Source organism: Oratosquilla oratoria, chromosome 4, assembly GCF_046742065.1.
Source record: "Oratosquilla oratoria isolate Oo_2021 chromosome 4, ASM4674206v1, whole genome shotgun sequence".
NCBI classification, from domain to species: Eukaryota; Metazoa; Arthropoda; class Malacostraca; order Stomatopoda; family Squillidae; genus Oratosquilla; species Oratosquilla oratoria.
In genome coordinates this window covers 42,313,089-42,375,576 of record NC_134780.1, presented here as the reverse complement: position 1 = coordinate 42,375,576, position 62,488 = coordinate 42,313,089, and the positions used below count along the sequence as shown (strand labels likewise).

General features: G+C 41.3%; 2 protein-coding genes across 6 annotated transcripts; one reads left to right on the top strand and one right to left on the bottom strand.

Moving 5' to 3' along the window:
• Positions 1–2,444: 2,444 nt before the first annotated feature.
• Positions 2,445–20,607, bottom strand: LOC143024829 (uncharacterized). 3 transcript variants are annotated; one of them, XM_076184091.1, is made up of 5 exons: positions 20,534–20,607; positions 16,819–17,184; positions 12,914–13,104; positions 9,079–9,193; positions 2,445–7,357 (listed from the first exon to the last, which is right to left on the bottom strand). In XM_076184091.1, exons 2-5 carry the CDS (start codon positions 17,104–17,106, stop codon positions 2,669–2,671), a joined length of 5,283 nt encoding a protein of 1,760 aa, XP_076040206.1. In that variant the 5' UTR covers positions 17,107–17,184; positions 20,534–20,607; the 3' UTR covers positions 2,445–2,668. The 3 variants fall into 3 exon arrangements, with proteins under 3 accessions (XP_076040206.1, XP_076040205.1, XP_076040204.1); XM_076184090.1 differs by lacking the exon at positions 20,534–20,607 and adding an exon at positions 20,496–20,530; XM_076184089.1 differs by lacking the exon at positions 20,534–20,607 and adding an exon at positions 18,506–20,522.
• A 675-nt stretch (positions 20,608–21,282) lies between these two features.
• On the top strand, positions 21,283–30,230 carry SF2 (splicing factor 2). 3 transcript variants are annotated; one of them, XR_012966308.1, is made up of 5 exons: positions 21,283–21,543; positions 27,807–27,973; positions 28,087–28,271; positions 28,391–28,788; positions 29,497–30,230. XR_012966308.1 is itself a non-coding variant. In XM_076184088.1 (4 exons), the coding sequence occupies exons 1-4, from the start codon at positions 21,362–21,364 to the stop codon at positions 28,583–28,585; spliced, it is 717 nt and encodes a 238-aa protein (XP_076040203.1). In that variant the 5' UTR covers positions 21,283–21,361; the 3' UTR covers positions 28,586–30,230. The 3 variants fall into 3 exon arrangements, 2 of the variants coding, with proteins under 2 accessions (XP_076040203.1, XP_076040202.1); XM_076184088.1 differs by having other exon boundaries at positions 28,087–28,259; positions 28,391–30,230; XM_076184087.1 differs by having other exon boundaries at positions 28,391–30,230.
• The last annotated feature ends 32,258 nt before the right edge of the window (positions 30,231–62,488 follow it).

The window sequence follows — 62,488 nt, the reverse complement described above, 5'->3', positions numbered from 1 at the left end:
TTATTGGAATGGATGGAGGACTTCTTGAAAGGAAGAAAAATGAGTGATACTTAGAGAAAAGAACTCAAAATGGGTAGACATGATAAGTGGAGTACCCCAAGGCTCTGTATTGGCTCCGATAATGTTTGTTATTTATATAAACGACATGGATGAAGGAATTAAATGCTACATAAACTTCTTTGCAGATGATGCAAAACTATTGAAGAGAGTGAGTAACAATGAAGACTAAATCTTTTCAGGGAGATCTAGACAAAGTCTGGAATTGGAGGAGTAAAAAGAACGAAATGAATTCCAACATTAAAAAATGTAGTATAATGGAATTTGGAAAAAACAAAAATAGAATATCCAGTAAATACAAAATTGGAACAAAAGAAGTTACAAAAGTAAATTCAGAAAGAGACCTAGGAGTGATTATTTCAAATGACATGACACCAGACAAACATGTAAACAAAATAGTTGGAGAAACCTACAACTTAATAAGATCAATGAAAGTGGTCTTTGACTACATGGACGAGGAAATGGTGAAGAAAATCCTAGTTACACTGATAAGACCAAAATTAGAGTATGCAGCGTCACTATGGACACCCAGTACAAAAAAACATAAAGAAACTAGAAAGAATTCAAAGAGCACTAACAAAGATGGCACCAACACTCAGCATGTTGACAAATGAACAAAGATTGGACAAACTAAACTCATTAAGAAGAGAAAGAGGCGATTTGATATCCATATATAGAATTATGAAAGGGATGGAAATCCTTGACAGGGATGATCTACTTAAATGGGACAGAAGAAATACAAGGGGACACAAGAAGAAACTTAAGAAGGACAGTTACAGAAGAGATCTGAAAAAGAATAGCTTTCCACATAGAGTGATAGATACATGGAATAAATTGAAAGAGAAAACAGAGAGTGCTAAAACTATACACGACTTTAAGAAAGAACTGGATGCAGAAAGATACGACTGTGGGTCCCTACAAGCATAGCTCTTCTCCTGCAAAATACAACTAGGTAAATACATATACCAAGGGCTTTTTCCCTCTTACAAGGGAGGTAGCCAAAGTCAAAAGGCACAACTCTACTCCCATTTATTCCATCCCCATTTACCAACCCTCCCTCCCTCTCATCTTAGGCCCTCCTGGATGACAGGCCATCCCTGCATCTTGCCCATTGCCCTGGGTCAGAAGCAATGCAGCAAGACACAGCACATCCACATTAAGGGTGCTTCACTTAATTGGTGGCCTCCCCTGTCCTTCTCCTCATGCAATAACATTGAAGATCAGGAGAAATCCCTTTGGGGTGGATCAGAATATCTTTCGCACATAACCACTCCCTAACCCCTCCCTTATCCCCCACCCACTCCCTTTCATGCATCACAATATCATCCATACACAGCCATTCTCCACTCACCCCTATCTTCTGCCTTCTCCATTCTTTTCTCAATAGATATCCCCCCTCTTGCTAAATGCCCCCTTTACTCCATCCATCCATTTTGTCCATAGTTGTTTCATGTTCACTCCACCTCTGCCTTCCACACTTCTTTTATTAATCTTTCTTCACTCCTTTTTTTCTGTATCCAAACCATCCCAATACTCTTTTATCAACCCGATCTCCCATCTCCTTTTCCACCCCAGCTCTCCTCATTTCTCACTCTAACCTTGTAACTCCTACCATACTTCTCAGACATTTTATCTCCAACTAGAGCATGTATCAAAATTAGAAATGGAGAGAGTGAGTGTTTTGAGGTAAAGGTAGGACTTCGCCAGGGTTGTGTCATGTCGCCATGGCTGTTCAATATGTACATGGAGTGGTGTGGGAGATAAATGCAAGGGTAATGGGTAGGGCATTGGAGATGGTTAAAGAAAATGTAGAAAAGCAGGTGAGCCAGTTGTTGTTTACTGACATTACTGCACTAGTGGCAGGATCAGAGGGGGGATTAAGAAAATTTGTGACAGAGTTTGGGAAAGTGTGCAAGAGGAGAAAGTTGAAGGTAATTGTGGGTAAGATAAGGAGGTGCTAAGATAAGAGGGAGGGTGGAGGGGTGTGGAGTGTATTCAGGGATGGAATGGGTGGGAATGATTTTATGCCTTTTCCTTTTTGGCTACCTCCCTTGTAAGGGGGAAAAAGCCTTGGTATGTATGTAATTGTGAGTAAAAGTAAGGTAATGAGATGTACATGGGGAAAGGATGGCAGCAATCTGGAAGTATTAGAGGAGAGAGGCTGGAGGAAGTGAACAGCTTTAGATACTTGGGGTTATATGTGGTAGGAAAAGGAGTGGAGGTGAACTGTGGATTGAGAGAAGCAAGTAACAGCCTTAGGGGATTAAAGATTGCAATTAGAAACAGACATATGGGAATAAACTAAGAGGAAATTGCATGAAGGGATGATTGTGCCAACAGCACTGTATGGGGCAGGGACATGGAACATAAGAGAGGAAGAGGTTAACTGAGTTTATACAATTTATTATAAAAAAATTCCAGATTACAAAATTTATGCTATACAAAGAAATTAATTAATGAACTAATTTCTACTCACTTATCAACTTTGTACTGAAAGACCATTGTATACAGATTACAGCAGTGAAAATAAATTTGAAAGAAAAAAAGTGGCAGTGTTAGGGTTAATTCCCTCGGGGCCTTAAGAGTAAAAATATAAATATATAAATAAATATTACTGGCTGTAATTTTTTCTTGGACTTCTTCTTGGGCTTGGACTCGAGTTCTTTCTTGGGCTAGTTCTTGTGGATGTTACAGTTTGTCTGTTTCTGCTGCTTTGTTTTCTGGGTTTTGGTGAATCCTTTTCTGGTGTTGACAGTAATGTTGGAATACTATGTTCACTGTTAATCTTCTGTTTTTTTCTAGCTGGAGCATTAACCACATCATCTAAGTCTTGTCCAATGGATTTAAAACCAGTAGCACCATTGGGAGAGTTACTATTATGGGTTGTTACTGACGTAGAGCTATATGTACTCTTTGTGGAAACACTTGGGGATGATACAGAAAATGAATTTGTTGTAGATGCAGATTTTGAGTCCTTGGTGTACACAATAGAGATAATACTATTGACGTTAACAGGTGACAGTCTCTTGTCGAGGCTAATAACACTGCTGCTGCTGCTACAACTACTACTACAGCTCAGATTAAAATTACGTCGCACTCTCCTTCGCACAACAACTGGTTGTGTGGCATTCATTATACCTCTGATATCACTTGATGTTTGTACTTGATAGGATTTTAATAATGTAGACTCGTTACATGAACCTCTGGAGCCCACTGCTTCATGACCTTTAACATGCTGACCCCAAATTGGTACTTCATGCTTCTTGAACTGTCCTTTACTACTGGTCTGGTCTTCAACATTAGCACATGAAGAATCCATTTTGGGAATACTTTCATCAGGACTGTGCAGGGACCCTGACACTTCATACTGACTTTCTTTAACATTGACACTACCGCTAACTGATTTCTTGCCCTCTGGGCTCAGGTGCAGTGGTAAACAAGTCTCATTAGGTTGACTGGTGACAGGACTTATTGGGCTTTTATCAGGACTACTATCACATGATGATGAATCACTACAATTACAGTCTGAGTCAGAGCAACTGCTATCACTATCACTACTACTTGATGAGCTACTGTCACTATTATTATAACTATTACAAAACTCACTCTCACTTCTGTCTTGGAAGCTCTGATTCTCTCCCCTAAATTGGCTGCTTACACATCCATTCTTAGTACTCAAATCCTCAGGAAACTGAACAGGAGAATGAGTAGCAAATTCTTCACAAGAAGAGTCAAAGAGTTTACTAGGTACACTCTCTGAGCCAACTAATTTTCTTTTCACTTTATCCCTCAGCTGCAGTGACTCATTCAAGTCTTCACTTATTCCAGCCGAGAATGTACTATTTAGAGGGCTGAAAGAATTGTACAATTTCGAAGTTCTAGGCTCAACATTGTCAAAGAACCTACCATTCTTTCCATCAATATCTTGAGTAATAACTTGCAGTTTGTTTGTCTTTCTTACCTCATTCTCATTTGCAGAACACACACCACTAGAGTCTGTCAAATCTTCAGTATCTTTTTCAGTAATAAATTCTGTACCTGGAGTCATCTCATTTCCACTCTCAAAAATTCTTAAATGCCCTACAATGCCAGCACTTCCACTAATTCTAGATTCATTGACTGAAATATTACTTTTATCACTCTCCATTTCTTTATTGTTAAGACCAGTTACACCACAGGTTGAAGACCTCTTCTGAAATGCAAGATCAACTGGTTCTGTTCTTTCAGTTTCTTCTTTTCTTCTATCACAAAATGAAAAGTCTGCATCTGTACAACTAATATCAACATTAACTAAAGTTTCTTCAAGACAATCCATATCATTACTACTTTCTAAACCTGATGAAGTAATTTCTCTCTCCCTTTGAGCTGTATACATACTAATTTTCTCATTCTGATTTTTTATGTTTTCTGAGGAAGTGTCAATGTACTGCAGTAGGGAACTCTCTGAATCCTCAGCATTCATATAGATTTCTAGGGGATACTTTTTGTGATGTTCACTCACCAAGAAGTCAATTGTGTCATCTCCATTGTCCTTTACGATACCTGGAATTTTCTCCGATCCTTCTTTCTCTAGCAATTCTCTTCCATCAAGGTCATCAACCTCTTTAACATTTTTATTTCTTTCTGCACTTCTTAAACCTGTTCTTTTGGATACTGGACTTCTGGTCCGACGTTTATTTTCATCCTTCCTTGACTTTTTACTTTTTTCTTTTGTCATCCCTGAACTACTTTCCACAGCTGAGTCTCGACTAGGTGTTCTCCTCTTCTTTGGACTCCTGTGTCTCGATTCAACACTATCTCTTCTTGCCCTGTCTCTGACCGATTCCCTCAACCTCCTCTCCCTCCCCAGGTCTCTTCGACTGGGGAAACTTTTACGTCTATAGTCTTTTAAATTTCTCCTCTCCCTGGACGTGGCTCTCCTTCCAATTCGTTGTCTGCTCACCAGTGCGTCTAAATCTTTTCGGCTTCTACGTGGTGATTTTTCCCTCTCTTGGTATTTGCTAGGGGGCCTCTGGCTCTTGTGTGAACTAGGACTACTTTTCGATTCCTTGATTTCTGAATAACTTTTACTTTTTTCCTTTGCCCTTACTTCTCTATCACGATGCCCACTGTCTCGTCTTCTCTTCTCCTGTATTTCTAGAGTCTTCCAATTTGATTCCCATATTTTATTTCTGGTATCCTTCCTTGTTTCATCACCACAAACCCTATTAGATATTTCTTGTGTATAACATGACTGCTCAAATCTCTTTTTCTTCTCATCTTCTTCACCAAATCTTTTTTTCTTCTCATCTTCTTCACCAAATCTCTTTTTCTTCTCATCTTCTTCATTAAATCTCTTTTTCTTCTCATCTTCTTCACTGTCTTCTGAGATCTCCCCTTCCTCTAAACTTTCTTCTCCACTTTCTGATACAGCTTTACTCTCATCTTCTAACCTGGTTCCAACTAATGGCATTTCGAGACTATCCCCAAGAACTGTTACCACACCTTCACAACTGGCTTCCTGTTCCTGACTATTCCGACTTTTTGATGAGCTTCTCTCTTCCATCTGGTTCAAGGGATTTTTCTTATGTTCATGACTATCGATACTTGCTATTTTTCCGTCTTCTGGTTCATCTACACTCTGATCATTCTTCCCTTTACACTGATTATCTTTTACTTGGTCACTACTCTCACTAATCACTTCAGAAATTGTGCTCGATTCAATGTTTGCTTCTGCATTATTACTGATGACATTATTCTCTTCAACAATTTCCATTGCTTCACATGGATCAACCTGGGGTTTGTTATTCTCCTGTAAATTGTTGACATCCTTATTTTTCCCAGAGGCAGATTGGGTCTTCTCATCTATTCCTTCACTCTTCCCTAAATCTTTGTCCTTTATGGGTAAACTGTCTTCAGTTTGAGGTTCCTTGTGAGGAAGTTCGTGTTTCTGATGGCTTCTTTCCTTTTGACCTTTCTCTCCTCTTACATAATGCATATCAGCTTTCTGTTGTTGTGTTTCCTCTAAATCATCTTTTTCTTGAGATCCCTTGTCCATGGATGAAATTAGGTCTCTTTGAGTCTTTTCCTTTTCACTTTCTTTATGATTGAAGAGCCTTCTTGATGTCCTAGAAGGTTGAATTCTCACAACAGAGTGGTTATCTACCTCAACATCCTTTGATGGTGAGCAAGCTTCCACCATCTCTTTCTCTTTGCAGTTCTCAGAGCTCTTGAGAGTACAATTCTCACTTCCATCTATAATTTTTTCTTCATTACCATACTCAGATGAAGTGTCTTGTCTTTTTGATCTCCTACCCTTGCCCCGGCCCTTTGGAGTTTCCTGTGTATGAAGACTATCTTTCTTACTATGTCTACTTTTCTCCCTGTACTGACGATCATCTGGGAAACTTTCTTGTGTATTGAGACTATCTTTCTTATTCCGTCTACTTTTTTCCTTGTACTGATAATCATCTGGGAAACTTTCTTGTGTATTGAGACTATCTTTCTTATTCCGTCTACTTTTTTCCTTATACTGACAATCATCTGGGAAACTTTCTTGTGTATTGAGACTATCTTTCTTATTCCGTCTACTTTTTTCCTTGTACTGACAATCATCTGGAAAACTTTCTTGTGTACTGAGACTATCTTTCTTATTCCGTCTACTCTTTTCCTTGTACTGACAATCATCTGGGAAACTTTCTTGTGTATTGAGACTATCTTTCTTATTCCGTCTACTTTTTTCCTTGTACTGACAATCATCTGGGAAACTTTCTTGTGTATGGAGACTATCTTTCTTTTTCTGTCTACTTTTTTCCGTGTACTGACGATCATCTGAAAAATCTAAAGATTGCCTTTTACTCTTTCCTTCATCACAAACTTTGCTTACACCCTTAGCTTTCTTGTCATCCCCTCTGGACCTTAAAACACGAGAACTCTGAGGATATCTTTGTTCCCTATCACCAACAGAGTCTGTCACATTGTCTTTTCTCTTACCTGAAGTTTCTCTCCCTTTCTTTACCGTCTTACTCTTCTCTTTTATTTGTACATTATCATTTTTATCAACATTTACCGACTTCTTTGTTGAAACATTCTGTTCTTCTTCCACCACAATTTTCTCCAGATGATGATGGTGCACCTCCGCTGTCTCCTTGGGAGTTGAGGTGAAAAGGCAGGGTTTGCCCGAGGCAGAAAATTGGACTGGATTCAATCTCTTGCCATTCACTCTTTGTGCAATTGGCGAGTGAAAATCATTCCCTTTCAAATTAGATTTCCATCGAGCAGTCTGACATCTGCAGACATCAGTTCTACTACCATTTAACATCTGTGAAGGAAGAACATTACGTTAGTACTGATCAATGAAAAAAATTCCAACTTAATTTCAAAGGCTAAGCAATTTGTACAACATTACATAAAAACAGAGGTGGCTAGGCACAGAGAAGGTACCTCCTCACTCCCTTTCATTACCATCACATGTATCCCTTTTACTCCTTCCAGCTTAAATCATGTAAGAATTGCATCTCATTTCTTCCCCGGCAAAAATACCAGTTTATCTCCAGTGCACCCCTATCACAGAACAGGTCATCACCCAAGTCTATACACTCTTCTCCAACACAGTCATCCACATGCATTTTCACATGTTCAATGCGGACTATGAGACCTTATGGCTCCATTCACCCCATCCATCCACTTGTCCTTTGGGCTATCCCTTACTCTCACTTCCAGTACCACCACTTCATGAATTGAAGTGGTGGTATTGGGAGTGAGTCCATTAATGAACCCTGTCACACACTTATCACATTTCATAGATCCATACAAAACTCTCAAGCACTTTGTTTCCATGGCCATCATATCTCCTTTGCAATCTTGGCTCCGTTATTCTGGAAGGACTAGTGCAGAACACTTGATTTCAGATATTTCTATAACATCTAATTAGAGCAAAGAAAACAGCATCTTTCAATGCTACCATAACTCAGTTTCTCCACCTCTCCACTCAACAAAATATTCTATGAACCTATCCCTTTTTCTCCCATGGCACATAGCTTTTCAATTCTGATTCTAAACATTGTTGTGTCGACCCTGCCAGTGGCTATGTTATGGAGAAAGATGATGAAAATTCACATCACATCAAAGCTTCATTCCCCCATATGCTAAAGGACTATGAATCAGACTTTCCCTTAACTTCCACACATTTTCCCAACATCAACCCTGATAAAAGGAATGAACCCAGAAACTCACTCATTATCACTCTCTCACTTCCTTCCAAGCTATCTTTATCAATTGATTTCACCCCCCTACACACAAGGTAGTCAATACTCCAGCACCTGCCCCCCCCCACACACACACACACAATTTCTAATGGGCAACATCAAAACCAACCCAAGGCAACATGTACAAAACCCATAAATTACACATACATCCATCCAATGTAACACATGCAACTCATGAATTCATTTCACATGCACCACATTCACAAACATTAACCAGTACACAAGGAATTGTATCTGCAACCAACACCCCCATAAAAACACTCCATCACAAGACAAGCTACTTTAAACTTACATACATATACCAAGGCTTTTTCCCCCTTACAAGGGGGGGGTAGCCTTATTACATATAAATAGCAAGAGTATCACAAATACAGTGCTGCAACTATTCATATATATACAATTTATGAATGAAATCAAACTAACACCTCAAAGCACACTACCCACATTAACTGATTAAACAACAATCAGGGAAGATAAAACTCAGCACAAAGGTCGATTCATAACACTAATACACAATAGCATGCCCTTCTACAACAAAATTATTGCACAACCAATTCTAAATTGTCACAAATCTACAATTTTGTTCCCTAATTGTAAATAAGGAACCAAAAAGACTTAAAATAAATCTCCATGGCATCCCCATTCATAAAATACATATTCCAAAAAGACCTTTTCCCTTTACTTGGGAGGGTGGTCTACTCAAGGCATACATACACCTTTCATCCATTCATAACAGGATTCAGAAAGAAAGCAATTATGGGAATTTGAAACTTACCTCCATGAACTGACCGAAATCTTCTTTGGAGAAGTTGCCCAACTGGGTAACAATACGAATAATGTCACCTCTGGGTATTTGGCGCATTGCTCTCCGGAATATAATTGCATCCTGTCTGATGGGGGGACGAAGAAAAAATAAATAAATAAATAAATAAATAAATAAAAAATAAAAAAAATCAAGAATACATCTAGAGACAAGACAGCAATTTACTATAACTTAAGTATGCTTCATTTATATGAAGTTATAGCCACATGGTGTATCATGTGTAATAATGCATAGCATTCATACACCAAAACATCTACTCCACCTTATAATGGGGTGGCCAAAATACAGTTTAATTTAAATGAGATCACAGATCCTGTGTGGAGACCAATTGTCACACACCTCAAGATGGACACGAAGGTGTTGATGGGTTTTGAAGATACATGGCAGAGAAGATTCTCTCTGATGTACATCTCACAGAATCACTACATACATATACCAAAGGCTTTTTTCCCCCTTACATGGGGGGGGGGGATGTTAGCCAAAAAGAAAAAGGCATAGAAACCACTCTCACCCATTCCATCCCCTACATATTCCATTCCCCTCCACCCTCCTTCCTCCCTCCCATCTTGGCACCTCCTGGATGATGGGTCATCCCTGCATCCTGTCCACTGCCCTGGGTCAGAAGCAGTGTCGCAAGACACAGCACATCCACAGCAAGGCTGCTTCATTAATTTGGTGATCCCCCATCCATGTCCCCTCATGCAGAAAAGGAGAAGATGGGGGAGAAATCCCTTCGGGCTGCATCAAATTATTTCTCATACATACTTACTCACCCCCCATCCCCCACCCACTCACCCTCATGCATCACAGCATCATCCATACACAACCCTTCTCCATTCACTCCTATCTTCTGTCCTCTCCTGTCCTTCCTCAACAGACATTCCTCTCTTTTGTAATGCCCCTTTTACCCCATCTATCCATCTCATCCTAGGATGTCCCCTCATATTCACTCCTTCCACCTCTGCCTCCACACCTCTTTTATTAATCTTTCTTCACTCATTCTTTCCATGTGTCCAAACCATCCTAATACTCTTTCATCAACCCTATCTCCCAGCTCCCTTTCCACCCCTGTTCTCCTCCTCACCTCCTCATTTCTCACTCTATCCAGCCTAGTAACCCCCATCATACTTCTCAGACACCTCATCTCAAACATATTCAAACTCCTTCTTTCTTCCTCTCTTATGTTCCATGTTTCTGCCCCATACAGTGCTGTTGGCACAATCACTCCTTCATACAATTTCCTCTTAGCATCCATTCCCAAATGTCTATTCCTCATTACACTTTTTAATCCACCAAGGCATTTACTTGCTTCTCTCAATCTACATTCTACCTCCACCTCCACTCCACCCTTTCCTGCCACATTTACACCCAAATATCTAAAACTATCTACTTCCTCCAAGTCGCTCTCCCTTAATGCTCACTTCCAGTCTGCTGCTACTTTCACCCCTTGTACATCTCATCACATTACTTTTACCCACAGTTATCCTCAACTTTCTTCTTTCACACACTCTCCCAAACTCTGTCACTAACTTCCTCAATCCCTCCTCTGATCCTGCTACAAGCGCATTGTCGTCCGCAAACAACAGCTGGCTCACCTCCCACTTTTCCCCATTTTCTTTAAACATCTCCAATCCCTGACCCATCACCCTTGCATTTACCTCTCACACCACCCCATCCATGTATAAGTTGAACAGCCAGGGCGACATAATGCATCCTTGAAGAAGTCCCACCTTTACCTCGAACCACTCACTCTCTCCATTTCAAATCCTGACACATGCTCTTCTACTCTCATAAAAACTCTTGACAGCTCCTAGAAGCTTTTCTCCTATCCCGTATATCTGCAAAACCTCCCACAGTGTCTTCCTGTCTACCCTGACATATGCCTTGTCCAGATACATAAAATCCCAAAAAACATCCTTACCTTTTCCTATAGCTTTCTCACATATCTGTCTTACCATAAAAATCTGATCTATGCAACCTCTACCTGTCCTAATCTAAATATGATAATTGGAAATCCATGAAATAGAGTAAATTGGAGCTATAATTGTATTTGAGGCCAGGCTTGAAAAATTGGAGGGCAGGAGTCAGGATCGAACGAGTGATGCTCCTTTCCTGTATACTACATACAAAGACTGCAAAGAAAGATCATGCCGAAAGGATACCTTTTGGTCCATAACTTGCTCAGATGTGGAAAACATATAGCATAAAGAAGTAGATAAATGAATAAAATAAATAATGATAAATAATTAACAAACTGGAAAATAATAATTTATAATAAATAATACATAAATAACAAAAAATAACATACATATACTAACTGCTTTTTCCCCCTTACAAGGGAGGTAGCCAAAGTCAAAGGCATAAATCCACTCCCACCTACTTCATCTCCACTCCTATTCACCACCCTTCCCTCCCTCTTTTCGTGGCTCCTCCCGGATGATGGGTCATCCCTGCAGCTTGCCCACTGCCCAGGGATAGAAGCAATGTAGCAAGACACAGCACATTCACAGCAAGGCTGTTTCATTTAATTGGCAATCCCCCTCTCTGTACCCTCATGCAGAAAAAGAGAGGACAGGAAGAAATCCCTTCAGGCTGCATCAAAATATCATTCACACATACTCCATCACACCCACCCCCCACTCCCTTCCATGCATCACAGCATCATCCATACACAAAGATTCTCCACTCACCTCTATCTTCTGTCTTTTCCCTTCCTTCCTCAACAGACATTCCCCTCTTTCCCAATGACCCTTTAACCCCATCCATCCATCTCTACTTTGGTCGCCCCCTCACATTCACTCCTTCCACACCTCTTTTACTAATTTTTATTCACTCATTCTTTCCATGTGTCCAAACCATCCCTATACTCTTTCATAAACCCTATCTCCCAACTCCCTTTCCACCCCCATTCTCCTCCTCGTTTCTCACTTTATCCAGCCTAGTAACCCCTATCATATTACTCAGGCACTCAACACATCCAAACTCCTCCTCTCTTCCTCTATTATGTTCCATGTTTCTGCCCAATGCAGTGCTGTTCGCACAATTACTACTTCATACAATCTCCTCTTAGCATCCATTCCCAAATGTCTATTTCTCATTACACTCTTTAATCCCCTATGGCATTTACTTGCTTCTATCAATCTACATTCTACCTCCACCTCCAATCCTCCCTTTCCTGCCACATTCACACCCAAGTATCTAAAGCTATCCACTTCCTCTAGTCTCTCTCCCTTAATACTCACTTCCAGTTTGCTGCCACATTCTCCCCTTCTACATCTCATCACCTTACTTTTACCCACATCTTCCCAAACTGTCACTACCCTCCTTAATCCCTCCTCTGATCCTGCCACAAGCAAACAACAACTGGCTTATCTCCCACTTTTCTTCATTTTCTTTAACCATCTCCAATCCCCAACCTATTACCCTCTCATACCACCCCATCCGTGTATAAATTGAACAGCCAAGGGGACATAACACATCCCTGGTGAAGTGTCACCTTTACTTCAAACCATACACTCTCTCCATTTCTAATTCTAACACAGGCTTTACTACTCTGTACAAACTCTTCACTGCTCTTAACAGCTTTCCTCCTATCCCATATATCTACATACATACATATACCAAGGCTTTTTCCCCCTTACAAGGGAGGTAGCCAAAAAGGAAAAGGCATAAAATCATTCCCACCCATTCCATCCCTGAATACACTCCACACCCCTCCACCCTCCCTCTCATCTTAGCACTTCCTGGTGCACAATAAAAACATCATGACAATCCTTATTCCACTTACTCTTTCCGTGCTTTCTCATATTCCTCTCTACTTCTCTGCAAATCTGCTTTAGCTACTTTCCAAAGGCTGCTTATATTCTGCAGAAGAATTTTGTTGTCTGCATCATAATCTTGGCACAACTTCTGTGTCCGTTCCAGTTCCATTTTCAATGTGTCTACTTGACTTCGAAGATCCACTATGACTTTGCGATACTGCAGGGGAGGATGTAAAATAAAATAAACAAATAAATCACTATGTATACATATATCAATGGATTTTTTCTTGTATGGGGAATGGCCACATCAAAAGCATGCATTCACTTTTTGAAGACATGAGTGCAGACAGATGAAACCAAAGTCCCCTTGTTCCACTCCATGCTTCTCCCTTACTGCCACAAGAACAAACCTGTACTAGTGCATTATGATGGCATTCTTATTCCCCTGCCACAACAGCAAAATTGAACTAGTGTTCTGACCAAAAGATAATGCAGTCAGCACTTTAAGAGCTGTTTTCTGATGCCACTATGGACCAGAGTCACACATCATTTGTCTATGTCAAGAGTTTTTATGCGAGTAGTAGAGCTTGTGTCAGGATTAGAAATGGAGAGTGAGTGGTTCGAGGTAAAGGTGGGACTTTGTCAAGGATACGTTATGTCGCCCTGGCTGTTCAACTTATACATGGATGGGGTAGTGCGAGAGGTAAATGCAAGGGTAGTGGGTCAGGGATTGGAGATGGTTAAAGAAAATGGAGAAAAGTGGGAGGTGAGCCAGATGTTGTTTGCGGACGACACCGCGCTTGTGGCAGGATTGGAGGAGGAATTGAGGAAGTTGGTGACAGAGTTTGGGAGAGTGTGTGATAGAAGAAAGCTGAAGATAAATGTGGGTAAAAGTAAGGTGATGAGATGTACAAGGGGTGAAAGTGGCAGTAGTCTGGAAGTGAGCATTAAGGGAGAGCGACTGGAGGAAGTGGATAGTTTTAGATACCTGGGTGCAAATGTGGCAGGAAAAGGTGGAGTGAAGGTGGAGGTAGAATGTAGATTGAGAAAAACCAGTAAATGCCTTGGTGGATTAAAAAGTGTAATGAGGAATAGACATTTGGGAATGGATGCTAAGAGGAGACTGTATGAAGGAGTGATTGTGCCAACAGCACTGTATGGGGCAGAAACATGGAACATAAGAGAGGAAGAGAGAAGGAGTTTGAATGTGTTTGAGATGAGGTGTCTGAGAAGTATGATGGGGGTTACTAGGCTGGATAGAGTGAGAAATGAGGAGGTGAGGAGGAGAACAGGGGTGGAAAGGGAGTTGGGAGATAGGGTTGATGAAAGAGTATTAGGATGGTTTGGACATATGGAAAGAATGAGTGAAGAAAGACTAGTAAAAGAGGTATGGAAGGCAGATGTGGAGGGAGTGAACATGAGGGGACGTCCTAGGATGAGGTGGATGGATGGGGTGAAGGGGGCTTTGGGGAAGAATGTCTGTTGAGGAAGGACGGGAGAGGACAGAAGACAGGGGTGAATGGAGAATGGTTGTATATGGATGATGTTGTGATGCATGAGGTGGAATGGGCAGAGGAATGGGGGGTTAGGTAGTATGTGTGAGCAAAATTTGATGCAGCCCGAAGGGATTTCTCCCCGTCTTCTCCTTTATGCATGGGGGGATGGAGAGGGGGGGTCGCCGATTTAATGAAGCGGCCTTGCTCTGGATGTGCTGTGTCTTGCGACACTGCTTCTGACCCAGGGCAGTGGACGAGGTGCAGGGATGACTCGTCATCCAGGAGGTGCTAAGATATGAGGGAGGGTGGAGTGTATTCAGGGATGGAAAGGGTGGGAATGATTTTATGCCTTTTCCTTTTTGGCTACCTCCCTTGTAGGGGGGAAAAAGCCTTGGTATATGTATGTATGTATGTATTAAATAAAGCATGAGGAAAGCCTTTTGAACTACTGCTGTTCCTCCATTACGCTGTCTCTTTGAATCCATTCATTATTACTTCTATAATTTCCTTTTCTGATCCTCCTGTGGTGGCATGGGAGAGAATAATGCACATCAAAGAAGGCCCCTAAATGAGACAGAGTAAGGAGACTAGTCATCTCTACTCTATATTTTTTTCCTCCTATGAAAGGTCAAGGGATAAGAGTCTGGGAAGAAGAACCATAACCTGAGTAATTGGTCTGTTAAATGTGCACAGATGTGGTACAGACGAGGGCAAAAAATACGAGATTGTTAGTACATTTATGAACTGTAAGATCTATCTTTATATAAAAGGCCTCTTCCCTCTTATAACGGTGGTAGCCAGCCAAGGTATACAGTCACCCCATCCCTCCCTCTCCATTACCCATTTGTTCTCCTTTTATCTTAGCTCCTATTGGATGACACTGCTTCTGACCCAGGGCAGTGGACAGGATGCAGGGATGACCCGTCATTCAGGAAGTGCCAAGAGAGGGGGGAGGGAGGAGGGTGGAGGGGAGTGGAATATATGGGAACTGAAATGGGTGGGCAGCGGCGGTGCCAGGAATTTTTAGTTGGGGAGGCTAAGGGGGGGCTGAGCAAATTTTTGGGGGGGCTAATAGTAATATGATAATACACATATATCATCCTCATTTCAGAAGGGAAGGGGGTTAATGGTAGGGCTAGCACTGATGGCTGACAAATCTTTAGCCCTGGCAATTAAAAATGCCACTTAATAAAATTATTTCAATGAGTGTTTTAAATTTTCAATTTGCTCATTTCAGTTGGGGGGCTAATGGGGGGGCTGGCCACTTTTATGGGGGGGCTAAAGCCCCCCCCTGGCGCCGCCACTGTGGGTGGGAGTGATTTCTATGCCTTTTTCTTTTTGGCTATCCCCCGTGTACAGGGGAAAAAGCCTTTGGTATATGTATGTACCTATTGGATGAAGGCCATCCCTCTCCCTCCCACTGTCTGGGTCAGTTTAAGGGGATCGTCCATTAGAAAATCTAACTTTTTTTGTTTGGAGTGAAAATGGCTGAAATTTTTTCCTAGTAACTGTCTTGTCTCAGAGAAGACACCACCGATTTTTCAAGACATTTATGCTTGTACTTTTTTATTGTGATTTTTTTTTTTTTTTCTAGGGGTAATTTTTGAAAATTTTGAAATTGATTCAGAGGATAGACCTTTGACTGGATATTGATTATTTTTTTTCTTTATAATGGGCTAAGATAGGTGAAGAAACAGAGCCAGAATTATGATGTTCTGATCACTCTGTTATGAGAAGGAAAAAAAAAATAATAATAAAAAAATAATAATAATAATAATAATAATAATCCAAAGTTGATGAAAAAAAAAATTATATGAAAAAATCCTACTAGTCCTTGACAGAAGGACATAAATCTGGCTCCAAATGTTCTCCCAATTATGCTGAATCCAAAAAGGATTTGCAGTTGAAAATCAGTGAAGGCGTTTTGGATATGAATCAAGTTAAATGTGCAAAAATCAAGTTTTTTCAGGAATGAGCATCATAGTTTTTTGTTCATGGCTACTGGTCCCCTTTCATTATTTAGGATGTTATGGTGTTGAATGAATGTCTTGAAAATTCGGTGGTATCTTCTCTGAGACAAGACAGTTGCTAGGAAAAAATCTCAGCCACTTTCACTCCAAACAAAAAAATGTTTGATTTTCTAATGGACGATCCGCTTAAGAGATCCTTAGACATTATTTACTTAAATAATTTTCAATAATTGGTTGACACTAAAGACCCTATAGATATCTACAGAAGCTTTGGTTTATTATGGAATTCTAGAAAAGGTCATAGTTGTCAATTTCAAAGGTCATGTCAGTATGAATACTGTTTCTAAGTAAAAATTACATGAGGGTCCTTTAAAACATAAATTTCCAATTCATATTCAAAATATTCATAAAGTGAAAAGGTCAAACTTTATAGTTCATTCAAATGGTTTCAAAATGTTGGCTAACCTTTTCTAAATCAGTAGATAGAAGAATGCTGTCATATAAATTATTTTCAAGAGAAATGTCCCTGTCTGACAAATCCATTTCATTTTGAGCATTATTTCTTCTTCCCAGCTGAATGGGTAGATCCTTTTCATTCTCTGGCTGTAGACATTGTTCTTCATCCTCTATTCTTGCCGCATTTGAACCAATAGACAAATCTCCATATATATCAACATTACTGTCATCTTTCAGTACTTCTTCTTCTTCTTCTTCTGACAATACAAGACCCAATTCATCCTCATCCAGATCCATGTTTGTCCTCACATTTGTAGGAAGTAGATCATATGTTATTCTGTCTCCTTCTTAGAAAGTTTCTCCATAGCACTTTCCCTGTAAAGAATGAAGCTATAAAAAATCTAAAGAAAATTCACTAAATTCACTTTCCAATACAGTATATATAAACTATATTCACTTTCCAATATAAGAAGTATTCCAAATTCAATGGTTGTGAAAAAATATACTCAAACATCTACAATAACCTGCCCTCAACACTCCACATGTTCACACAAAAACATATCAATATATACACTCAGATCTTAAAATGAGCACACCGAACTTGTTAAGTAAGTTAAATGACAATATAACCCAAGCCAACACTATAAAAGAATTCAAGGCAAGGTTTGACAAATAGAGGGAAAGAGATGGGACACCATGAGCATTCCTCCAACATATAACTAAATGCATATTGGAGATGTGACCAATGGTATACCACATAGCTCATTTCTGGCACCGCTAAAAATTTTTATGACATGATGATTAGAACAGACAATTATGCAGACTTATTTGCCAATGATGGCAAGATCATGAGAAAGTGAAAGGTGAAGAGGATTGTAAATTGGTATGGGAAGACCTAGATAAAGTATATGACACCAGAAGTGGAAGATAAAATTCAATACAAGGAAATTTAATGTCTTGGAAATGGGCCAAAGCAAAAATATAATATCATGAAGTTATAAAAATGGGAGATGAATTTATTACTGAGGCAGGAAAAAAAAAAAAAGAATTTTGGAATTTTATTCAGAGATGACTGAAAACCAAATTAATAATAATAACAATAACAATACTAAAAATATAATAATTAAGACAATGAAGACTTGCTAATGTACAGAGAAGTGGCATTTCATTACATGGATGATGATATGATAAAAAAAATAATTGAAAGTCTGCTTTGCCCCCAAACTGGAATAAGTAACAGTGTAGTCATTACATCAAAAGAAAGATAAGAAAAATAAAGAGAAAGACCAACAACTAAGAGTGTCCCAAGCCTGGCTGATAAGGCATAAGAAGGAAGTAAAAAGTAAGATTTTCCATACCAGAACAGAGAAAATAAACAGGTGATATGATTATGATATTTACATATGAAAAATGAAATAGAAATAATGAAGAGAGGATCTGCTAGTAAAAGATTACCGGTAAATGACAACAAATGGTCACTGTAAAGAAAATAGATAAGAAAGACAGTCTACTTAGAAGATGTTAGGAAGCAAATTTTCTATATAGATACCCAAATTTGTGGAACAAATCAGACAGTGTAATCCCGCTCAACCCCATGTATGAATTTAAGTCAAAGTTTAATAACTGTAGATACAGAGATATAACCTCATGAGAACAGCTCCAATCCTTTATACTACAACTAGGTAAATAAACAAACCTCCAAATTCTAGCCCCAAATGATTAGCACTCCGTCTTGCAAACAGGCCCAAAAGTTTGATTAATCTTCACTCAATTGGGTCTAGTTCATCAATCCCAAGCCCAGCACACTACTCCCCACTTCCACAAGGTTACCCGGACGCTGAATGTCTCCTGCAAGAGAGACCTGGGGCAGTGGACTGATTGATTCTGTATTTGTTTAGATAAATACCTAAGCATTTATTTTACATTACAGTATTTGTTTTTGTCTGTTTATTATTTATCTATTTATTATCATTTACTACTTACCTGTTTATTATTCAACCTTACTTATTTTATTTATTGTTACTTATATTATTATTTTTATTTATTTATCATTATCATAATTTGTTTTTGCATCTGACCTAGCTATGGACCAAAAGGTCTCCTGTTGACATGCTCCTCCTTTGTAATCCCTTTGTAACAATCAAGTTAACAAGAAAAAGACAACTTATAATACAACTTTAATAGAACCCCTACACTCAGATCAAAATCTTGCCCATGGAGAAGTACATGTGAATGACAGATATCCTGCTAAAGCACCTAAACCCACCCAACCCTCTCAACATACAAAGACAACCTACAAATTGCAATATAAAAATGATTCTAGTAGCATTCTACTTAAAAAAATCCCAATACCTGTACAACACATCTACACAAAAACATATATGGATAAATCACAAAACAAACATCCTTTAATCAACTGTCAACTCCTATACTTCCCCACCCCCCTAGGAATCAACCCCACCAAGAATTCAGTAGACCAACGAATCATATCAGTTTCAAGTAAAGCAAAAACTGGACTGGCATGTTTACTTTTAGTACCAGCAAAGAACTGACTTGGCAAGACATACTTTTCTATATGCAACCATTATACAGAAGAAACTCATCACACAATATAATGTCCTACATTCACTCTGGACAGCTCCATGAAATTTCTCCAAAGGGTGATATAGGCTGAACTGCTGGATGTGGGTCTTGAGCAAGAGTTTACACTAACACACTGACCCATTTGAAATATGGCATTACATACTCCCATAACCAATTTTAATTTAATCTACAATAACAATGTTTCATGGGTATATTTAATTTTTTTAACTACATATTTGTGTACCTGCTCCTTCCACAGCCCATTCATCAGATATGCATATCACCAATCAATACTATCAATCAACTACTCCAACAATAAATCCCCTGATCTTGACAGTAAAACTGATATGTGCTATTGGCTTATGCCATCACTATTTACTCCAATGATTCATTCAAGATTTCACATTACATTTTGGTTTACCTAACCCTGTCACACTGCTACTTCCACTGGACCCCTTCCCTACATCCAAAATGGGCATCAAAATGCACAATACTGTCATTCACTGTCTACACCATCTATTCCATTTGTTGGTGTTTGTAATACCTATCAATGCTTGCTTGAACAGAAGTTCCACTGATACCATAACCCTACATTTGACACTACTTTTATATAACGCCCTTGGGTATCTTCCCCAGCCACATGGGCAGGCATTCTCCATTAGACGCCTACCACCTGCCCATTACTTAGTATAGCGATGTCAAATGATGCATGCACTTCACATCTGAGCTTGCTCCAACAGGTTCAATGATAGTGCAGTGCAGTGATAGCAAATCAGCTGAGAGAACATGTATCTTGAACAACCTTCCATTAAGTACTGAAAGTCCCTTTGATTCTCATTATAAAACAGACTTTATAATATACTGATCAAACACGGAAATGGACTTAGATTAGCTTGTGTTCGAGCGCCAATCACCAATGTGACAAGGTAATAACAACAGGAGAGTACTGAGCCCTTTAATCAAACATTTAATTCTAGAAAAAACTGCTTTATTATGTATTTTGTTACTTATTCACAGTATCCAAGAGAATTGGAATCTTCCACGAATAATTACGATAATAAACCGATATAATGATGTATTACACTCCCAAGACATTCACTAACTTTCAACTCCCGTAACCCCTACTTCTACGTCACTTTACCTAAATTCGGACTGATATGTAAACAAAATTATTGGCGCGAATGAAAAACAAAACAATAGCGTTTTGACCTTTTCTACTACTGGCCGGATCTGTGAATCTGTGGATCTGTGAACTTCGAACGAAAAATTGAAAAATAAATTTCGCATTTAATACAAAATAGGTCGAAGCTACGATACCATGCAAAATACAAATAATTAAATTGTGTATATTCATACACGCTACTAAAATATTCCTTACTGAGTCTATATTTTGCGATGCATATATTGAACTATCTTTTTGAGAAAGATCAAATAGACATTGATATTGGTCGTCCATTATAAATCATCATCATGAGTTCTCAAGTCCATGAAGGATTATCAGATTTGTGATATGAATGTGCAGACTAGTAATTCATTTCGTTATTTCAAGTAATCGTAAACATTAAACATGTTAAAAATGATATAATCACTAGATAAAAGTTAATCTGGATTAAAATAATTAATTATAGGTGAATTTAAATATATTTCATGAAGAATCAGATGTCGCGCTTCTGCGTATGAATATGCTGGCAGTTCTTTTTTGTAGCATTTGTAAAAATAGAAACTCTATCTTATTACTCTTGTTTCATTTGGTGAAATGATGTATCAATTAGGGATTAAAAATAAGTATATGAAGAAAGGATATGTAATATAATGTGCACATTAATGGTTATATCTCCTGATATGAAATCACTACATCTTGTCGCGGAGTGAAGCTATCCCATCGAATTCGTCAAACCCAAACACGACTAGCGACGCCATTCCGAAAGCAAGTGTTTGTTAGCAAAGGAAGAGTGCCGGCTTAGAGAAGATGTCGTATAACGGTCGTGGCAGCGGTGCTAATGAATGTCGAATTTACGTCGGCAACCTTCCTCCAGATATCCGCACCAAGGATATTGAAGATTTGTTTTACAAATACGGCAAGATTGTCTTTATTGACTTGAAGAACAGACGAGGCCCACCCTTTGCATTTGTCGAGTTCGAAGATCCACGGTAAGACATATGATGATGGCCTTGAAACGATATTATAGTACAGTATAGTGATGGGCCATTGTTCTATTATTATTCTTTTTATTTTATAAATATTTCTGGTCGTCCAGCACATGTGATGCTTATGATATCGCGAAAGTTTAAGCGTGTTTTGTCAAGTTAGGCGATTGCCCATGATTGGTGAGGTGGAAGGTGTGCTCCATGGCTTCCCTTGAAAGTAGGCTTAGATTTTAATTTTACCAAACTTGAAGTGGGCGAATGCTTTCAAATTTGTTTTTGTGTATGTATTTCGGTGGTTGAATGTGGGAATATTTATGCATGTATTCAGAGCTGGAGTAACTGAAAAGTAAATATGAAATGGAAGAATTAAAAATTAATTTCAAAGTTGTAGCTTAATCCATGCATACGTGTTGGGTAAAAAGATTTCATATTTACTTCATAAAATGTAACAATGGCTTCATTTTTAAATTGTGATTATCTTGTATCATGAAATTATGCATGTGATGTTCACTTTTTATATTTATTATGAAATTAATATGCATGTATGTGCATTAGTGAAAAGGTTATATTTTATTTACTTGAAAGTAAACTGCTTCACTTTTAAATGGTGATGATTAAAATATTGTAATGTGATGAGTTTATTAATGTGAGGATATTCTCTTAAATTTTATTTTGAAATTAATATGCTGGTGAAATCTGAACCCAAAATTTCAAGTAATAGTAAAATGTACTTTTCAAAAACTTAATGTGGTGCAGGGTCAAGTTGGCCCACCACAGTTAGGTTAGATTGGGCAAATTTACTTACTTGGGATGTCTAGAAGACATCTTCACAGCCACTGTTACCATTCCTGGTGTCCAATTCCTTTATGGCCACCTTGTCTAGTATGGTGTTTGACAGGCATTCGGCGGTTAAGCCTGGTACAGGTGGTTCATCAGGTACTGCTGAAAGGAACTTGTCCAGTCCAGCCTTGAGTCTGTCTACTATACAGTTGGTGATGTATCTTATATTCCTCGGGAGGACATTCACCTCCGATGACAAGATGTCTTGTCATTTGGTCAAATAAAACAAAAAATCATAATAAAACAACAAAATGTTTGATGATCAAACAGCACCAGAAAAATATGACGTCGTCAGTCCTCCTCGAGGAGGAGGACTGATGACGTCATATTTTTCTGGTGCTGTTTGATCATCAAACATTTTGTTTTATTATGATTTTTTGTTTTATTTGACCAAATGACAAGACATCTTGTCATCGGAGTTGAATGGGTTAAAGATCTTTGGACCCTCATGGCTTAGGCCATTCACTAGCAGGGTTTTGATCCTTTCAGAAGCTCTGGTTGGTAAGGTTTTTATTTTCCTCACAGATCTTTCAGTTCTGTACGGCTGCAGGGAATGGGGTGCTGGAGGTTCCTTTCCCTCAATTACCTTCCACACACAGATGGCACGATACCGGTCTCTTCTTCGTTATCACAATAAAATAACATGTTAAACAAAAAGATAGCATCTCAAGCAGCCGATGGGCTGAACTGGTTAGCAAGGTTTCATACAGAGTGGTCCCACTAAATACTGACAAGGAGCGTATAAATTAACTTTTTGCTTGTTTTTATATGGAAATTTATTTGTTGCATCATATTTGAGACTACATGTCACTCGCTAACATGTTCTGTTGAAAAGTAATCGCTGACAAGTGGCTGTATTAATTATAGACAACTCCAACAATATTTATTGTTTTTAGTTAATATTGGCATAAATTATTTGTGCCATTGAATAAATGAAAGTGAAAAGGGGTGTGGAAGGAGTGAATATAAGGGGGCATCCTAGGATGAGATGGATTGGTGGGGGTAAAAGGGCCATTGTGAAAGAGGGGAATGTCTGTTGAGGAAGGACCAGAGAAGATAGGAATGAGTGGTGAATGGTTGTGTATGGATGATGCTGTGATGCATGGGAGGGGGTGAGGGAGTATGTGTGAATGATATATTGACAACCCAAAGGAGGGTCACCAGTTCAATGAATCAGCCTTGCTGTGTCTTGCTACATTGTTTCTGACCCAGGACTGTGGGCGAGATGCAGGGATGACCCATCATCCAGGAGGAGCCAAGATAGCAGGGATGGAGGGGGGTATGAATGGGAATGGAGTATATGGGGATGGAATGGGTGAATGATTTTATGCCTTTGTTTATGGCTACCTCCCTTGTAAGGGGAAAAACCATTTGTATATTAAAATTTTAAGCATTTGGCTGCATCAAATTTTCACCACAAAGACAATTGTTGTTAACTTATTTACTTCATGTCTGGCTTCAGTATGACCCATACAGAGAGCAGGTGTCGATGAGTAATTCAAAATATACACAGATGAAACACATGCATATGTCATTTCATCCCCACATACTCCACTCCCCTCCTTCCCTCTTTTCTTGGCTACTGGATGACAGGTCATCCTTACATCTCACCTACTGTCCTGGATCAGAAGCAGTGCCGCAAGACACAGCAAGGCCACTTCACTTAATGGTATTAAAAAAAAAATCCGTCCCCTCATAGAAAAAGAAGACATGCTCCCTCACCCTCTTCTATGCATCACATCATCCATACACAACCATTCTCTGCTCACCCCTGTCTTCTCCCTTCAATGCCCCTTTTACTCACCAATCCATATCATCCTTGGTTGCCCCCTTGCATTCACTCCCTGTACCTCTGCTTTCCACACCTCTTTTACTAATCTTTCTTCTCATTCTTTGCATGTATCCAAACCATCCACATACTTTCGTCAACCCTCGCCCAACTCCCTGGTGAAACGCACCCTAATATATTTAACTAGTTTGCTAATCAGTGAAATGTCAACATTTTTGCTGCCGCCACCATCTGCATCAGTCATTATCACTACCATCACATCATAACCACCACCAATACATCATAATCACCATGACCATCATTATCGTAGTGATTTGCTGGGAGGGGGTTGGTTGGTCCAGGTTTGGGTGTACACTGGTAGACCTCTGCTGTGACCATGCACTTCAACACTGCAGGTTGTAGTTGTTTGTAGTACTGGCATGTCTTGTCTGGTAGGGCCACCATTCTGGCAGATGAGCAACCCAGTATGGAAGTGGCATATTTAGTCATTTAGAGTGGACATCCAGTTACCAACTCCCTATGTATTGTGCTGTTTTTGTATTGCATAGTAGGTATAGCTATGTTCTAACCTAACTACTTGAATATGTTTGCTTGCATTGATCTAACTTGAGCCAGGTTTCTCCATTTTCATGGTCAGCGTACATACATGTACCAAAAGGTTTTTCCCCCATACAAGGGAGGTAGCAAAAAAAAAATAAAGGCATAAAACCACTCCCTCCTATTTCATCCCCATATACTCCACTCTCATCCAACCCCTCGTCCCCTCCCTCTTATCTTGGCTCCTGGATGACAGTTCATCCCTGAATTTCGCCCACTGGCCTGGGTCAGAAGCAATATAGTTAGATGCGACACATCTACAGTAAGGCCTCTTCATTAATTTGGCAACCCCCGTCCCCTCATGCAGAAAAGAAGACTGTGAGTCCCTTTAGGCTGCATCAATTTTTCTCGCACATACTCCCTCACCCCTATCTGTATTTTCCTGCCCTTCCTCAACAGACATTCCTCACTTTCCCAATGCACCTTTTACCCCATCCATCCATCTCACCCTAGGTTGCCCCCTCATGTTCATTCCTTCCATCTCTGCCTTCCACATCTCTTACTAGTCTTTCTTAACTGTCAGCCATATGTCCGTGTTGATTCATCTGGTTGTCAGTGACATGACAGATTTCTGATGGCCTGTCATTAAACAGTGTGAGGTAACCAAGCCATGCCTGTAAGTCTGGCCTAAGGTCTTTTGATACAAATGTTTGCTAGGACTGTTGGGGGAGGTAATCGTTACTGTTAGGAATAGGAGTGCAGCATTTGAATCTTCAAGTGAATGCAAAGCCAGCACTTTTCCAATTACACCATCCACTATATGGATGAAGAAGTGATGAAAATATCATTGATAACCTGATATGCCCAGGATTGGAATATGCAGTATGGTCCCCACACAGTGAAAAGCATAAGCAAGATTGAGAGAATGCAAATGGCATCAACCAAAATGTTCCCCAACCTGGCAGATAAACCATATTAGAAAAGACTAAATACACTGGGTCTGCCAATTTATCATTTAAAATATGCTAAGAACAGTGGATTCAGGGGTGTGGTGCCTGGCCTCTTCTGCACTTTTGCTGTCATGGTGATGGTTGATGACCTGAACAAGCATATGGAAATGTTTCTTGCTTCTCGTGGGAGGGGCATCTCTATGGAACTTTTTTAGTGATTTGTATTGGGGAATCTGGTATTAATGTGTTGTTATACGGGTATAGCGTAGGAGCTTCCATGTGCTGTTGCAGTTGTTTGCTGTGTACATGTTGATTTTCATGTGGGAGTTGCAAGGTGAAACTAAATGAGATGCAGAGGTGGAAAGGGGCATGGCATATAGGGCTGGTAAAAGAATTTGGGGACAATTTGTGCTCATAGAATGAATGGTAAAACTAGCAAAATTGTGTATAGAATTAGAATGAACTTGAGGGGACGGCCTAGGATGAGATGAATGGAGTGGAGGGATGTGGAGCAGGAAAATACAAGAAATAGGTGGGTACAAGTACCTGTCAGCTGCACTGTGTGTATACATTTCTCTCATCTCTACAAATTTGGGGCATTTTTAACCCTGTTATACATGGAAGGTACTCCTGTTGGCACATATCTGCTAGACAGGCATGATAAGGCCACATTGCTCCAATCAAGGCAATTTATTATAGTACCTGACAAACCGCATGCATGCATTCCCCAGACACTAAGGTGTGTAAGGGAAACTCCCTACTTCCAGTTGAGCTTGAGGGAAAGTTTGTTCTAGAATTATTGGAACTAAAAAAAATAATACATGTATTTCACAAGCCTAAATTTTTTGCCCTTCAAGGTATAATTTAATCATTTAAAGCACATAGAATCGAGGAATGCAAAATCATAGGTAAGGGAGTAATTTCACTGTAAGTTTAGTAAAAGGGAGTCACAGGTAAGTATATATTCTCAGATGTCTAAAAATGTTGCTGAAATTAGTGTAGAATTATCATTTAATTATACAGTGAAGGAGCTATGCTTGTGGGATTCTGTTTTTCTCTCCAATTTCTCATACCTAGCTTCAAGTTAGTGTATGGTTCTGACTTGGGCTATATCTCCTTGTCCTGTTTTCATAATTGGATTGGAATTAGTTTGGTTCCACATAGTATTACAGGTATATGAAAAATGTGTTTCTTCACGTCAAGTAATTACCTCTTCATTCTAATCTATTTAATGACCTTTTTCCTGATTATATTTTGGCACATATTGGCTTATCTGCCAGGCTGGAAGCCAGTTTGGTTGCAGGCAGTTTGCTCCATAAATCAAGCCAGGAGATGACCCCCACTCTCCCTCTCTCTCACACACACACACACACACACACACACACACACACACACACACACACACACACACACACACACACACACACACACACACACACACACACACACACACACTCACTCACTCACTCTTACTTCATTGTGCATCTTTTGACACTCCATAGCTACTGTGACCTCACTTTCTGCCTTCTAGATTGACACTTCCCTCAAAATCCACAATGTTCACAGAAGTAGGCTATCTGAGGATTGTTTGCTGTCAATTTGAAATTAGTCGAGGTCATGTGTTTTTTGCTAGCCAACAGTATAGTATGCTTTGTTGTATCACCCGGATGAGATCTGCTCATTACAAATTGTGGAGATTTGATTGTGTGGGGGACAATGATGGGTTCAGAGGCCATTAGTACATCCTGTACAGGTAGTGTATACCCAAGATTCAATTATAACCATCCATAAACTAAACTAGTAGTCTGTACAATACCTGCATCACAACAGGAAATTGGTGTTACAAAAACTAAGTACTAGTTTCCCATGGGGACAGCTACTCCATTAATTTTGAAAGTATAAAAAATTTACTTGTTTATTTCCTTGTCCAAACATAGTTACTCCACTTGCAGCAATCTTTTGATATCTCCCTTCCCTGCATGGGATGTTCCTCTTTCATGCAATGCCTCTTACACCCTGTTCTTGGTGCTCCCCCAAACTCCCTCTAACAATATATTTAGTTGTAGACACCATGGGAAAAAAAAGTATCAAGTAATGGGTTAAATCATGAAACAAAAATTTATAGCTTGCTGATTGACTTGTTTTTGCAGAGATGCGGATGATGCAGTGCAGTCACGTGATGGTTATGACTATGATGGCTACAGACTGCGTGTCGAGTTTCCACGTAATAGTGGGCCAGGTGGGGGTCGGGGTGGGTCAAGAGGCCGTGGTAGAGGACCTCCAGCTCGCAGATCACAGTACAGAGTTGTCGTTTCAGGTAAGTGTATGGACTGATGCTAAGCCTTTCATTGAGGAGGTTCAAAGATACTTAACTTATACCCATGGACATCAATATTAAGTCTAATGTTTGTATGTCTGTATATAAAACAGGGCTACCCCCAACTGGAAGCTGGCAGGATCTGAAGGATCATATGCGTGAAGCTGGTGATGTTTGTTATGCTGATGTATATAAAGATGGCACAGGGGTAGTGGAGTTCCTGCGATATGAAGACATGAAATACGCAGTGAAGAAGCTTGACGACTCCAAGTTTCGGTCGCACGAAGTAAGTTCCCAGGTATATTTCTTGCATCTTTTGGGAATCGGCTTGGAAATTGGGTGAAATAAGTGCTAAATCCAGCTTGTGGCACATTTTAAATGAGTTCAATCTGTTGGTTTTTTTATCTCTATTTGTAGGGAGAGACTTCATACATCCGGGTAAAGGAAGATTATGGTGGATCAAGCCCAGCATCAGGTAGGGGCGGGGGGAGGTCCAGGTCACGTTCCCGCTCTCCCCGAGGCTACAGAGGTTCCCCTACCTACTCACCTGTTCGACGGTCATATTCTCGATCAGCATCCCGTTCGCGCTCTCGTTCCCGTGACAGATACTAATGTATCAGTCCTGAGACATTGGGCTTGGCAACAGAGGGCATTGTGGATCCTTGGCCCTCAAGGGATATTCATTGGATGGAGGTGGAAGAGGAAACGACCTCAGAACCATTTGAGGAGTCTTAGCACTTACTTCTATTCTCTTGCTGACCTGCTCTGCCCGCCACCACCTCTGCAGCTTTGCCAGGAGAGAGGAATGGTTGCAGGCAGGTCTTGATTGTTGCCAGTCCTATGTCGTACAACTTGCTCTTTGAATTGCCTATGACTTGGAGTTCACAGATTGTATGGATATTAGGTTTCAAACACAGTTGTAACAAATGTTGCGAGAGTGGATAGACTTGTGACAGTGCCTAGAGCAGTGCTATTGTATTGTGTTGTGTTTATTTCTTGGAATGTACTAGTTGCAAGTGGAAAAAGTACTGGCAACTTGTAGGGAATGTGCTCATATGCACCAGTGCATTTGTTACTACTGTCTTTGTTCCCTTTCTCTCCTGACCTAAATGGAAACTTGTTCATTGATAATGAGTACTGTCTTTTCTTTCATGTAGAGTAGCAGTGGGTAAGATAACCCCTTTTGGTTGACAATGCACAGCGGTCTTTGAAGGTGTAAATGGCAAAGAGCAAGTTTGTAGATTAAGTTTTGTCTTCTTCCTACACTGCAAAACATTGAGCAGAATTTTCTAATCTTTCATCTTTGACTTGATTTACATTCCAATGCTTTGTCTTGGTACCAACAGTGTCCATCAATGATATAATATTTTCCTAGTGCTTTATGTGTACTGTCACATTGGATATGTTTTAAAAGTAGCATGAAATAAATTCTTGTTTGTAATCCCAGGTCATTTGTATTGTTCCCAGGGTATCCTTATCAGCACAGAGATGGGAACTAATTCTGTGTTTTTCTTTTCACACAGTCGTGTAGCTAGTAGGCTGCGGCATGTGGGCTTCCAGCCACCAAATTTGGGGTTTTGGAAAGCTTAGGATAGGAGGAATCCAGGCTGCAGCAGGATTTACTCCCATGCCAGCAGTTGACGCTAGGATGATCACATTGAGGAGCAAATGTCTCACCTGCAAGGGAACAGCAGGCCGCAGCTTGTGGATCATGGATCACCATTCGTTCAAAAAAGTCAAATGGATCCTACAGGATTGCAAGGAGTCAGAGAGAGGATGAGAAAAGGAGCACATTACTGGATCAAGGGATCAGGATGTCAAGAGCAAATTAAGATGAGGAGGAGGATTAAGGATCAATGTCGTGAGTCTGTGTTCATTGTTGCATCATCTCGTGCTAGTGGCCTTTGCTCTCCTTTCTCAGCTTGATTGCCCGTTTAGGCAAGTCTGCCTTATTGGGGCTCATATTCATTCAGTCAGGGGCAGCGTCTTGAGTATCTTGTTTTATTTATTTATTTTTTATGAATTTTTATTTTACTTTTTTTTATAGAGGGGGAAAAGAAGTAGACCTCATTCACTGTCATGTATGACTTTGAGCAGAAAGAAACAAGCAGCAGAAAGACAAGTGTCCTATAGAATAGCACTCAGGAGGGAAGGGTAGTCGGGACCTCAACTTCCTCAATAACTTTACTTTCTCTTTTGCAGCAGATGTGGGCGAGGATACTGAATCCAGGAATTTGTTAATAAAATTTTCATTTCATTGCACATTTTCTTTAACCCAAAATTGTGGCGTGCTGACAGTCTTTGCAAATGAACTAAAAGGTTGTACCATGACCAGGCTTGAATATGCAGGTCATAGGAAGATATAATTGCTGGCACAATTTTGACACTTGATTCTTATGGGAGTAATGAAAGCTCAAGTTGAGACAAGTGTGTGCCCTTTTACATGGTCTGATGTAAAATTCAGATCGGGAAATGTTTATGAATCCTTTGTATGGATACTATGTGAAGGTGCATACAGTACTATGGTTGGTGAACCCAATCTTAAAATTTCAGTGGGTGGAAAGGAGGCAGGGGTAGTTCTGTATGGTGAGGTGAATAAAGCAACAATGCATGGATTTTGACATAAGCCCAGATTACCTTTCATCCTGGTGGATTAATAGGGTAGTTTCAGACAAACTTGACAATTTAGGGCTACAGTCATGTGTAAATTGTTGGGCAATGGTATTTCTAGTATTCTGTAGGAATTGTTTGACTAGGTTGTCAGTATTCCTGTCCTTTTCAAATTTAGGCTAGTCATGTTTAGAGGGTATTACAGTGTGATCTCTACTTTCTGTACGCAAGACTAAGGCCTATATTAGGTAGTTCCATGTCTATTACCACGTCATCCCAATGAATGAAGCAACCTTTAAACAACATAGATTCTGTGATTGAAGTCTATTCCACTTGACCTTTATTGGTAAGCAAGCCTAAATTTGTCAAATTTAAATCCATTAATGCAAGTCCTGCTCTGTTGTCTTGCTGTGATGACCTTGTTAAAGCCCTTGATCCACTTTCATTGAAACCCACTGTTAGTGCAAGTTAACATGCTGAAGTTTGTCTTCGGGCTTCCCATTTTAGTGTCATCGGCAAACTTGCTAACATCACTGATAATCCCATTGTCAAAGTTGTTGATAGAGGTTGGTATGGACTGCTTTTACCAGCACTTCCATCTTGAGGGAGATGCTCTTGCTATTAGCGACACTGCTTCTGTCCCAGGGCAGTGGACAAGGTGCAGGGATGACCCGTCATTCAGGAGGTGCTAAGATAAGAGGGAGGGGTGTGGAGTGTATTCAGGGATGGGAATGATTTTATGCCTTTTTCTTTTTGGCTACCCCTCTTGTAAGGGGGAAAAAGCCTTGGTATATGTGTGTATGTAAGTTGAGGGTAGATAGTCCTGTTTTCCATAAGTTGTGGAGGAACATGATTGTACATTTGATGAGACTTTGGGGAGATTCGTCTTTATTTTTGATGAGGGGAATGGTTATTTCTAGGGCAGGGAGTCTACTGGTGTGGTGTGGTTGATGTATTCCCAGTGTCTTCCATGGTTTCTACTAGAAAGTATCTGAATGGGAGGGTTGTAGGACTTGGGGGTGGATAAGGGGAGAGGGTGAATTGTTATGGGTGAGATATGTAGTAGATTGTAAAGTGTGGCACAGGTACTGATGATTTGTCACCAAGGATTTAGTGTTGCTTGAATTGGGCAGACTAGCAGTGTTATGAGGTGAGCTTTGCATTGGCAAATGCAAGGTTCATTTCCTGTCATGGTACAGTATGCAAGATTGGGATGTCCTGTTCTTAGGCATACTAATGCAGTTTCAAAACTTGCATTGATATGAGGACAGCCCAAGATGTAGTTAGGGTTTAGATGGTTTGTAGAATGTTGCTTCCATCATCCTTGCCACTTGTCTAGAATTGTTTATTAAATAAGTAGGTAATACTGTTGCTGGAAGAGGAGTGGAAGCATGAAAAGGAGTGCATGCTGCCTTTAGTTTTTTAATTGCTAGGGATGCCCATGTGAGATGGCACCCAGTAGAAGCATACAGATTTGAAGTAGATTTAGGATGTCAAAGTAGGCATAGCTCCTTATAGGTACAGTTTATGTAGTGGCCATTGTTTGTGGGTTGTGTATTCTTTCTCCAAATAAAATTATAGATGTATGTTCTCAAATGCAGTGTGAATTATTGTATGCAGTGGAATATCTGTAATTCTGTTTCAGAATCCTGTTTGAAAGGTGAGAAGTGTTATCTGCTGTGAGTTGGAATGCAGCCATACATTCTAGGAGTTTCTACAGACAATGTATATGTGCAATGGGACCTTTCGCAGATTCCTATTAGCGCTAGAATTTTCAATTCTAGGATTTCACGAGGAAAAGGGGTGACTTGGCTAATTTGGAAACCGATATTTAAAAAAAAATATGACAAATTGCTGCATAAGTGTATTTAAAATTAAAAACATGACTCTTAATGTTATAATTTTTACTGGTGTGTGATAAGGCTTTAATTTAATTATAAGATAAAACTAAAAATAGGTAATTATTTTTACTGAAGTAAGTATACATACATATACCAAGGCTTTTTCCCCCTTACAAGGGAGGTAGCCAAAAAGGAAAAGGCATAAAATCATTTCCACCCATTCCATCCCTGAATACACTCCACACCCCTCCACCCTCCCTCTTATCTTAGCACCTCCTGGATGACGGGTCATCCCTGCACCTTGTCCACTGCCCTGGGTCAGAAGCAGTGTCGCAAGACACAGCACATCCACAGCAAGGCCACTTCATTAAATCGGCGACCCCCCCCCTCTCCATCCCCCCATTGCATAAAAGAAGACGGGGGAGAAATATGAGCAGTAAAAATAAGAGAATGTTGATTTCGGTTTGTGCATTTTATCTGAATGTTGAAAAATAGTGGATATCACTGTCACGTCCTGTATATGAAGATAATCAGTGAGATAGAAGATAACAGTGGTGGCAGACGTACGAGTATACTGAAGTGAGCGACGTTTGTGTTAACAATTGCCTTAGATCTGCTGGGAGCTATTTTCAAACAAATATGACTAATTTTACGTGTGCCGTGGCAGACTGCACATCAGATTCAAGAAGCCGAGGGTTAGTAATTGTACCGGAAAAATTAAGTCTGATGCAAAATTATATTTTCTATACATTACATGGATTTGCCTATTGCTTGGTGCATTCAAATGAAAGTATAAATCAGTATATGTCCATTGAAGTTGGTAGAAAATGACAAATTGCTTGGCTTGTTACAATTATAGGCTGTTTTACAAATATCTAATTATAAATAGAGGCTCAAACAATGCTATATACCGTTTACAATCATGAAATTAATTGACTTAAATTTCAGACACTAATGTACAATGATACACCTCCGTAAGCTTATAATACATACATATACCAAGGCTTTTTCCCCCTTCCAAGGGAGGTAGCCAAAAAGGGAAAGGCATAAAAACACTCCCACCCATTTCATCCCTAAATACACTCCACACCCCTCCCACCCTTCCTCTCATCTGAGCACCTCCTGGATGACGGGTCATCGCTGCACCCTGCCCACCGCCCTGGGTCAGAAGCAGTGTCGCAAGGCACAGTACATCCACAGCAAGGCCGCTTCATTTAATCAGCGACCCCCCCTCTCCGTCCCCCTTTGCATATAAGGCGAGGATGGGGAGAAATCCCTTCGGGCTGCGTCAAAATTTACTCACACATACTACCCCACCCCCCGCCCATTCCTCCTCATGCAGTCACAACATCATCCATATACAACCATTCTCCACTCACCTCTGTCTTCCGTCCTCTCCCTTCCTCAACAGACATTCCCCTCTTCCCCAAAGCCCTCTTCACCCCATCCATCCACCTCATCCTAGGACGTCCCCTCATGTTCACTCCCTCCACATCTGCCTTCCATACCTCTTTTACTAGTCTTTCTTCACTCATTCTTTCCATGTGTCCAAACCATCCTAATATTCTTTCATCAACCCTATCTCCCAAATCCTTTTTCACCCCTGTTCTCCTCCTCACCTCCTCATTTCTCACTCTATCTAGCCTAGTAACCCCCACCATACTTCTCAGACACCTCATCTCAAACACATTCAAACTACTCCTCTCTTCTTCTCTTATGTTCCACGTTTCTGCCCCATACAGTGCTGTTGGCACAATCACTCCTTCATACAGTCTCCTCTTCGCATCCATTCCCAAATGTCTATTCCTCATTACACTCTTTAAACCACCAAGGCATTTGCTCGCTTCTCTCAATCTACATTCTACCTCCACCTTCACTCCACCTTTTCCTGCTACACTTGCACCCAAATATCTAAAACTATCCACTTCCTCCAGTCGCTCTCCCTTAATGTTCACTTCCAGTCTACTGCCACTTTCACCCCTTGTACATCTCATCACCTTACTTTTACCCACATTTATCTTCAGCTTTCTTCTATCACATACTCTCCCAAACTCTGCCACCAGCTTCCTCAATCCCTCCTCTGACCCTGCCACAAGCGCAGTGTCGTCCGCAAACAACAGCTGGCTCACCTCCCACTTTTCTCCATTTTCTTTAACCATCTCCAATCCCTGACTCACTACCCTAGCATTCACCTCTCGCACCACCCCATCCATGTATAAGTTGAAAAGCCAGGGCGACATAACGCATCCTTGACGAAGTCCCACCTTTACTTCAAACCACTCACTCTCCATTTCTAATCCTAACACATGCTCTACTACTCTCATAAAAACTCTTGACAGCTCCCAAAAGCTTTCCTCCTATCCCATAAATCTGCATAACCTCCCACAGTGCCTTTCTGTCTACCCTATCATAAGCCTTTTCCAGATCCATAAAAGCCCAAAAAACATCCTTCCCCTTTCCTATAGCTTTCTCACATATGTCTTACCACAAAGATCTGATCTACACAACCTCTACCCGTCCTAAATCCACACTGTTCCTCACCAATTACTCCTTCTGTTCCTCTCCTAATCCTCTCAATTAAGATCCTCCCATACGCCTTCCCTACTACACTCAACAGGCTAATCCCTCTTAGCAAAGCTTATAATACTTGCCCAAAAAAGTATTTATTTTCCGGCAAGAATTACAAAATCTGGCGGTGTCTAGTATCAAATCGCTCACTGCGAAAGGTCCCGTTAGTAGCTATTTGGAGAGTCTTCTATTCCAGGGTTAGGTGTGCATGTGGGGGGGGGGGGGTTAATTGCAATTCTAGGTAAATGGGAAGATTCCTTCAATCTATATTCTATCAAAGGTTAGATATTGCAGTCGAGTGCAGGTATCATATCTGGGCCTCAGGCAGTTTGCTTGCAGTTGGAAAGGGAAGTGTGATATTCCGCTAATGTGAATGGAGAACTGGTTGTCAATGTTGTAGTCTGATTGCTTGTGATTCAAGGGTAGTTCTTTGGGATATGATCCATGATTTGTAACTAAATGTTAGGAATAGTGTTAACTATAGTATAATCTATTTATACCTAGTGCTTTTTTCCTCCATATTAGGGAAGTAGACAAGTCAAAAGGCACACATGTACTCCCATCCACCACCCTTGCCTCCTTCTCATCTTAGCTCCATGTGGATGAAGGGTCCTCTTGGGGGTCAGAAGCAATGGAAGCAAGGCAGTGTACATCCAGACACGGGTGTGTCAGTCAAATCGGCCATCTTGAGTCCACTACTGAACAAAGGCCTCTTTCATAGCATTTCATGATTCACACAAACATGTCACTTCTGCAAACTTTTCTATCTTGTCTCCACCTGTTAGGTCTCCCTCTTCCACACTTCCCATCTTACAGCATCCACTTGGTAACATACTTGCTCCATTGTTCATCAGACATTTGTGCTAACTTACCTATCCAATTCCACTTCCTCTTTACTCCCTCCTCAATATCTTTCACTCAAGTCTGCTGTCTCACCCAACTTGCTCTTTCAGTCTAAATGTTATTCCCATCATTGATCTTTCCATTCTCCTCTGTGCATTCCTTAGTTTTGTGTCTCATTTTATTACACTTGTCAAACACTTTCCAACCAACTATAATACTCCTTTTTATTTCATTATCATGATTTTTTATCACTTTCACCATCTGGCCTAAATAATTGTACTCTTCAACTTCTCAAGACCCTCACCATTGATTATACTCTTTACTTTCAACTTTAGTGCTGAACATTACATATACCAAAGGCTTTTTACCCCTTACATGGGGGGTAGCCAAAAAGAAAAAGGCATAGAAATCACTCCCACCCATTCCATTCCCTACATATTCCACTCCCCTCCAACTTCCTCCCTCCCTCTTATCTTGGCACCTTATCTTGGTTTTACATGTATTCATTTTTATACCTACTTTGAGACTTTCCTTGTTCAGATCACTTGGCATATCTTGCAAGTTTTTCTGAAATAAGAATAGTGTCGTCCACAAGTCTTGGGTGATTAGAATATTTGCCTTTAATCTTCAAACCTGTCTCTTCCCAACTCAGCCTTCTGAAAATCTCTTCCAAGTAAGCTGTAAATAATTTAGGTAAAATTGTATTGCCATGCTGCTCCTTTCTCAATCTTTTCTGTATTTTAATGAATTACAGCGGTACCTTCCACATAAATCTTTTCTAGAACTGTATAAGTTTACACCCTGGTTGCATAGCAAGTTTAGTGTTGCTATTTGTTCTACAGTCAAAGGTCTTCTCATAATCTACAAAAGCTAAGCAAAGAGGCATATTGCAACGTCTTTTTCTCAGGTGGGTGTTGGGTAGGATTGGATATCTGTTCATTCCAGTTAGGTCTGGTGGTGGCACTTGGAGATGTAGGAGGTTTGCATATGGCTAGTACCGAGATGGGGTGGATCTCGGTTTATACTTTTAATTTTCAGTATATTATGGATGGGGAAGATATATTTCTGAATTTGATAAGAGCAATTTCCTTGTTATTGGGGTGAGTAGTTTACTGGTGTGGTATGGTTGATGTAATCCATTACATCTGTGGTTTCACTGGGGGAATTTGATCTGGGATTGGAAGAATGGGTTTGTGGGTGAGAGTTGTATAGGATGCTCTTGTACTTGTTCATTAGATTAATAGTTATCTAGAGTTTCACTAAGTAGGAAACCCGCAGTGGCTGGCAGTGTTCCTCAGCACCTCCCCCAGATCTCTCCGGGAAGAAACTTTGGACTGTTCGTGTTGTATTAATGTGGGATTGTCATTGGCTGAAAAGGGTAGGAGGAGAGGAGTATTTGCCAGCTGTCTGTTCTCCTTGTGTGAAAACATGCAAGAAATACAGCCAAATGGGTAGTACAAGATTTTGGGACCAGTCCAGGGACATAATCTTCACCTGATGGAGATGAGGGGGTTGATGGATTTTGAAATTTGGTTTTACTGTCTTGCAGGTACCTATTGATCCAACTTTTCTTTGGGTAGGAGGACTGGGTGTTCAGGTGGGTGGGGAAGGTGATAAATGTGTTGGTGGACAGTGTGTGACTTGTGGTCTGATCATCCTAGGTTGTGCTAGTTTTTGTGCTTTCCTGAAACATGTATTCAGAGTCCCTGTCACCATGAATTTACTTTACATATTGGTATATTGTATAACCAGAGGATGATGCAGGGTTGTCTTGCTTTCGGTTTTTACATATGGCCAGAGGCTGAGCATTGCACAGGTACACCTAAAGAGCAACATTGTTGTCTGGTGTGTCCAAAGAACTAGCAATTATAGAAATAATGTGGTTGTGGATATCTTGACTTCATATCTTATGTAACTTGGTGAGGTAAATTGGAAGCTGTAATTGATTGAAAGTCGCTATATCTATATACCAAGGGCTGCTTCCCCTTTTATAAGGGAGATAACCAAGTCAGACATGCACCCATTCCCACCCTACTATAACCGTTGCCCAGACCCACGGAGTGAGGTGTTTTAAAACAACACACACTGTTTAGCGGTAGGAATATTGCGCTATGCATGAAAGTATCCTATGGTAAGGAGTACCGAAGAGTTTGTATCAGGGAAAAATTAATTTTCCTGCAAAAATTACATTTCATTATTTCCATCGTTTCTTCAGTCTGATATAAATGTGGAATGTGGGACACTCCCATGCTGAAGTTAAAAGTTCTATGTTGTGGTGTTGAGCTGGGATGGTTACCAAGGTGGTTAGGGCTTTTGCTTTTTCATATTTGGGTATTTATTATTGTTAGGATCTCTCTTTGAGGCCACATCATGTGGAGTTTCATATTGGTCTTCAAATTCATTGTATACTCTCATGGAGGAATTTCTTTGTTAGATTCATTTTTGGTAGATTTCTGGATCAAGAGTCTTGGGTATTCTAAGTCAGTCCACTTTGTCTTGGTATGGGCAGAATTGGTTAGCAAACCTGTACAGGCTCAGATATGCAATATGTCTTGGTATTGGATTCAGTTATTGTGATGCTTGGGTCTGCTGATAATGTATACAGTGGCAGGTTTACCCCTTGTGGAGAGTGTGGTTAGTTGCTCAAGTATTACCATTGTAGATTGATGTTGTCATTCCCTAGACTGTCTGGCTGAGCAGATTGTACTTGAGTTTAGGGGCAGGCATCTTTACTTCTCTCATTGGGAGGTGGGGCAGAGTGCAACGGAAGGACTTCAGTTTTGGGAAGGCTGTTACTCCTTCCTTGATTAGTTATTTTCCCCTGCATTATAAGTGGCCACATGATAGGGGGTGGTTGTTGTTGTTCCCTAGACGGTCTGTCCGAGCAGTCCTGTCTCCCCAAGGAATGCCACAGCCGAAACTGGGTTTTCCCACAAATCCTTTATAGAGTGTATGTTGTGTTGTTTGCGTGCATGATTGTGTATAATGCAGTCTTCCATTATGTGTTGTATGGTATGGGGTGAAGTGTTACATTCTGGGCAGCTGTTCACAATGTGGACATCCAGCCTCTTCTGGTAGCTTAGAAGTGCTGGGTGGTGGCTGCACTGCAGTCTGGCCAGGTAGACTCTGTCCTTTTGTGGGAGAGAGGATTCAGAAGGGTGGATATCAGGGGGTCTGGCATGCAGCAGTGTGTTGTCTTTCAGTGTGTTAATGGAGCGGTGAGTGATATGATTATGAATATGTTTCCGAAGGCTGGTATTTGGTGGTTGTGGAGGTCTTTTGGTGTTGTTTTAATGTTTCTTGGTGTGTGTGGGTGTTCTGCTATGTAGTGTAGCAGGTGTGATGTGTTTGTGGTGGCTGCGGCAAGTGTTTGTGTGCCTCTCATGTCGAGGTGGTCCTTGACTTTGAGGACTTTTGTTTCATGGTGTAAATGGTCTGTAGGTGTTGTATTTGTGCAGCCTGTAATTGTTTTTAGGGCTTTGTTTTGTATGATTTAAAGGGTGTTGTGGTGTGTCTCACTGAGATTAGGAGCCCATGCAGGACTCGCATAATTCATCACTGAGCGTATGCATTGTTTGTATATTGTATTAGTTTCTTTGTTTTGTCCAAATGTTGTTCCAGTGATTGACTTAAGTGCGTTAAGTCTGGGTGTGCATTTGTTTTTTATGTTTGTGATGTGTTGTTTGAAAGACATGGATGTATCATATGTTACACCAAGAATTTGTTCCGAAGAATACAAACTCTTCGGTACTCCTTACAATAGGATACTTTCGCGTAGCGCGAATATTTCTACTGCGAAGTTAAAATCCTCACTCTGTGGGTCTGGGCAACGCTTATCCTCAGTAAGGGGCCCCACTATAACCATTCTCTTCGCAGTAGTGAACGAGTTAACATCTCTCAAATATACATGTTTAGTTTTTATCGGTTTCCCCCTTAATGGGCCGATTCTCAGTCAAACTCCATTATTAGCGCGGCAGCGAACCGTTAATTAATCAACGGTTCTATATTTACGTATGTGCCGAAAATCAAGCAACCCGCTTCGATTGTCGCCAGCTCACTCCCAGGACGCTAAGGAGTTCGTCGTCCTTCAATTTCATCGGGGTTTCCCTACGCCGTCCTGTGTCCTGGAATTTATTAAGTGCCTTCTCCCTTTCCTGTATTATTCCCTTAAACGCCACCGGGTATCCTACCCTTCACTGTAAGTATGGAATCTGGTTCCCGTATTGTTGTCGTTCAAGATGGGTTGTGTGCCTTCGCCGAAGGGAGATACCTTTGTCTCACCCCCTTACCGCCAGCCCAAGTGGATCCTCACATTTGGTGTTTCAAGTGTATATCTCTTAAGTGTTCACCTTCATCCCCGTGTGAGACGTGCATTCAGTGAGATGATAGTCAGTGTTCCGTGTACTTTCATGTTCACAGGAAAGCACATGCAGGGGAAAAGGTGCCCAAGCATAGAAAATGGCTTCCCTCTTCACCCCCCAAAAAACAAGAGAAGGTAGACTACGGCTTCAGAGGAGACGAGCAATTCTCTCCCTCCTCCACGGCGTAGTAGACAGGAAAGTGGTACAACGTCCACCTCGAGTCATTCTCAGGCCAAGTTGTCCTTTATTCCTTTAACCAGGACGGTTAGCGTAGACGGACATGCGCCTCAGGCCACCTCTAGCTACCGTTCCTGTACGAGATTTTTCCCGGATGAGGTCGCTTGCGGCTTGCCCTCGACCCATCCCGGAAACTCGACGGTCCCTCCTCCAAAGCGTAGTAGCCAGGAAAGTGGGACAACGTCCACCTCGTCATTCTCAGGCCAAGTTGTCCTCTATTCCTTCAACCAGGACGGTTAGCGTAGACGGACATGCGCCTCAGGCCACCTCTAGCTACCGCTCCTGTACGAGAATTTTCCCGGATGAGGTCGCTTGCGGCTTGCCCCCGACCATCCCGGAACCTCGACGGTCCCTCCTCTAAACCGTAGTAGCCAGGGAAGTGGTACAACGTCCACTTCGAGTCATTCTCAGGCCAAGTTGTCCTCTATTCCTTCAACCAGGACGGTTAGCGTAGACGGACATGCGCCTCAGGCCACCTCTAGCTACCGCTCCTGTATGACATTTTTCCCGGATGAGGTCGCTTGCGGCTTGCCCCCGACCCATCCCGGAAACGACGCCGGCACGGACAAAGAACCCGGGTTCAAAGACAGAGCCCCTTAGTCTCTTCTACTCAGGAATCCCGCAGTACGCATAACACCCACCGTAGGAAGAGCCGGGTGATCAACGGTGACCTTTCCATGCCCTTTGATCACGAGGACAGAGATCAGGGACGAGGTTGCAGACGCGGTGTTTCTCGCTGACCGGACAGGCGCCAGCTACGACGGCGACGACGTCCACAGCGCCGGGGATGAGAGGGCAAGTTACCAAACTTCGCAGGATTCCCAGTCGGAATCCCCGATGGTTGTTACACCCTGCTCAGAGATCCTCTCTAAAGTTAGGAGAGCTAATCAACGTCACGTCACGTTCGAGTCTGAAATCTTCAGGACGGGCAATTCTCAAACAACAAAACCAACTCCCATGGAGTACACAGACGGTACGAGCCATGAACCAGGCCTCCGACGCACTCACAAACCGGGCAACCGAAAAACCGCGCTGGCGCTCTGTTCCAGTGGAACAGCAAAAACGCTTCTACTTCCCATCAGGGACAAACCTTAAGCAGCCTTGATCCCGGCTCGGTTACCAGAGCTTGTCAAAGCGGACGTGGATTCACTGCTCAGAAGAAACGCCATCCTTTCCGGCAGAGAATCCAGGGACCTCGTTCAGGGCCTGGCTCTCTCTCTCTCGCGGTGCACTCCTAGCTGGAACGCGTCTTGGCTTCAGTAAGGGAGTTTTTACCCGGGCTGCAACCTCCAGGCTCTATGGGAAAGCTCGAGCAGAGCTCTGAAGCATCAAGCGGCCTGCCTCTTAACGTCTTGGGCCAACATTGAGTCCCGCAGGAGAGACACCATCCTAGGAGACCCCAGTGATCCCCTCCTCAGAGAAATTTATGCTCCATTGAAGAGGGCCCCCCTTCTAACCCGCATGCTGATTCCCTACCCCTCCACTCCAAGTCGAAAAGGCAGACAGGAAAGCAACGTCCCTTTACGACTAGAGATCCTAGACGCAAACATTATAGAGGCTCCGGTCTCCCCCACAGGAATCCTAGGAATTCGCCAGCCCCCTCCGCACAAGATAGGGGGTTGCCTCTCCCCCTACTGGAGAGCATGGGAAGAGGCCGGGGCGGAAGACTGGACCTACTAAGTCATTAAGACAGGCTATTGTCTTCCCTTTCACACTGTCCCAAACCTCTCCCCCTATCCCATCCTAGTCAGCAGCTACCACCCGGACTCGGCTCGCGGGCGGGCCCTAGCGGAGGAATCCTCCGTTCTGCTCCAGAAAGGAGCTTTAGAGGAAGTCTCGACTCCGGACCCAGGGTTCTACTCAAGGCTATTCCTAGTAGAAAAGACAACAGGGGTGTGGAGACCAGTCATCTATTTGTCTCCACTCAACAAGTCCCTTTCCCTAAGTCCGTAAGGGCGTCTATCAGGGAAGGGGACTTCATGGTGTCGCTGGACCTCCAAGATGCCCATTTTCACATACCAGTGCATCCCTCCTCCAGGAAATTCCTCAGAATCGTCCACAGGGGAACACCTTCCACTTCCCCTGCCTCTGCTTCGGACTTTCCACAGCACCCCAAGTCTTCTCCAGTATGTTCAACCTCGTTTCAGCGTGGTCCCACTCCAGGGGAATTCAACTACTCCGTTACTTGGATAACTGGCTGATCCTTGCACATTCCGCCCAGCTATGCCAAGAACACCTGAGAATGGTCCTAACCTTTGTCCTGAAATTGGGCACAGTAGTCAACCCGGAAAAGTCAGATTTCTTACCAAGACAGAGAGTCACGTACCTGGGTATGGTCCTGGACTCCTCCCTAATGAAGTCCTTCCCAGTAGAAAAGGGGATCCAGAATCTCGCTTCTCTAGTTGCACAGGCACTATCGAACAGGTTCCTGCCGGCGAAACAATGCCAAATCCTCCTGGGCCATATGGCCTCCATAGAGCAATTAATCCCCAGGAGTAGACAAAGAATGCGACCGCTACCGTGGCTCCTCAAGTTTCAGTGGGCCCCGCAAGAGGGAGAACCCCTACAACACATCTCCGTCACCGAAGAAGTCAGGGATTCTCTTCCCTGGTGGAAGGCCCATGCAACCTTCTCATGGGGATGCCCCTCGGCCCATCTCCCCCCGAAGTCCTCCTGTTCTCCGATGCCTCCAAGGAGGGCTGGGGAGCCCACCTCAACGACAATCACATCAGCGGTTCCTGGTCCACAGTCGAGCGGACAGCCCATATCAATTGGCTTGAGTTGAAAGCAGTACTCCTGGCTCTCCGTCACTTCAAGGATCAAGTCTCAGGAAAAGTAGTGGGCATAATGTCGGACAATTCCTCGGTAGTAGCCTACCTGAACGAGCAAGGGGGGCACAGTCTCTCAGGAACTATGCCTTCTGATGATGGACATCCTCAACCTAGCCAAGAATCTCCAGGTGTCACTCAAAGCCCGCTACATACCGGGGAAGAGGAATGTCTGGGCGGACCACCTCGGCAGGAAGAATCAGATAATCAACACAGAATGGTCCCTCTATCGAGAGGTAGCGAACTTCATCCTCAGCAAATGGGGCTCCCCTCTAGTGGACCTTTTTGCAATGAGATGGAATCACCAACTCCCAATATATTTCGGCCCTTTCCCGGATCCTCTGGCAGCGGGAGAAGACGCTCTTCTGCAAAGTTGGGACAACCTGGACTCCTACGCTTTCCCGCCATTTCCCTTGCTCCAGAAGGTACTCCTGAGAGCAAGACACGCATCCTACCTTCGGATGACTTTGATCGCTCCTTGGTGGCCCGAAGCCCCATGGTTTCCAGACGCCCTCGAGCTAGCAGTAGAAGAGCCTCTGGCCCTTCAGGGAAGACCAGATCTTCTGCATCCACCCATCAACGGGGCTTGGCACAAGAACCCTTCAGCACTCAATCTTCACGCGTTCAGACTATGGTCCGGATCCTCCTAAAGAAGGGTTTTCCCAGAGAAGTGGCGGAGGACATGTCCGCTCCTATTCGCTCTTCCTCAGCTAACCTTTATCAAGGGAAATGCAATGCCTTTGCAAAATGGTGCCACTCCAGGAAGTTAGTCCCAGATCGAGCCACCATTCCTGAGATCGCCTCCTTCCACTTCCTCAGGAAGTCCAAGAAGATCTCCCTCTCGGCAGTACAAGGCTATAGGGCAGCTCTAAATCAGGTGTTTTCTCTGAAGGGCATGGTCCTAGCCCTTTCACCGGAAATTTCCATGCTCTTCAGGCACTTCAAAGATCATGCCCCCCCAGGGAAATCAGTTCTCCTCCGCGGGATGTGGCATTAGTCCTGAACTCTCTGAGGGGTCCCCCTTACGAACCTCTCCGAGAGGCACATCTGAAGGACCTCACCTAGAGGACAGTTTTTTTCTGCTAGCCCTGGCATCTTCCAAGAGAGTAGGGGAGTTACATGCCATCTCTTATAGAGTCGCCCATTCCAAAGGATGGAAAGAGGTCTCCTTCACTTTCATGCCTCAATTCATTGCCAAAAACCAAGATCCTGCCAAATCCGACCCTAGATTCTGGTCCTTTAGTGTTCCGTCCTTAGACGAATTTGCAGGGGGAGAATAGACTGAAACAGTTCTATGCCCGGTACGAGCCATCCGGACCTACCTCAAGAGAACCGAACATCTTCGACCAGAATTAAAGAGGTTGTTCATCTCTACTAAAGGTAGCCCATCACTAAGAATTCCATTTCTTACTGGACAATGGAAGTCATCCGCAGGGCCTGCGACATGAACCACACAGATTGCCCATGACCTGAAAGAATCTGTCAGTCAACCAGGTTCTTCAAGCAGGTATATGGAAGAGCCAGAATACGTTCACTTCCTTTTACCTCAAAGAAGTTATGCGGGAATCTTTAGGGAACTTATCTTTGGTCCCCATAGTGGCCGCCCAAGAAGTCCTGAAAATGATATACCCCTCCTCAAGAGCACACAGCCGACCCTGACAACTCATCCAGGTTCTGGCTTGGCAACTGCAGGGATAACTTTCCAAAGTCCTTCTCATACTCTTACATTCCCTTACCTCACCCGCGGGCTCTCAAGCATTCCAAGGGAATCAATTCAAGCCCTTCAGTGGTACAAAAGTGATTATAACCTGTCTGTCTCCACTCCAGGGAACAGAAAGGGGTGCACTTCAAAGTGAGGGGAATGTATAGGGGTCTGGTCAACATAGTCTTAGCACACTAGATTTTCCTTACGGCGGTTTCCCAGGCTAGATAACAACTTCCTTCCCTCCTAAGTCCGAGTCTCCTATTGTAAGGAGTACCGAAGAGTTTGTATTCTTCGGAACAAATGTAATTTTCGCAGGAAAATTAATTTTTCCCTGATACAAACCTGAGGTACTCCTTACCTTTAATGGCCCTCCTCAACCACCCCTCTAAACAGTTCCTTCTCCTTGCCTGACAAACCTTGTGCTTAATTCATACCTGGCTCAGAGAATGGTTATAGTGTGCGATGGGGCCCCTTACTGAGGATAAGCGTTGCCCAGACCCACAGAGTGAGGATTTTAATTTCGCAATAGAAATATTCGCGCTACGCGAAAGTATCCTATAGTAAGGAGTACCTCAGGTTTGTATCAGGGAAAAAATAATTTTCCTGCGAAAATTACATTTTCGGTGTGTTTGTGTGTGGTATAAGAGTGTTGTTGATATAGAGATGAGGTATGTATTTGTGTTCTTTTGTCCAGTTGGTGAGAAGTGTTGCTGTAGATTTGGTTAGAGCTATTTTGAGTCTGTTTGTGATGAACCATGTGTTGAGTGTATCAAGGTATGGCTGGATTTTTTCTGCAGCTTTGTGTGTGTTATGATGTGTGCAGTGGTGGGATTCAAATGTTTTGTCATCCGGTTCTATGTACATACATATATACACACACACACATATATATATATATATATATATATATATATATATATATACATATACTGTATATATATATATACATTATATATACATATATATATATTTATTATATATATACTGTATATATATATATATATATATATATATATGCATATACATATATATATGTGTGTGTGTGTGTGTGTGTGTGTGTGTGTGTGTGTGTGTGTGTGTCAATTTTGCATTATTTATGTCCACATGTTGATCCTGGATTCTAGCAAATAAAATGATCAATCATAGCTATTTCCCAAATAAAATATGTAAAAATTGGTTAAACATCATATAATGATATATAGGTAATGATAAACTTAATATTATGAAGATTCTATGTACCACTAGATGTGCACTACCATGTTTAGGTTTGTCTGGCCCGTGTGCACAACTAAGTTACAAACGACACGTTATCGGGTGTGATGCCAGTAGGCTACTGACTATGAGTGACTAGTAGATGGTCATCGTTCGCCAAATTAGCAAAAAAGCCATTAGATATAGAGTATTTATTAAGATAAAAATAGGCCATATTTTGAATCTAGCTGCCAGTGGAATTTCCTTGATCTGGCAAAATTTGTAATTCAGTTATTTGCTAGAAATCGTAAATATTTCAGGAAATGAATTCGTATGTTTGAATAAGTTATTGTTTTACTTTTTATCATAATACATAATATCATATGAAAGAAAACATTGGGAACAAGGAATTATTGCTACATTTCCTGAGAATAAGTTTAAAGTTAATTGTGAATATAGTAATAATGAAAAAAGACAGTTATGAATAAATATAATATTATTATTTTTATTATTTTTCTACATTCTCTATCATGAAGATCAGCAGCCTATATTACTGTACTATATAGATAATGAACTTAAAAACCTGAAGGTATATCTCTATGTACCAGCATACTGAATACGCATGTTTGAAAGTTGTGCTTTTTTTAAATTGTCATTACTTTTCCTATAAATTATATGCATATTATTGTTTATAGATTTCATGATCATGTATATTTTTCAGAAGTCAATAATAAAAATGCTTTATTATATATTTATTATTTAGCATAGAGAGACAGAGAGAGGGAGTTTGAATGTGTTTGAGATGAATTGTCTGAGAATTATTATAGGTGTTACTAGGCTAGATAGAGCAAGAAATGAGGAGGTGAGGAGGAGAACAGGGGTGGAAAGGGAACTGGGAGATAGGGTTGATGAAAGGGTATTAGGATGGTTTGGACACATGGAAAGAATGAGTGAAGAAAGATTAGTCAAAGAAGTATGGAAGGCAGAGGTGGAAGAAGTGAATATGAGGGGGTGTCCTAGGATGAGATGGATGGATGGGGTGAAAGGGGCTTTACAAAACAGAGGAATGTCTGTTGAGGAAGGACGGAAGAGGACAGAAGATAGGGGTGAATGGAGAGGGGTTGTATATAGATGATGCTATGATGCATGAGGGGGAGTGGGTGGGGAGGTATGTGTGAGAAAAAATTGACGCAGCCCGAAGGGATTTCTACCCGTCTTCTCCTTTTCTGCATGAGGGAACGGAGAAAGGGGTCGCCGAATTTATGAAGCGGCCTTGCTGTGGATGCGCTGTGTCATGCAACACTGCTTCTGAACCAGGGTAGTGGACGGGATGCAGGGATGACCCATCATCCAGGAGATGCCAAAATAGGGAGGAAGGAGGGGAGTGGAATGGGTGGGAGTGGTTTCTATGCCTTTTTCTTTGTGGCTACCCCCCATGTAGGGGGAAAAAGCCTTTGGTATATGTATGTATGTATGTATTAAATGCTGCTATTCTATAAAATAAAAATAATAAGCCAACTCTTTATCAAAGAAAAAAAAATCTTTACTGAATCTTTGAACATAAATTTTGGAATATTTTACTTTAAATATTTCCAAATGGCGACCTGATTATCATCAATGTATTTATCTTTCTTTTTCTTCACCCTGTTGTCATCAGCAGAGTGCTTCAAAGCCACTTCTTGAACGAAGGTGTGGGCTCCCATGAGCTAAATGGGAGACCAATCAGATTAATTATTATAAGATTAGCTATACCCTCAACAGTAAGGCAGCTCCTTTTATCTGAATATATGATATTCATTCTTGAAAACCCTCTTTCAGCCTCTGCAGAATTGACAGCAATAACATTGATAATATTTCTAGCTTTCTGTACACTTTGAGGAACCTCAGCCTTCGCAGGGTCGCTAGAATTTCGTAAGATATTTTCCACGTAGTCCCGAAAATCATTGATATTGATTTCATGATGAAAAACTTTACTAAATGCCCTCAGTTTTTCCTCTGCAGCTCTCCAAGGTACAACTACTTCCTCAATATTTCATGAATTGGGCTCGAAAAAATTAATCAGACCATGAATTTTTTCATCTTGTTCATTCTTCTTTGATGTTAAACTGTCACAGTTCATCACCCTCTTTTTCATATTTTCTATTACTGCTTCAAGTAGCTTTTGACGAGGAAGGCTAACGACTTTGTTATTTTCAACAAAATGAATATCCTTAAAAGCATCTGAAGCAGCTCTGACATCGATTTCCCTTTCATAGATTCCCTTGCTTTCTTTAAGCATTTCAAATGTCTTAATGGTCCTTTTTATTAGCTGTTCAGCTTTTGTCAATGTTAAACTTCTGGCTTGAAGAGCATTAGAGAGTAAGGAAATTTCTTGAAGTATATCTGTCATCAGTGCCAAATCTTCTAAGAAATGCTTGTTGCAAAGACGTGCAGCCATCCCTGAATGTTTTGCTTCACTAGAAAAATATTTGTACAATGCTGGATAAGCACGCCACACAGCAAGCGTAGATCTTAGACAGCAAGCAACCCACCTTAGTCCTAGAACTCTTCAGAATTTGTTGCCCAAGCTCTTCTGAAATTTTAAAGAGTTGCATTTGGTTTTTGTTTGATTGGTGAAAAATTTTGTGGATTTTATCCATGAATATTTTAAATGGTTAATTTGTTTTATGTCCTTGACCGAATCGTCCAAAACAAGTTGCAAACGATGAATTAAGCAATGCCAAAGGACAATGTTAGGATAATCATTTATAAGTCTTAGCACATGTACATCCTTAACTCTTCCTATCATAATCCTATTTACCACTACATAATCCATTAACGCTCTATCTACCACCCTTCCATCCACCACCCTCTCCCATGTGTACTTATGCTTGACTTTCTTCCGAAACACTGTATTTGCAATCATCAACTCTCTTTCTAGACACATTTCCACCATCAACTCTCCACTACGATTCTTTCCTGGAACTCCACATTTCCCAACCACTCCATCAATTGGACCATTTCCCACCCTAGCATTAAGGTCTCCCAGTACTATTACATTGACATTTCTCCCTAAATCCTCTATGCACTCATTTAAATCTATCCAAAAGGCCTCCCTTTCTTCTACACTCTTCTCACTGCCAGGCCCATATGCACTTACAAAGACTCACATCTCCTTTCCCATTTTCACCTTCATCCACATTATCCTTGAGGAAACCTCCTTCCACTCCACTACACGTTTACCTATCTCTTCACTTACTAGAATAGTCACCCCTTTCCTCCCTCGCCCTCTCTTCACTCCTGATAACCTCCCACTTACACTCCCAAACTTACAATCGTCCTTCCCTTTCAGCTTAGTTTCACTCAAAGCCAACACATCCATCTTTCTTCTCACAAACATACTATCTATCTCTTCCCTTTTACTCTGATCTGTACCACATCCACGCACATTAAAAGACCCAAATCTTAGGGTGCTGGTCGGAAAACTCCCAGACCCTCTGATGCCTTTACTTTTTCTCTTAGGAATGTCCCCTGTGGGGCTACAAGGAGAAGGATGCCTAGTCCCAATCCCCGTCCCTTTCTTCTCTCCTCTTACGATCCAAGTGGGAATACTTTACCCCCACCATAGGGAATTCCCCCATCACAGAAAAAGAATATTCAGAGAAATGGTACAGGACAGCAACAAGGGGTTGAGGGACAGCATAACGAAGGGACAGTCGTAGTATAAAAGTGTCATCATTTCTCTATGAACAGAGTTTTCCTCTATCATAGACACAATGATGTGTGGCTCTGGTCCGTAGGGGCGCCCCATATAGACCCTAAAGTATCAACTGCATGCTACTTTGCCACAATAACAAGCACCCAATACCCCAGACGGGGGTATTGGCTGCTTTGGTACAAAGAAAAGAAAAGAGAAGTAAAGAAAAAGGTAAAGGAGGCAAAGAGGAGAGCAGATGTGAAATGGGGTAAGAGTATGACAGAAATTTTTGAAAGTAATAAAAAGATGTTTTGGAAATAAATGAAGAGAGGAAGAGGAGGCGAATGAAGTAGAGAAGAAAAGGTAAAAGGTGCAGATGGAGAGATGATAATGGAAGAGAGGGCAGTAAGGGGAAGATGGGCAGAATATTTTAGGGAGTTGCTAAATGTGAAGGAGGATAGGGAAGGAAAGATAGTTGCAGTGGGAAATGACAAGAAAATGAGAGTGATGAGTGAGGAAAATGGAGGAGAAATAAGGAAGGATGAAGTGAAGGCAGTTGTTAAGATGATGAAAGCAGGTAAGGCACCTGGTCTGGATGGATGCCATGCAGAATGTCTGAAAAAGGGAGGTACAGTGATGGTGGACTGGCTGGTGAGGTTATTTAATGTTTGCTGGAGAGAGGGTAGAATCCCGGAGGACTGGAGGAGTGCCTGTATAGTTCCTCTTTACAAGGGAAAAGGGGACAAGTGTGAATGTAGTAGTTTCAGAGGGATTAGCTTGTTAAGTGTAGTTGGGAAGGCTTATGGGAGGATCTTGATTGAGAGGGTTAGGAGAGGAACAGAGGGAGTAATTGGTGAGGAACGGTGTGGATTTAGGACAGGTAGAGGTTGTGTAGATCAGATCTTTGTGGTAAGACAGATATGTGAGAAAGCTATAGGAAAGGGGAAGGATGTTTTTTGGGCTTTTATGGATCTGGAAAAGGCTTACGACAGGGTAGACAGAAAGGCACTGTGGGAGGTTATGCAGATGTACGGGATAGGAGGAAAGCTTCTAGGAGCTGTCAAAAGTTTTTAGGAGAGTAGTAGAGCTTGTGTCAGGATTAGAAATGGAGAAAGTGAGTGGTTTGAGGTAAAGGTGAGACTTCGTCAAGGATGCGTTATGTCGCCCTGGCTGTTCAACTTATACATGGATGGGGTAGTGAGAGAGGTAAATGCAAGGGTAGTGGGTCAGGGATTGGAGATGGTTAAAGAAAATGAAGAAAAGTGGGAGGTGAGCCAGCTGTTGTTTGTGGACAACACTGCGCTTGTGGCAGAATCGGAGGAGGGATTGAGGAAGCTGGTGGTAGAGTTTGGGAGAGTGTGTGATAGAAGAAAGCTAAAGATAAATGTGGGTAAAAGTAAGGTGATGAGATGTACAAGGGGTGAAAGTGGCAGTAGACTGGAAGTGAGCATTAAGGGAGAGCGACTGGAGGAAGTGGATAGTTTTAGATACTTGGGTGCAAATGTGGCAGGAAAAGGTGGAGTGAAGGTGGAGGTAGAATGTAGATTGAGAGAAACGAGTAAATGCCTTGGTGGATTAAAGAGTGTAATGAGGAATAGACATTTGGGAATGGATGATAAGAGGAGACTGTATGAAGGAGTGATTGTGCCAAAAGCACTGTATGGAGCAGAAACATGGAACATAAGAGAGGAAGAGAGAAGGAGTTTGAATGTGTTTGAGATGAGGTATCTGAGAAGTATGATGGGGGTTACTAGGCTAGATAGAGTGAGAAATGAGGAGTAGAACAGGGGTGGAAAGGGAGTTGGGAGATAGGTTTGCTGATAGAATATTAGGATGGTTTGGACACATGGAAAGAATGAGTGAAGAAAGACTAGTAAAAGAGGTATGGAAAGCAGATGTGGAGGGAGTGAACATGAGGGGACTTCCTAGGATGAGGTGGATGGATGGGGTGAAGGGGGCTTTGGGAAAGAGGGGAATGTCTGTTGAGGAAGGACGGGAGAGGACAGAAGACAGGGGTAAATGGAGAATGGTTGTATATGGATGATGTTGTGATGCATGAGGTGGAATGGGTGGGAGGATTGGGGGTGAGGTAGTATGTGTGAGCAAAATTTGATGCAGCCCGAAGGGATTTCTACCCGTCTTCTCCTTTTATGCAATGGGGAGACGGAGAGGGGGGGTCGCCGATTTAATGAAGCGGCCTTGCTGTGGATGTGCTGTGTCTTGCGACACTGCTTCTAACCCAGGGCAGTGGACAAGGTGCAGGGATGACCCGTCATCCAGGAGGTGCTAAGATAAGAGGGATGTTGGAGGGGTGTGGAGTGTATTTAGGGATGGAATGGGTTGGAATGATTTTAGGCCTTTTCCTTTTTAGCTACCTCCCTTGTAAGGGGGAAAAAGCCTTGGTATATGGATGTATGTATGTATATATATACATACATATATATATATATATATATATATATATATATTTTGGAAGTAGGCCGTTAATAATTCATGCGTTGTTAAAGTCTCCTGAAGATGGCTAATTAGAGCCGAAAGACGTCTAGAGGAAAACACCATGGACTTCAGTACTCTACTCAGAAATCTGCATCCAGACAACCGCACATTAGTGCGTAACATAGAAAAGATATATATATATATATATATATATATATATATATATATATATATATGTAATTATGTATGTATATATGTATATATATACATATAAATATGTATATATACTGTATATACACATACACATACACACACACACACACACACACACACACACACACACACACACACACATATATATATATATATATATATATATATATATATATATATATATATATATATATACAAATATGTACACACATATATGCGTACAAATACACATATTTGTATAAAAGTATATGGAAATATACATACACGTATCTATATACAAATATGCACACACACACACACACACACACACACACACACACACACACACACACACACACACACACACACACACACACACACACACACACACACACACACAAATGTACATACAAATACACACATGTACCCATGTATATGCAAATATACATACACATATTTACACACACACACACACACACACACACACACACACACACACACACACACACACGCACACACACACACACACACACACACACACACACACACACACACACACACACACACACACAAGTATATACATGTATACGAGTGCGTGATTACACAACGCAATCTGCCCAAATCGTTCTTGTCCATCGGATGCCACGACCTCCGCAGGCCGGAGGAGTCCTACTGGGGCAGAACGACGACGGACCGAGGCCCCCCATCCCCACCCCTTGAGAATGACCAGGCCGATGCTCCCCGAAGGATAAACCCCGACAAGGAAGGAACCCACCCAAACCCAGGAGAAACCCTAAAGGCCCCAAGGAACCCCTGAACACAAGAAGACCCTACCATTTGCAAAAAACCCTTTGAGAACCCGGGCCCTCGAACAACGTGATATAAATGAACCCACCCGAACCCAGGAGAAACCCCAAAGGCCCCAAAGGAACCCCCAATTTCAACGAGACCCTGGCCTTAGGAGAGAACCCAGACCCTATGAGAACCCCGACCCTCCAACAACCTGACGCAAAGGAACCCAAAGGAAACTCCGCCTCCCCCCAAAGAAAAAAAAAATAGCCACAGAGGAAGTCCCGGTATCACCAAACAAGAACATAAGGCCCCCCAAAAAAGCTTCAAACTCAAGAAAACCCAGAAGGAAATCCCCGTCCCCAGAAAGAACCCTCGGGAGCACACAGAACACCTGGACTCTTGAAGAATTCTGATTCCAAGAGCACCCTGGCACTAAGAAAAAATAATAATAAATAAACTGGCCCCAAGAACCTCTGGCCTCTAAAGGAACCTCTTGTCTTGAAGAACCTACGACCCCAGGAGAACCCCCGGCCCCAGAATCCCCGGCTCCAGGAAAACCCCCGGGCCCCAGGAGAAACCCCGTTCCCCAGGATAACCACCGGGCCCCAGGAGAAACCCCGCGCTCTAGGAGAACCCCCGGGCCCCAAGAAAACCCCCGAATTCAGGAGAACCTCCGGGCCCCAAGAGAACCCCAGGAGAACTCCTCGGCCCCAGGAGAGCCTCCCCTCCCGGTTCGAAGAAAACCTCCGGGCTCCCAGGGAACGCCTGGTCTCCAAGAAAACCCCGACCCCAAGGACCCAAAGGAATCCCAACCCCGGAAAGAACCCTTGGACGCAGGAGAACCTCCCGGGTCTAAGAGAACCTCTCGGGGTCCAAGAGAAGCTTTCTGGGACCAAGATAAGCTTCCGAGGACCAAGAGAAGCTCCCGGGGTCCAGGAAAACTTCCCGGGATCCAAGAGAACCTCTCGGGGACCAAGAGAAACTCGCGGGATCCAAGAGAACCTTCCGGGATCCAAGAGAAACATCCTGGATCCAAGAGAACCACCCAGTGTCCAGGAAAACCTGCCACCATGCAAGAGTACCTCTCGGGGACCAAGAGAACCTCCCGGGATCCAAGGGAACCACCCGGAATCCAAGAGAAGCTTCCGGGGCCCCAGAGAAGCTTTCGGGGTCAAAGAGAAGCTCCCGGGGTCAATGAGAAGCTCCCAGGGTCAAAGAAACTCACGGGGTCTAAGAGAACCTCCCGGAGTCCAAGAGAAACTCCCGGGGTCTAAGAGGAGTTTCCGGGGTCCAAGAGAAGCTCTCGGGATATACGAGAAGCTCCCGAGGTCCAAAAGAAGTTTTCGGGGTCCAACAGGAGCTCCCGGGATTCAAGAGAACCTCCGGGGTATAAGACAAGTTCCCGGTGTTTAAGAGAAGCTCCCGGTGTATAAGACAAGCTCCCGGGGTCATAGAGAAGCTCCCGGGGTCAAAGAGAAGCTCCCGGGGTCAAAGAGAAGCTCCCGGGGTACAAAGGAAACTCACTGGGTACAAGAGAACCTCCCGGGATCAAAAGAAGCTCCCGTGGTCCAAGAGAAGCTCCCGGGGGCCAAGGGAAGCTCCAGGGGTATAAGAGAAGCTCCCGGGGTACAAGAAAACTCCCCTGGGCCCAAGAGAAGTTTCCGGGGTCCAAGAGAACCACCCTGGGTCCAAGAGAAGCTCCCGGTGTACAAGAGAAGCTCCCGGGGTACAAGAGAAGCTCCCGGGGTACAAGAGAAGCTCCCAGAGTCCAAGAGATGTTCTCGGGGTATAAGAGAGGTCTCGGGGTAGAAGAGAAGCTCCCGGGGTACCAGAGAAGCTCCCGGGGTCCAAGAGAAGCTCCCGTGGACCAAGAGATCCTCCCGGGGTCCACTTACCCTGTCCTCATATAAACCACTCGTTTCCTCACATCGGCCCCATGTGGATCACTTGTCCGTATTTTCTTCATAAATTTGTCATACGTATAGTTTCTTTTCCAATACAGAGAATATTTTTGATAATCAATTTATGTTTGTCTTTCATTTTATGTATCTATTTTTTGGGGTGGGTGGGAGGGGGCACTAAATCTCTAACATGGAAGATATTGAATGATTGTAATACCAATATCATTATTGATAACGTACTTGCTCAGCCTTCTTTCCTTTCCCCTCCCTTTCCTTTCCTTCCCTTGTTGCATCCACATCACCTTTCACCCTAATCTACTCTCCCCCCACTCTTCCCGCCTCCTTAGTCTTATTCCTAGGACGGGACCCCCCCGTGGCTAGACCTCCGTATCCTCCCCAGTCTCCCCCCCTATCGCATTGGTCCAGAGACAGCCCCAGCCGTGGGTTTTTGCCCAACTGTCCCATCGTAGGACCAGTGGTGGGATTCAAGTATTTTGTCATTCTGTTCTACATATACATATATACACATATATATATATATATATATATATATATATATATATATATATATATATATATATATATATATATATATATATATGTCAAATTTGCATTATTTATGTCCACATATTGATCCTGGATTCTAGCAAATAAAATAATCAATCATAGCTATTTCCCAAATAAAATGTGCAAAAAATTGTTAAACATCATATAATAATATATAGGTGATGATAAACTTAATAATATGAAGATATATCTATGTACCACTAGATATGCACTACCATGTCTAGGTTTCTCTGGCCCGTGTGCACAACTAAGTTACAAACGACACGTTATCGGATGTGATGCCATTAGGCTACTGACTATGAGTAACTAGTAAATGGTAGTTGTTCGCCAAATTAACAAAAAACAAAACAAAAAAAACACATTAGATATAGAATATTTATTAAGATAAAAAGGCCATATTTCGAATCTAGCTGCCAATACAATATCCTTGAGCTATTACGTCTTCATCTGGCAAAATTTGTAATTCAGTTATTTGCTAGAAATCGTAAATATTTCAGGAAATTAATTAGTATGTCTTAATAAGTTATTGCTTTACTTTTTATCATAATACATAGTATCATATAAAAAAAAACATTGTGAACAAGAAGTTATTGCTACATTTCCTGAGAATAAGTTTAACATTAATAGTGAATATAATAATAATGAAAAAAGAGTTATGAATAAATATAATATTATTAGATTTATTTTTCTACATCCTCTATCATGAAGATCAGCAGCCTATATTACTGTACTATAAAGATAATGAACTTAAAAACCTGAAGGTATATCTCTACGTACCAGCATACTGAATTCGCATGTTTGAAAGTTATGCTTTTTTGAATTGTTATTACTTTTCCTATTAATTATATATATATTATTGCTTATAGATTTCTGTATTATGTATATTTTTCAGAAGGCAATAATAAAATATTTCATTATATATCTATTATTCATTATTTAGCATTAAATGCTGGTATTTTATAAAATCTACTGTTTCCAAATTTGCTGATGATACAAAACTGTGCGGAGTGGCAAATGATCACTCAAACCAATTAGATATTCAAGAAGATTTAGATCAATTACAGCAATGGTCTGAAAAGTGGCTTATGAAATTTAACACAAGTAAATGCAAGGTAATGCACATATGTAAAAATAACAGTAAGTACGATTACAAGTTATTTGGTAATTCGTTAACAAAAGTGGATAGTGAAAAAGATCTCGGCGTAATTATCAGTAACGACCTCAAATCATCCAAGCAGTGTATTTCAGCCTCTGAGAAAGCAAATAAGATTCTGGGACTGATTGCGCGATCTTTTGATTTCAAAAGTCCATCACTCATTAACAAGCTATATAAATCGTTAGTTCGTCCACATTTGGAATATGCTGTTTCTGTATGGTCACCGAATCTCATAAAGACATTGACAGACTGGAAAAAGTACAACGGCGAGCCACAAAACTGATTCCAAATATCAAAAATAAATCATACGAAAATCGACTAAAGCACATGAATCTGTTTTCCCCAAAAAAAGCGAAGACTCAGAGGTGACTTGATACAGGTCTTTAAGATTTTAAAGGGAATTGACAACATCAAAAGTGACAAAATTTTCACATTGAATGAGAATCAGACAAGAAACAATGGTCTCAAACTGTCCGGAAATAGATTCAATTTGGAAGTAGGTAGAAACAACTTTGCCAACCGTGTAGTTAATGAATGGAATAAAGTTCCTGCACAGGTAGTGCAATGTAGTTCAGTTCGAAGCTTTAAGAATCAGTTAGATAAATACCTAAGTAAGATGCTGTAATGATTATAATTTATCTTATATTATTTGCTTTTGTTTTGTTATCATTTGTCTGTCTGATTTTCATTTATTATTAGTTATATGTCAATTTATTATTATTTACTATTTACCTGTTTGTTTATTATTTAACTATACCTATGCATTTATTTATGTATTTTATTTGTTATTTACATTATTATAGTTTTTATTTATTGTTTTATTATTAATATGATTTTTTTTTCGCATCCGACCTAGATATGGATCAAAAGGTCTCCTGTTGGCATGCTCCGCCTTTGTAATCCTTTGTAATTATAATAAACCAACTTTTTATCAAAGAAAAAATCTTTACTGAATCTTTGAATATAAAATTTGGAATATTTTACTTTAAATATTTCCAAATCTTCATCATGTTGTCATCAGCAGAAAGTGACGTCTTAACCGAAGATGTGGGCTCCCATGAGCTAAATGGGAGACCAATCAGATTAATTATCATAAGATTAGCTACATCCTCAACAGTAAGGCAGCTCCTTTTATCTGAATATATGATATTCATTCTTGAAAACACTCTTTCAGCCTCTGCAGAACTGACAGCAATAGCATTGATAATATTTTTAGCTTTCTGTACACTTTGAGGAACCTCAGCCTTCGCAGGGTCGCTAGAATTTTGTAAGACATTTTCCATGTAGTCCCGAAAATCATTGATACTGATTTCATGATGAAAAACTTTAATAAATGCCCTCGGTTTTTCCTTTGCAGCTCTCCAAGGTACAACTACTTCCTCAATATTCCATGAATTGGGCTCGAGAAAATTAAATAGACCATGAATTTTGTCATCTTGTTCATTCTTCTTTGATGTTAAACTGTCACAGCTCATCACCCTCTTTTTCATATTTTCTATTACTGCTTCAAGTAGCTTTTGACGAGGAAGGCTAACGACTTTGTTATTTTCAACAAAATGAATATCCTTAAAAACATCTGAAGGAGCTCTGACATCGATTTCCCTTTCATAGGTTCCCATGCTTTCTCTAAGCATTTCAAATGTCTTAATGGTCCTTTTTATTAGCTGTTCAGCTTTTGTCAATGTTAAATAAACTTCTGGATTGAAGAGCATCAGAAAGTAAGGAGATTTCTTGAAGTATATCTATCATCAGTGCCAAATCTTCCAAGAAATGCTTGTTACAAAGACGTGCAGCCATCCCTGAATGTTTTGCTTCACTAGAAAAATATTTGTACAATGCTGGATAAGCACGCCACACAGCAAGACTGCAAGCAGCCCACCTTGGTTCTAGAACTCTACCTATCTTCAGAATTTGTTGCTCAAGCTCTTCTGAAATTTTAAAGAGTTGCATTTGATTTTTGTTTGATTGGTGAAAAATTGTGTGGATTTTATCCATGAATATTTTGAAATGGTTCACTTGTTTTATGTCCTTGACAGAATCGTCCAAAACAAGTTGCAAACGATGAATTAAGCAATGCCATAGTACAATGTAAGGATAATCATTTCTAAGTCTAATGCCTACCCCAGAATTGCGGCCAAGCATTACGCTTACACCTACACAACCAAATTTCTTGCTACGAGCAATCAATCCGTCATACTTTTTTTTTTTAAATCCTCGTATTGCATCGTACTCCAGGAGTCTGGCAGAGATGATGCGGCATCTGTCTGATCTGCCGGTGAGACAGTAGTTACAGTACGCCTATGAGAAGCAGACGTTGCATCAGCATTATTCATCAAAGATGGAGGTATAACTATTGCATTCTCAGTGGCTTCTTCCACTGAACTTTCAGTCCTTGGGATTTTGTGCATGAACTTTAGTATATTTTGTTATCTTTTCATTTTAAGGACTAAAGGCCTAAAAGTATAAACAAAAAGAAAAACTGCTTTACTAACGTTAGAAATTAGGATTTTCTCAATGGCTATTTCCATAATAGATTTCACAATCAGAAGAAAGTAGCATGAATTGAGTACGGATATATTTAATAATTACCTGTTCTAAGGGATTCCCAAAATATAAAAGCAGTTGATTGAAAAATAGAGAAGAGATAGGGGGTGTGATCAATGCGCTTCGTCTCCTGAAGGGAGAGGGAGAGATATGAATCATATGATCAAAAAATGGCCAAAGCTGGTCGGAAGGAAGGATGAAAAGATAGGAAAGGCTCTAGTAAAATTAGTTAACCTTTAACTGTATGTATGTACTTATGTATCTATGTAAGGTTAGTCAGCGCCTTCTTGGTATGTGACTTTAATGGTAGTATGTTTCTTTATCATACGCTTAAACATACAAAACTATTTCATTGATTAGCGAACCTGCTGAATAGCACCATTAGTTATATTAAAATGTAGTTAGATAACACACGTGTACAGAGAAAGCAAGCATGGTACACATGGTAACAAACCTGGTCACCACTTGTGTAAATAAACTATGCACTGAATCACTAACGAAACGTACCGTTTTTACCGGATGAGAAACAGAAGACCACTGACTAGTGACCATGACCGACAACGACTAGTCACTTCGCCAGTTAGCCGGTTCGCCGAAATCATAAAATTCCGTGAGACGGTTCTAACGTACCGGTGCGAACCGGCTGAATCCCACTACTGGATGTGTGCATGTGATTGTTATGTTTTCTGCGTAGGAAGAGATTAGTATTTCTGAGGTGTCTGGTGTGGGTAAGTCATGCATGTATAGATTAAAGAGCATGGGGGATAGAACAGAGCCCTGTGGTACACCATTCTTAATGTATCTGATGTGTGATGATTGGCCATTATATGACACATAAGCATTCCTACCTGCCAGATAATTGGCCAGCCATCTTTTGGTGTTATTGTGCATGTCTGTGTTATATATTTTATTTGTTAGGTTGTGGCGGGGGATAGCATCAAAAGCTTTACTAATGTCTAATGTTATAAGAAGTGTTCTGTGGTGGGGCCTATCTGAATTGATGCCATCTAAAATTCTTTGTGTGAGGTTTATCAGAAGAGTGTTTGTGGAGTGTAGTGGCCTAAAACCGTGTTGTGAGTCAGCAAGGGGTATATCAAGGTCTAAATATACAGGTCAGACCGTTTGAATTCTTGTGCGCAGCTTCTGACGTCATTTGGCTGAGTCCATTTTCTCTTTGTGATACACTGAAGAAAACTGTGAAACGCCAAGGAAGACAGGAACTATAATACTTTATTTATATATATATGTATATATATATATATATATATATATATATTATATATCATATATATTATATATTCATATATATAGACAGGAACTATAATATTTTATATATATTTATATATATATTTTATATAATATTTGTCAGAATATAACTAATTGCGTGGAGCAGTGCGAGCGAAGGCAACGTCATTTTTGAACGACGGACCAGCTTCAACTGACAGCTATAGGACCCGCTAACCCCACTTTGAGCAGCCAGGTGACGTTCACGGGCCCGCTGCGCCAACTCCCTCGAAATTCGGTCGGAAGTGGTTAGACCTTATATTCTTAGATCTTGGGGTATATGTGGTGTGACAAGTTTAAGTATTAGGCGTTCAATGACTTTAGAGGGGGTGCAGAGAAGTGTGATTGGGCGGTGCGATGTTGGGATTGTTGGGTCTTTGTTCAGTTTTGGAATGGTGATTATTTTACCATGCTTCCAGATGTCGGGTATAGTGTTGTGTGAAGCTGTAGTTTGCAATGTTTGTGAGTGTGTGTATACCTTGTGGTCCAATGTGTTTTAGGTGGATGTTACTTATGTTATCAGGGCCACAGGCAGATGAGTGCTTGAGATTATGTATTATGTGTTTTGTCTGACTGTCTATGAAGGGTGTATAGTCTGAGTCTGTGGGAAAGTCTTTCTTACTTCGAATAGTGTGTCGGTCGTCAGGGTGAGGTGAGATGGCTTGTCTGTGCAAAATGATTTACAAAGGATTACAAAGGCGGAGCATGCCGACAGGAGACCTTTTGATCCATATCTAGGTCGGATGCAAAAAAAAAAGAAAAAAAATTAATAATAAATTAAAACTATAATAATGTAAAAATAACAAATAAAATACATAAATAAATGCATAGGTATAGTTGAATAACAAACAAACAGGTAAATAGTAAATGATTATAAATTGACATATAACTAATACATACATACATATACCAAGGCTTTTTCCCCCTTCCAAGGGAGGTAGCCACAAAGGGAAAGGCATAAAAACACTCCCACCCATTTCATCCCTAAATACACTCCACACCCCTCCCACCCTTCCTCTCATCTGAGCACCTCCTGGATGACGGGTCATCCCTGAACCCTGCCCACCGCCCTGGGTCAGAAGCAGTGTCGCAAGACACAGTACATCCACAGCAAGGCCGCTTCATTTAATCGGCGACCCCCCCTCTCCGTCCCCCTTTGCATATAAGGAGAGGACGGGGAGAAATCCCTTCGGGCTGCGTCAAAATTTACTCACACATACTACCCCACCCCCCACCCCCCCGCCCATTCCTCCTCATGCAGTCACAACATCATCCATATACAACCATTCTCCACTCACCTCTGTCTTCCGTCCTCTCCCTTCCTTCCTCAACAGACATTCCCCTCTTCCCCAAAGCCCCCTTCACCCCATCCATCCACCTCATCCTAGGACGTCCCCTCATGTTCACTCCCTCCACATCTGCCTTCCATACCTCTTTTACTAGTCTTTCTTCACTCATTCTTTCCATGTGTCCAAACCATCCTAATATTCTTTCATCAACCCTCTCTCCCAAATCCTTTTTCACCCCTGTTCTCCTCCTCACCTCCTCATTTCTCACTCTATCTAGCCTAGTAACCCCCACCATACTTCTCAGACACCTCATCTCAAACACATTCAAACTCCTTCTCTCTTCTTCTCTTATGTTCCACGTTTCTGCCCCATACAGTTCTGTTGGCACAATCACTCCTTCATACAGTCTCCTCTTCGCATCCATTCCCAAATGTCTATTTCTCATTACACTCTTTAAACCACCAAGGCATTTACTCGCTTCTCTCAATCTACAT

Excerpts from the sequence above, each read along its gene's own strand:
- LOC143024829 (XM_076184091.1), bottom strand. The coding sequence starts at position 17,106 with ATGGATCTGGATGAGGATGAATTGGGTCTTGTATTGTCAGAAGAAGAA. Across the intron at positions 13,105-16,818 it reads TATCTACTGATTTAGAAAAG|TATCGCAAAGTCATAGTGGA; the intron begins GTTAGCCAACAT and ends CCTCCCCTGCAG. Across the intron at positions 7,358-9,078 it reads ATTTCGGTCAGTTCATGGAG|ATGTTAAATGGTAGTAGAAC; the intron begins GTAAGTTTCAAA and ends CTTCCTTCACAG.
- SF2 (XM_076184087.1), top strand. The coding sequence starts at position 21,362 with ATGTCGTATAACGGTCGTGGCAGCGGTGCTAATGAATGTCGAATTTAC. Across the intron at positions 21,544-27,806 it reads GTCGAGTTCGAAGATCCACG|AGATGCGGATGATGCAGTGC; the intron begins GTAAGACATATG and ends TTGTTTTTGCAG. Across the intron at positions 28,272-28,390 it reads CGCACGAAGTAAGTTCCCAG|GGAGAGACTTCATACATCCG; the intron begins GTATATTTCTTG and ends CTCTATTTGTAG.